Source organism: Pygocentrus nattereri, chromosome 11 (genome assembly GCF_015220715.1).
Source record: "Pygocentrus nattereri isolate fPygNat1 chromosome 11, fPygNat1.pri, whole genome shotgun sequence".
NCBI lineage: Eukaryota > Metazoa > Chordata > Actinopteri > Characiformes > Serrasalmidae > Pygocentrus > Pygocentrus nattereri.
This window is the reverse complement of record NC_051221.1, coordinates 4,493,695-4,562,953: the sequence shown is the minus strand read 5'-3', so window position 1 is coordinate 4,562,953 and position 69,259 is coordinate 4,493,695. Positions and strand designations below refer to the sequence as shown.

General features: G+C 42.8%; 1 protein-coding gene across 3 annotated transcripts; it reads left to right on the top strand.

The window, feature by feature from the left end:
* The first annotated feature begins 22,259 nt into the window (after nucleotides 1–22,259).
* LOC108415293 lies at nucleotides 22,260–49,385 on the top strand. 3 transcript variants are annotated; one of them, XM_037542381.1, is made up of 11 exons: nucleotides 22,261–22,479; nucleotides 26,587–26,750; nucleotides 28,060–28,107; nucleotides 28,506–28,511; nucleotides 32,691–32,765; nucleotides 44,767–44,970; nucleotides 45,098–45,673; nucleotides 46,754–46,798; nucleotides 46,940–46,976; nucleotides 48,367–48,403; nucleotides 49,027–49,385. In XM_037542381.1, the coding sequence occupies exons 2-9, from the start codon at nucleotides 26,687–26,689 to the stop codon at nucleotides 46,969–46,971; spliced, it is 1,050 nt and encodes a 349-aa protein (XP_037398278.1). In that variant the 5' UTR covers nucleotides 22,261–22,479; nucleotides 26,587–26,686; the 3' UTR covers nucleotides 46,972–46,976; nucleotides 48,367–48,403; nucleotides 49,027–49,385. The 3 variants fall into 3 exon arrangements, with proteins under 3 accessions (XP_037398279.1, XP_037398278.1, XP_037398280.1); XM_037542382.1 differs by lacking the exon at nucleotides 48,367–48,403 and having other exon boundaries at nucleotides 22,260–22,479; XM_037542383.1 differs by lacking the exon at nucleotides 28,506–28,511.
* The last annotated feature ends 19,874 nt before the right edge of the window (nucleotides 49,386–69,259 follow it).

Here is a 69,259-nt window from a genome sequence, read left to right as displayed (position 1 = left end):
TCTCACATACAGAAAGGATACATCAGACTGCGTTACAGACTCCGGCAAATAGGGATGCAGTGGATTGTCTGTCTTATTCTGTTTTTAGCCACAACATTTTTCAGATCTTTGCTTCTGATGGCCCGCAGTGCTTCAACTCTTCACAAAGGTAATTTTAAGGCATCACTCAATGCAAGAATATATGGTATGGTGTGAACATCTGAGAAAGTTTAAGCTTCTTGCATTTCAATCAGGACAGTAAGCATTTCATTTCTTATAAAACAACAAATTTAGGACATTAATAATTACCATAACCAATAATAATTAATATTATGATTTAATGTATAAAACCAGCCATTAGGGGTGTACTTTGTGTACTTCTGGTGCTGGTCCCAAGCCCGGATAAATGGTGAGGGTTGCGTCAGGAAGGGCATCTGGCGTAAAACTTGTGCCAAAACTATCATGTGGATCACAAATATGATTGCCATACCGGATCAGTCGAGGCCCGGGTTAACAACGACCGCCTCCAGTGCTGTTGACTAGCAGGGTGCCGGTGGAAATTGGACTACTGTAGGTCGAAGACCATCAGAGAGGAGAGGAGGAAGGCGGGTTAGACGGCAGCGAGAGAGAAGGAAAGGCAGGAGTGTGGAGGTTAGAGTAGGGACTCTGAACATAGGGACAATGACTGGTAAAGGCAGAGAGCTTGCAGACATGATGGTGAGAAGGAATGTAGATATTCTGTGTGTCCAGGAGACCAGATGGAAAGGAAGCAAGGCCAGGAACATTGGAGGTGGATTCAAACTGTATCTCTATCATGGTGTAGAGAGGAAGAGAAATGGAGTAGGGATAATCCTAAAGGAATAGCTTGGGAAAAGTGTTCTGGATGTAAAGAGAGTGTCAGACAGGATCATGAGCCTGAAGTTGGAGGTTGATGGTGTGATATTGAATGTGGTCAGTTCATATGCACCACAGGTTGGTTGTCAGTTAGAGGAGAAAGAGGAATTTTGGAGTAAGATGGGTGAAGTAGATGGTGTCCCTGGAGAGGAGAGATTGGTGATTGGTGCAGACTTCAATGGACATGTTGGTGAAGGGAACAGAGGGGATGAAGAGGTGCTGGGTATGTATGGTGTGAAAAACAGAACGCGGAAGGTCAGGTGGTTGTAGATTTTGCAAAGAGAATGGAAATGGCTGTGGTGAACACATATTTTCAGAAGAGGGAAGAACACAGGGTGACACACAAGAGTGGAGGGAGGTGCACACAGGTGGATTATATCCTTAGCAGGAGATGCCACCTAAAGGAGATTGGAGATTGTAAAGTGGTGCCAGGGGAAAGTGTAGCAAGGCAGCATAGGGTGGTTGTCTGTAGAATGAGGTTAGAAACAAAGAAGAGGAAGAGAGTGAAGACAGAGCCAAAGATTAGATGGTGGAAGCTGAAGGAGGAGGATGGTTGCAGGCAGTTCAGGGAAAAATTGCAACAGGCCCTTGGGGGCAGTGAGGAGCTACCTGAGGACTGGGAAACTACAGCTAAGGTGGTGAGAGAAACTGGCAAGAATGTGTTGGGTGTTTCGTCTGGTCAGAGGAAAGAAGACAAGGAAAGTTGGTGGTGGAATGAGGAAGTCCAGGAGAGTATTCAGAAGAAGAAGGCAGCTAAGAAAAAGTGGGATAACCAGAGAGATGAAGGAAGTAGGCAGGAGTACTGTGAGGCTAGTCACATAGCAAAAAGAATGGTGGCAAAGGCTCAGGCCTATGATGAGCTGTATGAGAGGCTGGACAGTAAAGAAGGAGTAAAGGACTTGTATCGTTTGGCTAAACAGAGAGATAGAGCTGGAAATGATGTACAGCAGGTTAGGCTGATAAAGGATAGAGAGGGAAATGTACTAGTGAGTGAACAGAGAGTGTTGAGTAGATGGAAGGAGTGCTTTGAAGAACTAATGAATGAGGAAAACGAGAGAGAGGAGGACGACGGGGGGAGAGATAGTGGATCAGGAAGTGCAGAGAATTAGTAAGGTGGAAGTGAGAGCAGCTTTAAAAAGGATGAAGAATGGAAAGGCAGTTGGTCCAGATGACATACCTGTGGAGGTATGGAGATGTTTAGGAGAGAAGGCAGTGGACTTTTTAACCAGGTTGTTTAACAAAATCCTGGAGAGTGAGAGGATGCCTGATGAGTGGAGAAGCAGTGTACTGGTCCCCATTTTTAAGAACAAGGGTGATGTGCAGAGCTGCAGTAACTACAGAGGTATAAAGTTGATGAGCCACACCATGAAGGTATGGGAAAGAGTTGTTGAAGCAAGGCTAAGGCGAGAGGTTCAGGTTTGAGAGGTTTGCACTGGAGAGGAGAGGAATGAAGGTCAGTAGATAAAAGACGGAATACATGTGTGTGACTGAGAGGGAGGCAGGTGGAAAGGTGAAGATGCAAGGAGTAGAGGTCGTAAAGGTGGATGACTTCAAATATCCTGGGTCAACCATCCAGAGCAATGGACAGTGTAGAAAAGAGGTGAAGAAAAAGGTGCAGGCAGGATGGAGTGGGTGGAGACGGATGTCAGTGCTGATGTGTGACAGAAGGATAGCAGCAAGAATGAAAGGGAAGGTTTACAAGACAGTAGTGCGTCCTGCTATGATGTACGGTTTGGAGACTGTGGCTCTGTCTAAAAGACAGGAGGCTGAGCTGGAGGTGGCGGAGATGAAGTAGCTGAGATTTTCATTGGGAGTGACAAGGCTGGACAAGATTAGAAATGAGCAGATCAGAGGGACAGTGAAGGTGGAGCAGTTTGGAGATAAAGCCAGAGAGGCCAGGTTGAGATGGTTTGGACATGTGTTGAGGAGGAATAGTGGATATATTGGTCAAAGAATGTTGGAGATGGAGCTGCCGGGCAGAAGGAGAAGAGGTAGACATCAGAGAAGCTTTATGGATGTAGTGAAGGTGGACATGGAGATGATTGGTGTGAAAGTAGAGGAGGCAATGGATAGGGCAAGATGGAGGCAGATGATCCGCTGTGGCGACCCCTAAAGGGAGCAGCCGAAAAAAGAAGATTAGGATTTCATGTATAGCAGTTCTAAACCTCTCCTGGAGGAAGCACAGTATTAATCTTATCATCTTATCATCTAGTACTTTGTTTATCTCATTAATTGTTTATTAGTTTGAATGGGGTGTGTCGCTGAGGAAATGTAAGAAATTCATATAAACTTTTTGTTACTTTTTACTGCTTTAATATTCATTTGAATTTATTCCACTGTGTTCCACATTATGTTGACTGACTCCCGACTCAACTTAGACTTGAATAGCCTGAGAATAAAACATGACCAAAGAGGAATAAATAAGGACCTGAACAAAAAGCTTTATTTTCCAGCTTATATGTGTGGCTTGTTCTTCTCAGCTTGACGTTCTTGAAGTTTTAGTGTGTTACAGATCATATCTCTTTAAAACTTACTAAAACTTCAGCTGGATTAGCTGTTGCATGAGTTAACTTGCACGCTTGCTATACAAAAGTACAGACTAACTAAGTTTTTCAAGTGGCTTTGCCTTTTTATTTTAAACATAGTATTTACCCCATATAGAACTTCAGTTCTGTCCTTTCAACTACAAGTTTTTCTACTACTACTAGACTCAAACTTTCACCCCAGAAATTTAAGACCCGATGTGGACTCACATTTAACTCAAAGACTCGAGACTAGACTTGGAATCACAACCCAGAAATTAAGGACTCGATTTGAATTCACACCCCAGAGATTTCAACCTCACTTGAACTTTCATCCCAGAGACTCAAGACTCAACTCAGACTCACACCTCAGAGAATTGAGTCTTGACTCAAACTTGCACCTAAGAGACTTGACTCAAACTTGCACTTCAGAGGCTTGACTCTTGACTCTGACTTGCACCTTAGAGACTCAACTCAAGCTCGCATCTCAGAGACTCAAGACTTCATTAGGGCTCACACCTCAGAGACTCAAGACTTGCACCTCAGTGACTTGAGACTTGGACTCGCACCACAGGGACTCAAGACTTGACTCAGGCTCACACCTCAGAGACTTGACCACTCTGTCTTGGCTCATAAAAGCAACACTATACACCAACTTTTAAAAAGGGTTATTATTTTGCTGTTTATCCCACAGAGAGACTCTACCTGTACCACGTCCACACGGTTCACTTCAGTCCTTTACAAAATACCAGTCACGACACTGAGCTCACTGCAGCTGTCATGACTGATGGAGAGAACATGGTTTCAGAATGGATGGAAGACTTCTGGAGTAGAACAAGAATAAAGAAGCAGGGAATTCCACAGTGTGGGAATGTTAAGGGGATTTCTTCCATTTTGGTAGTGTGGGCGTGAGCATGGGTTTCACCTTACAAAAATCGGATCAGACTCCAAGAGCCAGGTGCACACTTGAGCACTTTTATTTCCAAGTAAAGACGATACAAGTAGAAAAAGCAAAAACAAACACTGAGCAAAAAGAAAATAAACCAAATAAATTCAGAACTGATCGGCCTGCACCAATCCATGCAGTTCTGGCTGGTCTCCACCGGCATCCAGCAGCCAGCTAGTGTCGGTGGCCGCAAGGCCACTTAGACACGACCATTGTCCTCTACCCAAAGGAAAGGAAGGAAAGAAAAAAAACCAAGAAAGAAAAATCCCCCTTATAAACCTCTAGCCCCACCCCAAACATTAGCATGATCCATTCCCGGGCTAGCAGGGGTTACAACATACAAAACACACACAACATAACACGATGGCCATCTTACACAAATAACAATAACAACAACAACAACAACAACACTACACAATCATGATCTAGTGATGAGTCTTAATTTCTACACCTTATAACCATTCTATCTTTCCTTTCCCCTTTAGGTTCCCGGATTACGCCTCCCCCCTTCTACAGACGGCTGTGGGCTTTACCAGCCAGTATAAGGGAAACCCCGGAAGGCGCCCGTGTTCCCCTAAGGAACAGGATAGAAGAGATCACAGGTAAGTATCACATACATCAATCGTTTAATTTAAAAACAAGTACTTAAATATCTTTTATAACACTGGTGATGGGGTAGACCTACTGACCCCATCACACACACCCCCCCTTAGACTAAGTCACTCACTAGAGGGACGTGAGAGGAAATCAGCAGTCACATTATGCGCCCCCTTCCGGTAACGCACCTGGAACTTAAAAGATTGCAATGAAAGATACCACCTCGTTATTCGAGCGTTGCTGTCCTTCATCCTCTGCATCCATTGCAACGCCCGATGGTCGGTCTCCAGGATGAAGTCAGCGCCAGTCAGGTAGTATCTAAGGGAATCAAGAGCCCACTTCACAGCAAGGGCCTCTTTCTCTACTGTAGAATAGTTCATCTCTCGTGGAAACATCTTCCTGCTGATGTACAGGACTGGCTGCAGCGCATCTGCTTTTCCCTGAAGCAACACAGCCCCTAACCCGCACCCTGAAGCATCAGTCTGGACCACAAACTGCTTCTCAAAGTCAGGGCTGCGCAGAAACGGTTCCGTACACAGAGTCTGTTTCAGATCTTTGAATGCCGCCTCACACGTCCACTTAACGCGCTGAGGCATGCCCTTTTTAGTCAAGTTAGTCAGTGGCGCCGCTCGGTCCGAGAAGTTCGGAACAAACCTCCGGTACCAGCCGACCAGGCCCAGAAAGGATCTTACACGCCTCTTTGTGGTTGGCACTGGCGTGCGCCTGACCGCCTCCACTTTATCCACTTGCGGGCGTATCAGACCCCCGCCTAGGATATAGCCCAGGTAGGACACGGAGCTTTTGGCTAGATGGCACTTGGCTGGGTTGGCAGACAAACCTGCCTGCGCAATCTTCTGCAGGACCACCTTCAAGTGTCGTACATGCTCATCCCAGCTCGTACTATAGACCACCACGTCATCGATAAACGCAGCCGCAAAGCCCTCTGTCCCCTTCAACACTTCGTCCATAAGTCTCTGGAATGTTGCACCCGCTCCATGCAGGCCAAAGGGCATGACCGCAAAATGGTACAGCCCAGATGGAACACGAAAAGCAGTCAACTCACGAGCTGCTGGGCAGAGCGGCACCTGCCAATACCCCTTGCACAAATCCAGAGTGCTGAGGTACTTCGCCTTCCCAAGTCGCTCGATCAACTCATCTGCTCTAGGCATGAGGTATGGGTCAAAAGCAGAGACCGAATTGAGTTTAGAAAAGTCAATGCAAAATCTTAGGCCACCGTCCTTCTTAGGCACTAAGACCACCGGACTACACCACTCGCTCTTTGATGGCTCGATCACTCCCAGCTCTAGCATAGTTTGCACCTCCTTTTTCAAGTCTGGAATCAGGCGTGCCGGCACTCTGCAGTTCGTCTGTCTGATTGGATCCGATTTCAGCAGACGAATGTTATGCTGCATAATGCTGGTCTTGCCAGGCTCATCCCTGAAAAGGTTTGGAGGAAACACGCTAACAAGGTCCTTCTGTTGCTGTGTGCTGAGATGTGACAGCTCGAGTGGGACATTATGTCCTATTGTACCTGGTAAGTATTGCTCTTTAAATTCTTCCTCTTCTTCAACTGCTCTTATCCACAGCTGTTCCGAAGTGCCCTGCTTGGGCTCTCTCCACAGTCTCAGCATGTTGATATGGAAAGTTCTGTGTTGTTTCCTCCTATCGGGAAGCAACAGTTCATATGTGGTCTTGTTAACTCTACGCAACACTTCGTATGGGCCCTGCCACTTTGCCAGCAACGCAGTGTCTGAAGTGCGGAGAAGAATGAGAGCGCGATCTCCTGGCTGCAGCTCTCTGTCCTTTGCAAGCTTGTCATAGCCGCATTTTTGGCGATGCTGTGCATCCTCCATGTTGCTCCTGACCAACTCCACCAACTGAGCCATCTTGTCCCTCATCTTGAGCACGTACGACAGCACATTGCTCTTTTGCTCCTTGCCTTGCCCCTCCCAGGTTTCCTTCAAAACATCCAGAGGGCCTCTCACTTCTCTACCATACAGGAGGTGGAAGGGTGAGAATCCTGTAGATGCTTGGGGCACTTCCCTGTAGGCGAAGAGCAGGTATGGCAGCCATGTGTCCCAATCAGCACCAGTCTCTGAAACAAACTTCTTGAGCATACATTTCAGAGTTTTGTTAAAGCGCTCTACGAGCCCGTCAGTCTGAGGATGGAATGGAGTGGAATTCAAGCCTTTTATGCCTAGCAGTGAGAAGACCTCTCTAAGCTGTTTAGACGTAAAATTGGTGCCCAGATCCGTTAATACCTCCCGCGGTATCCCCACTCTAGAAATTAGCTGAATCAAAGCGTTAGCTATTTGCCGCGTTTTCACTTTCCTAAGTGCGAACGCCTCCGGATATCTAGAGGCATAATCACTAATCACAAGAATGTAACGGTTACCAGTCCTACTTCTAGGAAGAGGACCAACCACATCCATAGCAATACGAGAAAATGGAACATCAATTATGGGCATGTTAATCATGGGGACCCTGTCAGACTTCTTCTGAGGAGCTGTCAATTGACACTGAGGGCATGTTCTACAAAACTCTACTACGTCCAAATGTAAACGTGGCCAGAAGAATCTGGCGGCTATTCTGTTCAGAGTTTTATCCTGTCCCAAATGACCTGCCCACGGCTCCGAATGACCCATTTTTAGCACGTTCTGTCGCATACAGGTAGGTACTACAAGCTGCTCAACATCATTTTTCACTCTGTATAAAATGTTGTTTCTCACAACGAACTGCATGTCACATTTACTCAAACTGTTGCCTTGGCTGCACTTTACAAACAAAGGTTTTAGAGACTCATCTTGTTCCTGTAGCTCTCTGATGTTACCTGGGATGTCTCCCGTGCTACCTTCAGGCTCAATTAGCTGCTCTACCATAACCGTGCCTCTAACTCTATCCCTCCTCCTCTCTTTACGAGACTTTTTGGATTTGGGGGTTTCATTAAAGGGCAGTTCTTGCATTATCAAAGAATTTTCAATCTGACTCTGTTTAGCCTGTCCACGAGTGACCACATAAGCCTCTGCTGTATTACATGTAGCAGCTAACAAATCAATTAGAATGGGCAGATCTCTACCCAGAATAACTGCATATGGCGTTTTCTCCAAAACACCTACGTTCAGCAGGTAAGTTTGACCATCAATTTCAATGTTCACATCAGCAGTTGGGTAAATTTGCTCATCCCCATGAATACATTTGACTCTCAACTGAGATTCATGTTTCAATTGGACATTTGGTACACATTTTGCTGCCACTAACGTCTGACTGGCTCCCGTGTCTATCAATGCTTTAACCATTTTGTTGTCTATTTTTACAGTGATTACAGACTCTTTGTCTACTGCAGGTATAAAGCTATTCTCTTTCACTGGTGAATAACACAGACGAGCTGAGCTATTATGTGACGCAGGGCATGCACTCATTTTGTGTCCAAATTGGTTACAATTGAAACATTTAAAAACTTTTTCAGAGCGATTTTTACCACAAGCTGAATCCCTGCTTGTTTGTCTATTCGAGTTACGCCAGCTCCCCTGTGTAGCTGTATTGCTAAATTGCGGCTTAGTTCCACCCCAGACCATGCACCCAGACCCACCTGATTCATGGTGATGGCGTGGTTTGTTTACAGTCTTCCCCAGCGTGAATGCTCCGTCCGCTAGCCTCGCAGCTACAAACGCCTCCGCCATGTCTACGGCTTCCTCAGCCGTGAATGGATTCCGCTCGATGATCCAGCGCCTCAGCTCAGGGCTTACCATGCTCAGGTACTGCTCCATGATGATCGTGGCTCCGATCTCCTCCTTACTTTTTGCCTGCGGGGTCATCCACTTTTCATAGAAGGATTTGAGCCTAGTGAACAGCTCTCTTGGGGTCTCGCCATCTTGTACTACGCAGTCTCTGAATCTTTGGCGGTAAGTCTCTTTATTGATCTCATACTTTCGCAGGATATCGCCCTTGATTTTGCTGTAATCTCCCGTTTCTTCTCCTTCCATGGCTACATAGGCGGCTCGTGCTTTGCCGTCTAGCAGGGGGACAAGGTGTACTGCCCAGTTCTCAACTGGCCATTTAGCCGCTTGAGCCATACTGAAAGGACCGGCCGTTTTTGGTCCGTTCATGAAGAGGAACCAGAGAGTGGATCACCTGTCCTGTGGAAAGCCTCAGTTGCAGCGGGAGCGCTCGGTGCAGGAAGACAGAACGACTCTCTTAATCAATCAAAGAGTTTATTAAGTCTTCTGCACACAGAAAGAAGGGCACTCCTTCTTTTATACAAACACGTCCTGCCCTGTTGCGTACAAGCAAACAGGGTGGACCCAAATAAGTTGTCTAACAGTCATGAAATGCTAAGCTGACACTCACGGACCACCGGAACTGCCCAAAGGAGGGGGGCTTCTGCTCTGTGTACGATAATCTTACCTACGAAAGAGAACAAATGGTTCTGGACAGAATGTTGTCCCGATAAGAGGAGCAAGTTGTTTGTGCAAAACTGCCAAGGACAGTAGCTATGCTTGCTGCAAAGTCTGCTTAGAGCAGAGTTAGAGCAGAGTTAACCCTTTCATTCCCCTCTTTTATGCCTCACCAACTGGTGAGGCATAACAGGGCGAGTCACAGTGGTGCGTGAGAACACACATACATATGGTTGGTGCTGGAGATGAGAGGCTGGTATACGGGCCGCGGGGGTCGCATCGCAGAGGCCAGCGCGTAGACCCTTTCCATGAGGCATCTGGAAAAACAAGGACCCAAACACAACAACAGCAAAACCATACAGATAATGGGGACAGCCATGGCAAAATAAGGAGTAAGTAGTTAATAAGGAGTTAGTAAGGAGTTAGTAAGGACATATTTAAGAATGTACTGCAAACATGTAGCAAGATCTGTAGTGTTGCGAGTTTTAGAACAAAAATCCTGTGATAAAGAAAGAGAATAATTAATGTGAGGGTAATCATAATGAGTAACATTCAAACAGTCAGGAGACAGACAGGTGTGTGCTACAGCCTGCAGAGTAGCAGAGAGATCCTGAGGGGCCGTGACCATGGAGTGCTTGTTCACACTGGAGGGCATCAGGTGACACACGTAGCAGGAGTCATTGGTGTACTGCTTGGCAGTCCAGTTAGCATACTGCCAGAAAACGTTATCCATGGGGGATCCGCCAGCACGTTCCACCAGGCACAAGATTAATATTAGCTGCAACATACTTCTGTAACACAGGACAGGTTAGAGATAGGAAACAAAAATAGTTAGACGTCTAACATGTATATACATCACTGCGGGGCTGACTGACATCTGGAGGCATGAATCCACTGTGGAAAAAGATCAGTTAATACCCCCGTGCGTGTGACAGCGAGTACAGTAGTGGGTTCAGAGAAAGGGGAGTCTGAAAAACCCTTTCTCTCAAATTTCTTGACCAATACCTGATCGCCCGGCTTAAAAGCATGGGTTGGGACCTTGGGAGGGTTTGTGATAGTTTGGTTGACCCTCTCCCAGTATTCATTCAGAACAGTTAACAACCCTGTGGTGTACTCGCTGCGACGCACATCCAAGTCCGCCGTTCCCCCCAGAGCCGATTTCTGACGCCATGGGAGGGGGAACGTCCATGGGAGAGGACGTCCCATGACAATTTCATACGGCGACAGACCACCCAGAGTGTCTGTGCGCGCCATCCGCAGTTTGGCCAAAACTACAGGTAAAACCTTCACCCAATTAGTAGTGTTCTGCGTCTGCATGGCCTTTCATAACCGCCCTTTTATAGTCCGATTAACCCTTTCGACCATTCCCGAGGATTGAGGGTGATAGGGGATGTGGAAAGCCCAGTCTATGCTCAGGTGCTTCGCGAGCATCTGTGTGACTTTGGAGGTGAACGGTGTGCCTTTGTCAGAGTCTATTCCTAAGGGGACACCGTAACGCGGTATGATTTCTTGGCATAGTTTTGTCACAACTGTATTTGCATTTTCTTTATTGCATGGGAATGCCTCTGTCCAACCAAAAATTTATCTACTAAGACCAGTAAATATTTGTACGGCCCTACAGTCGTCATGTGTGTGAAATCGATTTGCCATTCTTGGAAAGGTGTTTCCGGTTTAGGAAGAACTTGGTGCGGTCCGGCCGGTTTTGGGTTATTCTGTGCACATGTAAGACAACGGTCTAATATGCGATCAACGGCAGAGTTCAAATTGTGAATGCAAAACAATTCATGTCACGCTTTACCCCTCTTCGTTCCCGATGCGAAATACCATGAAAATCGGGAACGAGGAACGGAACACACGGAACACAATGTGCGGGCGTTGCGCAGCGGTTTGCCGGCTGGATCGTAGCCCGATGACAGCCAATGCTTGATATCAGAGTCCGAGGCGGTGGCCTGAATACAGTCAAGATCACGACCAGGAAGTAAGTCAACCGTGAGTGCAGCACAGGAGAAGGAAGCCGAATTCATAAAAGGGCAAGTGGGGCCATGAAGAGCTCCGCGTTTTGCGGCAGAGTCGGCGGGATTGTTACCAACAGAGTCAGGGTCGCTACTACGCTGGTGAGCGCGAACTTTAACAACGGCCAGTCGGGAGGGCAGGAAGCTCGCCCTGATCAGGTCCTCGATAAGCGACGCATGGGAAATGGGTTTGTTATCAGTAGTAACGAAACCGCGTTGATGCCAGATTCCCCCAAAATCATGAACTACGGCGAAAGCGTAACGGCTGTCCGTGTATATAGTGACATCTTGGTCTTGAGCCATCCGATGATGGCTCGGAACATGATCCATCAACATAAAATGCTAGGCCAGAAGGCAACGGGGTGGAAGACACGTCAGGGCGAATAGAAGTTTCACCGGCCAGACGGGTCTCGCAGTCATGCACGTCTAGAGTGGGACTGGAGGCGTCGTGTGGTAACAGAAGTAAACGCATTAAAGTGGAAGAGACAGTATCTAGTGAGGAGTGCGGACGCACAGTGAGGTTTTCGGTGTTCAACAAAATGTTTTCATAGCCTGCACGCCGCTGAGCAGACAAGTGCTGTGTAGAACAGTTATTTAGGAGCTGACAGACCTGATGAGAGGTGTGTAAGGTCAAGTCATGACCTAGAACGATTTTTTCAGCATCCTGTACCATTAGTGCGCACGCCGCGACCGCTCGGAGACAGGATGGAAGGCCTCGGGCCGTAACCTCCAATGTTTTAGAATAATATGCGCAAGGGCGCAAACCTCCCCCGTGGGGCTGAGCCAGAACCGCAGCAGCAGTGCCCCCCGACTCCGACACCTACAGGTGAAATGGCAGAGCGTAGTTGGGCAGGCCCAAGGCTGGTGCAGACTGCAGTGAGGACAGTAGAGCAGAATATACACAGTTCATGGCTGTAGTCCATGTGAGGCGATGAGTCATGGCCTGTTCGTGAGTGAAGGAGGCACGCAGTGTTTTGTCATGCGCGGAGCAGTCAGGAATCCACTGTCTGCAGTAATTGATGAGGCTGAGGAAAGACATCATAGCCTGCTTGGTGGCGGGCTTGGGAAGCTGCGTGATGCATGACACTCGGTCAGCGGAGAGGAGGCGTTGACCTTGAGATAGTTCATGACCCAGATATTGGACCCGGGGTAGGCAGAACTGCAGTTTCTTTAGTGAAACCTTGAAGCCCAGGGTAGCCAAGCGCATGAGGACCAGTTTAGATGCCTCAGTGTACGTGGAGCTGTCAGGGGCCGAAATCAGAAGGTCATCTGCATACTGCAGGAGCACAGCACCCCTGGGGAGGGAAAGGTCAGAAATGAGGTCTCGGAGCGACGCGGCGAACGCCGCAGGCGAGTCGCAGAAACCTTGCGGCAAACGAGACCACGTGTATTGGCGTTGGCGATGAGTAAAACCGAAAAAATCGGCTGGGTGTCAGGTTCAACAGGAATGCTGAAAAAAGCAGAACTAACGTCTAAAACAGTAAAAAATGCGTGTTGACACGGAATGGAGGTCAATATCGAAGAGACATCAGGCACAATTGGGGCGATAGGCACGATGGCGTCATTAAGGCGTCGAAAATCTTGAGTGAATCGCCAAGAACCGTCCGGCTTGGGGACTGGGTTAATCGGTGTGTTATACGCACTTTGACATGGGACGACCACACCTAAAGAGAGAAGTTTCTGTAGAATAGAGTCTATACCACACAGTTTGTGCTCGGGCAAAGGGTATTGTTTAACAAAAACAGGAGTGGGGCTTTTTAGAGTAGCCTCATATGGTTTACAGTCAAACCTGCCAACATCATCCTCCATCATCATGTGCAGCCCAAACAGTGTGTGGTATGGAACGCAGAGGCTCAGGAACCTCTGTGGCGTGTGAGACAGACAGCAGAGCAGACACAGGTGATTTAAAGGATTTATTGGCGATGTTGAGATTGCGATTGAAATCTCCCGTGGACACGGTCATGCGCGAACCAGAAAAGGACAGGGATAGACCAAGTTTACTCATTAAATCCCGCCCCATAAGGTTAAAGGGACAATCTGGCATGAACACGAAAGAATGAGTAAATCGCACTGCGTCGCATACAACCTGAAGTGGGGGCGTATACGGAGATGAGAAGGGCTGTCCTGTAATACCCACAGAGCTAGTGTTTCTAGATGATTAAGGCCCCTCATAGCGAAGAGAGCGTGGCGCCGGTATCAATGAGAAAATTATAATCAACACCAGATACATTGAGAGACACAACAGGAAGGTCATGATTCAGATGGTTGGCAAGGGGAAAAGCACATTCGAACATAGTCAAATACTGCTCAATGTCATCTGACTCTTTGAGCATTGGCATTCTTGGCGATGGCCACATCGCATTTGTTGCAAACTGCTGTTGGGGTGGACTTGCGGCGTTACTCCGCTGTGTACCACTGGTTGTGTGAGTTCTTCGCAGGATCTGACTCTGAGCTGGTTCGTTCGGCTCCTCACCTGCCTCATTCTCTCGACTCCCTTGATTCTTTTCCACGTCGCGTCTGTGCACTTCTCCTTGCAGCAAGCTGAACTGGTGCTGCATTGTCCGCCATCTTTGCTCATTTTTAGCTGCTTCTTTTCGCATGAGGTCCTCTTTCCCTCTCTGCTCCTTCATGAAGTCTTGCAGCATACTGCATACTTGCTCGAGATTATATACCGAACTGCTCGGTGTCAGCTCTATGGGTTGATTACTTGAATCGTCTTCTTCCGCTCTCTGCTCACCTTGTTGTGAACTCTGTGTGGCCAGCTGTTTCTTTGGAGCCATTTTCCGTTAAGAGTTGTCTTGAGTTCTAGCTGGCTTCACTTCGCGTCGCTTCCTTGTGTCCGCCTTCAAGACTGTTCCGCTGCCACCATTTGTGGGAATGTTAAGGGGATTTCTTCCATTTTGGTAGTGTGGGCGTGAGCATGGGTTTCACCTTACAAAAATCGGATCAGACTCCAAGAGCCAGGTGCACACTTGAGCACTTTTATTTCCAAGTAAAGACGATACAAGTAGAAAAAGCAAAAACAAACACTGAGCAAAAAGAAAATAAACCAAATAAATTCAGAACTGATCGGCCTGCACCAATCCATGCAGTTCTGGCTGGTCTCCACCGGCATCCAGCAGCCAGCTAGTGTCGGTGGCCGCAAGGCCACTTAGACACGACCATTGTCCTCTACCCAAAGGAAAGGAAGGAAAGAAAAAAAACCAAGAAAGAAAAATCCCCCTTATAAACCTCTAGCCCCACCCCAAACATTAGCATGATCCATTCCCGGGCTAGCAGGGGTTACAACATACAAAACACACACAACATAACACGATGGCCATCTTACACAAATAACAATAACAACAACAACAACAACAACACTACACAATCATGATCTAGTGATGAGTCTTAATTTCTACACCTTATAACCATTCTATCTTTCCTTTCCCCTTTAGGTTCCCGGATTACGCCTCCCCCCTTCTACAGACGGCTGTGGGCTTTACCAGCCAGTATAAGGGAAACCCCGGAAGGCGCCCGTGTTCCCCTAAGGAACAGGATAGAAGAGATCACAGGTAAGTATCACATACATCAATCGTTTAATTTAAAAACAAGTACTTAAATATCTTTTATAACACTGGTGATGGGGTAGACCTACTGACCCCATCACACACAGGAATTTGAAGTTTTTATTGACCTACTGGAGATCAGCTATAATGGTCTGTTCTCACATTTAATATGTATATAATTGGATTTTGGTGATTATGGTGTAAAAGGCTATAAATAAAAGGTTTTTTTCTGTCTTTCAGGTAATGGTGACTTTGTAAAGAGTCATAACTGTGAGGTTGAGAGATCCTTTGGTGGAGATGTGAACCCTACAGCTGAATGCAGACTCAATGGAAAGGTCATCCTCCTCTTTAATGTGGACACCGTTCAGTGTGTGGTGCTGGACAGTGAGTTCCTTCCAGCTGAAATAGTGCCAACCGGTTTACCCAGCCTGAGTCAAATCTACAAGGAATATTTGGTGCAGAGGTGTATAGAGGAGATCCTCAGTTACCTGGATGAGGTATGGATGAGGACAGCAGAAGAACTGAAGATGATGAGTTCATTTCTGGATACAGATGGCTTCTCCTCCACATTTTTTGTATGGTTTGGGAAAACATAATTAAGGATTCGTAAATAGACCAAAAATCAGGAAATGTATTCGACCATCTGTTTACCCTGTCCTTCTACACAACAATGATTAATTCAATTATTTTCCGTATTAAGAAAAAGATGAGAAAAAGAAAAGTTGGGAAACCTCCAGTTGAAAGTGCTTACAGAGAAGATTTAAATGGTGAGACCAAAAGCAGGCTGACATGCTTTTATAAGAGAATGTTTTTCTTCTTCTTCGCAACAATATAATAATAATAAATTAATATTAATTAATTAGGATGAATCAAAGAATGAACTTAAATATACACAGTGCTCAGTGAGAGGTGATGTTGATGATGCTCTCCCTCTTTCAGTGGTGGTCAATGACGATCAGGATGCACGAGATGCAGACCAAACGGAGAGTGAGTTCAGTGCTGTTCACTTTACCTCACATTCCTGCCCATCACAGTGGTCAGTGCAACAGGAGAACGTTTTTACAGAAAGTTCATTGTCATATTTCTGTACTGCTATCAGATCTGCTGCTTGCTCTAAGCAAGAAATGATCTCAGTGTTTCTAAGTGTAATTTCAAATATCACAAATATCACTACATTCAAATGTAACCAACTAAATTAACACATTTACAAACTCATTAACCTGAATTTAATATTCTTAATGTCATGTTTAATGTCTTTGTTTTTTACTTTTGTATAATAGGAAGATCCATGGCTTCAATGGACATTCCTCTAACTTTGGGTAATGATACTTACAGTGCCCTCCATAATTATTGGCACCCCTGGTTAAGATGTGTCAAAAGCCTTAAAATAAATTCAGTTTTTATTGTGGAAACATACTGTCACACTGAAAATTGTAGAAAAATGTAACCTTTAACTCAAGTAGAGTTTTAGGGGGAAAATAAAATCCCTGACTAAGAAATAATTTTTCTTCATAAAATCACCTGTTCCACAATTATTGGCACCCCTAACAATTCTTAGGAAATAAATGTAATTAAAGAATTTCTGTCTCTTCTACAGTAGTTTACGAAGTTAATCAAAGTATGTAGGAACATTTAATTAGCAATTCACAACTTCCTGTTTCCCTGGGGTATAATTATGACGTGACACAGAGGCCATTTCTCTTCAACATGGGAAAGACAAAGGAACATAGCATTCAAGTAAGGCAGATGTGTGTTGACCTTCACAGGTCAGGCAATGGCTACAAGAAAATAGCCACTCACCTACACCTGTCCGTATCTACTGTCAGAGGAATTATTAAGAAGTTTAAAACAACTGGAACAGTGGTAAACAAGTCTGGACGAGGACGCAAGTTTATTTTGCCACCATGCACAGTGAGGAGGATGATAAGAGAAATAAAAAGTTCTCCAAAGCTCACTGTTACGGAACTGCAACAAATGGTAGCATCTTGGGGTCACGAAGTCTCCAAAACAACCATCAGACGCTATCTACACGCCAACAAGCTGTTTGGGAGGCATGCACCTTTTCTCACTCACAATCATAAACGTAAACGTTTGGAGTTTGCTAAGCAGTACTGGGACTTCAACTGGGACCGTGTGCTTTGGTCAGATGAAACAAAGATAGAGCTTTTTGGCAACAAATGCTGTAAGTGGGTCTGGCGTAACACAAGAGCTGAGTATGCAGAAAAGCACCTCATGCCCACTGTGAAATACGGGGGAGGATCAGTGATGCTGTGGGCCTGCTTTTCTTCCAAAGGCCCAGGGAACCTTGTTAGGGTGCATGGCATCATGAATGCTTTGAAATACCAGGACATTTTAAAACAAAATCTGGTGGCTTCTGCCCGAAAGCTGAAGATGGGTCGTCACTGGGTCTTTCAGCAAGATAATGACCCTAAACATATGGCAAGATCTACACAGAAATCTGAGCCCCCAACCCAACTGGTCCTGCCCCTCTCTCTCTCTCTCTCTCTCTCTCTCTCTCTCTATGTATATATATATATATCCATCCATCCATCCATTATCTTCCGCTTCTACGGGGTTCGGGTCGCGGGGGTAGCATCCTAAGCAATGAGGCCCAGACCTCCCTTATCCCAGCCACTTCCATTATCTCTCAAGGGGGATTCCGAGGCGCTCCCAGGCCAGCTGGGCGATATAGTCACGCCAGCATGTCCTGGGTCTTCCCCGGGGTCTCCTCCCAGGTGGACTTGCCTGTGACACCTCCCGAGGGATGCGTCCAGGAGGCATCCTAACCAGATGCCCGAACCACCTCAGCTGGCTCCTCTCGATGTGAAGAAGCAGCGGCTCTACTCCGAGTCCCTCCCGGGTGACCGAACTTCTCACCCTATCTCTAAGGGAGCGTCCAGACACCCTGCGGAGGAAACTCATTTGGGCCGCTTGTATTCGCAATCTTATTCTTTCGGTCATTACCGAAAGCTCATGACCATAGGTAAGGGTGGGAACGTAGATCGACCAGTAAATCGAGAGCCTTGCCTTATGGCTCAGCTCTTTAAAGAAAAGGCTCAGTAAAGAGCCTGCATCACTGCTGACCCAGCACCAATCCGCCTGTCAGTCTCGTGCTCCCTTGTACCATCACTCGTGTACAAGATCCCGAGATACTTAAACTCCTCCACTTGAGGCAAGAGCCTATCCCCGACCCAGAGAGGGCTCTCCACCCTTTTCCGCCTGAGAGCCATGGTCTCGGATTTAGAGGTACTGATTTTCATCCCGGCTACTTCACACTCGGCTGCAAACTGATCCAGCGAAAGCTGAAGGTCGTGGCCTGATGTCCCCAATAGGACCACATCATGCAAACAGCAGCGATGTGACCCTGATGTCACAAAACCGGACACCCTCCATCCCCTGACTGCGCCTAGAAATTCTATCCATAAAAATTATGAATAGAATCGGTGACAAAGGGCAGCCCTGACGGAGTCCAACTCTCACTGGGAACGAGTCTGACTTACTGCCGGCTATGCGAACCAAACTCCGACTTTGTTTGTAAAGGGCCTGAATGGCTTGTAGCAAAGAGCCATGTACCCCGTACTCCCGAAGCACCTCCCACAGAATACCCCGGGGAACACAGTCAAATGCCTTCTCCAGATCCACAAAGCACATGTGGACTGGTTGGGCAAACTCCCATGAACCCTCCAGAATCCTGGAGAGGTTGAAGAGTTGGTCCAGTGTTCCACGACCAGGGCGGAACCCGCACTGCTCCTCCTGGATCCGAGGTTCGACTATAAGCCGGACTCTCTTCTCCAGTACCCCTGCATAGACCTTACCAGGGAGGCTGAGGAGTGTGATTCCCCTGTAGTTGGAACACACCCTCCAGTCCCCTTTTTTAAACAGAGGCACCACCACCCCAGTCTGCCAATCCAGTGGCACCGCCACGATGTCCACGCAATGTTGAAAAGGCGTGTCAGCCAAGACAGCCCCACAGCATCCAGAGCCTTGAGGAACTCAAGGCGGATCTCATCCACCCCTGGAGCCCTGCCACCAAGGAGCTTCTTAACTACCTTAGCGACTTCGGCCTCAGTAATGGACAAGCCTATTCCCATGTCCCCAGACTCTGCCTCCTCACCGGAGAACGTGTCGGTGGGATTGAGAAGGTCCTCAAAGTATTCCTTCCACCGCCCAATGACGTCTTCAGTCGAAGTCAGCAGCACACCATCTCCACTATATACAGTGCTAGTGGCACACTGCTTTCCACTTCTGAGTCGCCTGACGGTTTGCCAAAATCTTTTTGGAGCTGACTTAAAGTCACTTTCCAAGGCCTCACCAAACTCCTCCCACACACGGGTTTTTGCCTTGGCGACGACTGAAGCCACAGATCGCTTGGCCTGTCGATACCTGCCAGCTGCCTCTGGTGTCCCACAGGCCAACCATGCCCGGTAGGACTCCTTCTTCAGCTTGACGGCATCTCTCACCTGGGGTGTCCACCACCGGATTCAAGGATTACCGCCCCGACAAGCACCAATTACCTTACGGCCACAGCTACAGTCCGCCGCTTCAACATTGGAGGAACGGAACATGGCCCATTCTGAGTCAATGTCCCCCACCTCCCCCGATATCTGGTCAAAGTTCTGACGGAGCTGTGAGTTGAAGATCATTCTGACAGGTTCTTCTGCCAGACGTTCCCAGCAAACCCTCACTATACGTTTGGGCTTGCCTGGTCTGACCGCAATCTTCCCCTACTACCTGATCCAACTCACCACCAGGTGGTAATCACTTGACAGCTCAGCTCCTCTCTTTACCCAAGTGTCCAAAACACATGGCCGCAAGTCCGATGACACGACTACAAAGTCAAACATTGAACTGCGGCCTAGGGTGTCCTGGTGCCATGTGCACTTATGGACAACCTTCTGTTCAAACATGGTGTTTGTGATGGACAAACTGTGGTTTGCACAGAAGTCCAAAAACTGAACACCACTCGGGTTCAGATCAGAGAGGCCATTCCTCCCAATCACACCCCTCCATGTCTCACTGTCTTTGACCACGTGAGCGGTAAAGTCCCCCAGTAGTAGTAGTCTCCAGGAGGAGCACTTTCAAGCACCCTTCCCAAGGACTCTAAGAAGGCTGGGTACTCTGAACTGCTGTTCGGTGCATAAGCACAGACAGCAGTCAGGACCCATTCCCCAACCCGAAGGCGTAGGGAAGCTACGCTCTCGTCCACCGGAGAAAACCCCAACATACAGGCACCGAGTCGAGGGGCTATGAGAAAGCCCACACCTGCCCGCCGCCTCTCACCATGGGCAACTCCAGAAAAGAATAACCTCAACCTCTCAACCTCGCTCACCAACTCAGGCTCCTTCCCCGCCAGTGAGGTAATGTTCCAAATGCCAGTTTCAGCAACCTAGGGTCAGAACGCCAAGGCCCACGCCTTTGGACACTGCCCGATCCACAAATGGGTCAATGGAAGGGAGGACTGTAACTCATTCGGGCTGGGCCCGGCTGGGCACCATGGGTAAATGCCCGGCCACCAGACGCTCGCTGGCGAGCCCCTCCCCCAGGCATTGCTCCAGGGTGGGGCCTCAGTAACCCTGTTCTGGGCAGGGTACACAAGTCCTGTTTTTGTCTTTTCATAGGGGTTATTATGGATCACACTTTGTTTGATCTGTCACCGAGGACCAGTTTGCCATGGGAGACCCTACCAGGAGCTTTTGCTCCAGACAACATAGCTCCTAGGGTCATCCATAAGGTGGTGATCCATGGAGAGGTGTGTGTGTGTGTGTGTGTGTGTGTGTGTGTGTGTGTGTGTGTGTGTGTGTGTGTGTGTGTGTGTGTGTGTGTGTGTGTGTGTGTGTGTGTGTATATATATATAGGCAGCACGGTGGCGTGGTGGGTAGCCCTGTCGCCTCACAGCAAGGAGGGCCTGGGTTCGATTCCCCGGCCGGGTGATCAGGGTCCTCTCTGTGTGGAGTCTGCGTGGGTTTCCTCCGGGTTCTCCGGTTTCCTCCCACAGTCCAAAGACATGCAGTCAGGCCGATTGGGTGTGCTAAATTGTCCCTAGGTGTGAGTGTGTGAGTGACTGTCTGTGTCTGTGTGTCTGCCCTGCGATGGACTGGCGACCTGTCCAGGGTGTATCCTGCCTTCCACCCGAAGACTGCTGGGATAGGCTCCAGCTCCCCCCCCGGAGAAGCGGCTTAGAAAATGGATGGATGGATGGACGGATATATATATATATATATATATATATATATATATATATATATATATATATAATGTGTGTGTGTGTGTGTGTGTGTGTGTGTGTGTACACCAAAGTGCCAAAACATTACATCCAGTCCCAGATGAAGCAAATAGTGTTGATTATCTCATAACAACAGCAAATGTCAAGGTCTAGAATCTGCTAGACAGCAAACCAATAGTTGGTTCTCATAGTCGCCACAGCAGATCATGTGTATGATCTTCTCCTTCTCAGCTCCATATCCAACATTCCTGGACCAATATATCCACTATTCCTCCTCAACACATCCAAACCATCTCAACCTGGCCTCTCTGGCTTTATCTCCAAACTGCTCCACCTTCGCTGTCCCTCTGATCTGCTCATTTCTAATCTTGTCCAGCCTTGTCACTCCCAACTGTCTTGTAGACCTTCCCTTTCACTCTTGCTGCTATCCTTCTGTCACACATCAGCCCTGACACCCGTCTCCACCCACTCCATCCTGCCTGCACCCTCTTCTTCACCTCTTTTCTACACTGTGCATTGCTCTGGATGGTTGACCCAAGATATTTGAAGTCATCCACCTTTACGACCTCTACTCCTTGCATCTTCACCTTTCCACCTGCCTCCCTCTCAGTCACACACATGTATTCCGTCTTGTCTCTACTGACCTTCATTCCTCTCCTCTCCCGTGCAAACCTCCACCTCTCCAGATTGTTAAACTGGTGCCCACTTAAACAGCTGCCTATGTAGACAGTGAGTAGTAAGACAGCTCTCTAGGTATTGAGACATACACACTGAATGAAAGTGAAGAGGCACAGAGTTGGGGAGGACTGCAGAAGATGTGTGGCAGGTTGGCTCAAGGTTTTTTAATAGATGTCACAGGTTTTCAATCACCCACCTACACATTTCTATTAGGGTTATATTGACCAGTAAAGGACGTCCTGATGAATTTATTAAACTCTTGATGAATTTATTGAACTCATTAAATGATTAACTTTAATAACTACTGGAACTGTAAGAAATAAGTTTGTCAAATTTGAAAATACCCCATAAAGGCACACTGTGCTTGGCCCCCGTGATTGCCGTTTGTGGCTGTAGTTTCTGAGTAAAACTGAGTAAAAAGCAGTTTCTGAGTAAAACTAAGCTGCAGCTGATTGTGTTGGTTGCCAACAATGATCATTTACACATACTCGCCTTTTTTAATGCCCATGGCTGGAAAACTACTGAAGGAATTCAGAGCAAACAAGTTAACTTTTCTTTTTCTTTTATTTATTTATTTCTTTTGGGTGTAACAGGAGGAGGAGGAGGGTCTCTCTCTGTGGTCTCCTCAAATCCAGCCATAAACCACAGAGAACAAACGCAGATCTTCCACTATCTCCTCTTTTAAGGTAGGAAAAACTTACAACTCTGTTTATCCTCTCAAGTTTACAGGGTTAAAGTCAGAGTTTTAGTCGAGTTAATGAAGGTTATTTTACTGCCTTTACTGAAAAGGACTGTTTTCAGACCCTTCGCTTGGATAAACGAATAAATAACATGATCTGTTATTGTTTACCCTATTAAATGTGCAGGAAAGGCATTTGGGAGTTCTTGTGCTGCTTTTAAGAGCTAAGAGGACAGTAGTTTTCTTGTTTTTCTCCAGGGAAGATCTCAGTTGTTGTCGTGTTCATATGGTTCATGTGGGAACGTAAATAAAACTGCGTAACTGATGTTGTTGTGGACCGTCTATGGCTTTTGGCCTGTTTAATCTTGTAAACAATTTTAATATAACATATATAATATGTACTGACCTATTTAGACAAGATGACCAGTGTTTAACACTAATGTAGCACATATAATGTGTATGTTCTTTTACATTTCAAATTTTAAAATCAGGGTGACTTGATTTTGGTTTTCTAAAAACAGGACATGAGAGGCTGGAGAGTTAAACATAAGAGCAAAGCTGAATCCTGGACATTTTAGATCCCAAAACAGGAACTGTCCTGGAGAAAAGGAAATGTGGTCACCCCGCTTGAATTTAGTTCACCTCTGACATGAATAACTGTTTTTACAGCACCAGATCCAGAACATTTTGGCTGAAGTGGTCACAGTGTAGCGATGACAAAGTCAAGGACTTTCACAGTTTTTTAAAACATTTTAAATTTTTAATTTTTAATAAAATTTTTAATAGCACACATTCCTGAGTGAGGGTTTCTTACCCTGAGAGAAACATCTGTGCTTTATCAGTGAGGAACCTTAATATCGATTTTCTATCGATTTTCAAATTTCTGCTAGATGTAAACAAAGTCATTCAGAGTGGATTGGTGTGATATTCTCTGTTCTAGAGTCAGAACTATTCATAGTGGTGGTGATGGGAACCAGACGTCCCCCTCTAAAAGCTCCTCACAGAAAGTTCCTACATGAAATGGTTCTGAATTCACTGCCTGATGTCTGAGACACTGTTTTAAGATCCTAAAATCTCATCAAAATGTTAGCGTACCTTCATTATTGAGATGATGGTGCTATGTGCCAAAAATACTAGGACTGTAGTCAAGACCACCTTTGTTGGGTCCAAAACAAATCCAAGACCATGAGCAGTAAAGACAGTCAATAGGGGGCTGAGTCCGAGTCAAGGCCAAGTCTGAATGGGTCAATTACAAAACCCCTGTTTTTAATAAGTGAAGAATTATGAGATAAATAATAATATGAATGCACTAATAAGGGAATTGTGGGTGCATGATGATCTGATAGTTTTCATGTACATACCTGTAGATGTGAGTTGATTGTCATTGTAGTTATACAGAGAAACTTTGTTTGGTAGCTCTTAGAAAAACCAGCAACAATAAAAACCATTTAAAAACATTATAAACATCTACAGGGCTGCATTTGTATGCAGTGCATCTGGATGGTGCAACAGTGCAGTGGAAACAGGTATAAACAGGTATTCCACAGTGTTTACATTCCTGGATATAATGTGTTCAATGTGTTAGCAGCTTGGGGAAGGTGGGGGTTGGGTAGGGGTGAGGAGTAAAACAGGCTGGTCTGTTTGCTGCCTTCAGTCTTCAGTAGCTATGAGTGTGTGTGTGTGTGTGTGTGTGTGTGTGTGTGTGTAGGGCTAGCATCAATTGTGTCCAGATTTGGGAGATTGGTTCCCACAGTCCTCTGTGCAGTCTTATTATCCAGGCTGGATCTGGCCGGTTCTTTGTAGTACAGCTGCAGACTATGACGTACTGGCAGGAGCTAAGAGGCTCAAATAGAGAGGTCTCTGCTGAGCTTTCATCACCAGGCGGGAGGTTTTAATGATCCACGTCAGATCCTTTGTGTTGTGGAGTCCCAGAAAGTTAACCCTCTCTACCTTCTCATCATTCAAGTAGAAGGGGGGGGGGGGTTGTTTTTCAGGTTTTCCTGAAGTCCACAATGATCTCCTCTAGTGATGTTCAGGACCAGGTTACTGTCCAAACACCACCCAACCTCACTGTGAACCTCCTCTCTGTAGTGGTGTCATCTGTGAGCTTCACTACAGTGGTAGAGGAGTTGTGTGTGAATAGAGTGTAAAGGGCTGGACTGAGGACAGCCCTCTGGTGCTCCTGTGTTCAGGATGAGAGTGGACGATGTGCGGGGACCCCCCCTGACGTTCTGAGTCTGTTAGTGAGGAAGAACAGAATCCATGAGCAGAGTGTGGTGGTCCATTCCAGGTTTCTGAGCTTGTCTTCCACTTCAGGGGGTCTGTTGTATTGAAAGCGGAGCTGAAGTGAACAGATAGCATCCTGACGTAAGTGTTAGGATGCTCTAGATGATCTAGATGGGACAGGGTTGTGTGAACCACAGTCGAGATTGTGTCCTCATAGTAGTAGGCAAACTGGTGGCTGTACAGATCAGTGGGGGTGCTGGTATTGATTTGAGAAAGAACGAGCATCGTAAAGCACATCATGACATTTGGTGTAATGACTACTGGACAACAGTCACTGAGACACCTGACTGCTTGGTTTTTGGTCATGGTGACAGCAGTGGTAGATTTAAGGCATGTGGGGACTACAACCTGCTGCAGGGACAGGTTAAAGATGTCAGTGAACACCCCTGCTAGCTGGTCAGCACATGACTTCAGCATGCGGCCTGGCACCCTGTCTGGTCCTGCTGCTTTGGTGAGGTCAGTCTTCGTCATCCAGCTCTGCCCTGGATGGTTTTGTCTTTTGAGCTCTCCACCTTTGCTCTTTCAAGAATCAGCAGTCCTGTCTGCTTGGTAAACAGAGTGGTCCACTAGCTCAATAGTTTATAATGTATACCAGTATATACTGTATACCACATACTACACCAGTATATACTGTATATCTGCACACTGCATCAGTATATGATGTATATCTGCATACTACACCAGTATATACTGTATAACACATACTGCACCAGTATATACTGTATACCGCATACTGCACCAGTATATACTGTATACCACATACTGCACCAGTATATACTGTATACCGCATACTGCCCCAGCACATGCCGTATACTGTATACTGCACCAGTATATACTGTATACCACATACTGCACCAGTATATACTGTATACAACATACTGCACCAGTATATACTGTATAACACATACTACACCAGTATATACTGTATACCACATACTGCACCAGCATATATTGTATACCACATACTGCACCAGTATATACTGTATACAACATACTGCACCAGTAATACTGTATACAGCATACTGCAACAGCATATACTGTACATTGCATCAGTATATACACTATACTGCATACTACATCAGTGGATACTCTAAATTGCATCAGTATACATAGCATACCGCATACTATACCAGTATATACTATATACTGTTTAATGCATCAGTATATAGTGTCTACTGCACACTGCACTAGTATACACTATACACAACTAATATATGCTATATACTGTTTAATGTATCAGTATATACTGTATACTACACACTGCACTAGTATACACTGTACATTACATACTGCACTGGTATATACTGTATACTGTGTAATGCATCAGTATATAATGTATACTGCATATGACACTAGTAGTTTTTTATTGATATTTTGAATTAAAAATCAAAAGGATACGCAATAATGAAAATTAGTTTGTTTTGCTAATGTTTTAATTGTGTTTTTATTGTGTTTTTGTGGTGTTAATATATGTGGAGACCACCGTAGACCCAGCTTATTTACCAGCCCTCCAATCACTGCTTATCAGTCATTACTACCACTTTTTCTGCACTGCATTATGAGACTCTGTGCACCAGGAATCTGCGTACTGGAATATTTGACTGGAATATGTTTACCAGTTATTTGTGGTGTGCTGGAGAAATTCATTCACGTATTGCATCACAAGCAGTACATATGTAATACACAATCAGAACACACGTAATACACAATCAGAACACACATAATACACAATCAGTACACACGTAATACACAATCAGTACACTAGCTGTAAGGAGTTAATCTGTTTCCTGCAATACGTCTCTAAACTGAGAATGTTGTGTGTTGGCAGGGTGGCGCTCCAACACACAGGCAGGACACATCAGACTGCATGACAGCCTCTGAAGAAGAGGGAAGCAGTGGAAGATCTGGAACATCTAACCACTGGGATAATGGAGTTTTCCTCATATCTGCTTCTGCTCCTGGTGGCTCTCAGTGTTTCAGCTGTTCAGGAAGGTACGTTGGTCTGCTGAGGTGTGAGACCCATTAAATATTCAGAGGAAAATGTGTGAAAATGTGTTTTTAGACTGTTCACACGAGATGTGTGACCTTTCTGTAAAGGCAGATAAACAAATGAGCCTTTTCTCCTCAGTGAATGATGTTCTAACATGTTTGTTTGTCAGAGAAAGTGTCAGTTAGAGTAGTTAGTCTAGTTCAGTGCTGGTTAAGCCCAGTCCAGGAGGCCCAGTGTCCTGCACTTTCTAGTGTTTTCCCTGCTCCCAGCACACCTGACCCAACTGATCAGGTCATTAACATCTCCTTACTGAGTTGAGTGTGTTAAAGCAAGAGAAATGCTAAAATGTGCCGGGCAGTGTGGCTCCAGGATCAGGGTTGAGACACACTGTTCCAGTTGAGACAGCTGTGCTGTTTACCCTTAGTTACACCCTCAAGAATGCATCTTTGCCAACATGCTCACATTCAGGCACTCATGTTTCAGAGAAGCTCAGTGTAATGTACACACTTAGAAATACAGGCAAAACTTTTCTCAATCTTCCTGTGATGAAATATAATACTCAAACAGTGATTTCAGTTTTCATGAAGACTCTGACATTCACCCGTGTTTTCTCACTTGGGATTTGAATCTATGAACAGTTAAGAACAGGTGAGAACAGTTCTGCACGTTAGAACACGTCATGAATCTGATGTAGACTTTATCTTAGAACCTTTCTCACAAACACACTGAAGAACAAACATGGGAAGATATTGGAGAATGAGGCCCATTAACTTTCCCTAACAGTTCATGTAGTTAAAGGTTTCAGGAAAGTTGATAGGAGTGGACAACATTAACTCATCTAACATTACTGGAATTAGATGCTTTAACAATACTGATCAAAGGAGCCCTCGTGAAGCCTAAGGGACCTGAAGAGAGAACACACAGTGTTCATGTAGGTTTATGTGACCTGTGGGTGCAAAAACAGGCCCCTGTAGATGCTGCATCATAAGGAGGACCACTGATCTGTAGAATGATGTGTAGATGCTCTGACCTTCCACTCACTGTAAAGCTCAAAATGCTGAATTTTACCAAAGCAACTTTTTCTAAAGTTTTTAATCTAATAAACATGGCACAGCAGCACACAGTGAGTCATGACTGTATTGGCGGCTTGATTGCTGTAAATATTTTGTGACTGTGAGGTTTAAAGGCTTGGAAATATAGTACAGTGTACTAAAAGCTTCAACTGTACAACGTTTTGACTGTGGCCTCTTCACTGCTTCAGCCTGTCCTCCTCATTTGAATGATTTATAACTGCGTCCTCATTTATTCTAGGCTCGAAAGAACCACATGAGGTTTTATCACCAGATGCAGAAGATAAAAGTGAGTAAATACACAGTTACCACTAAACAAAACTAACCTCTCTTAATAATAATTTAATTAAAATCACTTAGCAGGAGAGTTTCTGTCTCTACTTTCTACGTTTTACTGTTTATTTTCACAGTTGTGGACGTTATGTAGCAAATTATGTTTAAAAACAATTTATAGGAATTGTGGATAAATTACTACTATTGGTAATAATAATATTAATACGCGGAAGACCGGTACAACAGAACAAACGACTCTGAATGAGGTATTTTAACAGCTAGCCTTTTTAAGACAACTAATAACAATATAAAATGTTCACAACAACAACAACAATAATAATAATAATATCAATAAAACCCCATTTCCAAAGAAGCCTGTTTACCACTGTGTTTCATCACCTCTTGTTTTAACAGCATTCTGTAAGTGTTTGGGAACTGAGGAGACCAATTTTGTCCTGAGGAGACCAACATTGTCTTGCTGAAATAATCAAGGCCTTCCCTGAAAAAGATGTCATCTGGATGCCAACATATGTTGATGTTTATATCATTCAGCATTAATGGAGCCTTCACAGATGAGCATGTCACCCATGCCATGTGCACTAATGCCCCCTAAACCATCATGAATACTGATTTTTGAACTGTGTACTAATAACAAGCTGAGTGGTCTTTAGCCCGGAAGACACAGTGTCCATCCATCCATCCATCCATCCATCCATCCATCCATCCATCCATTATCTTCCGCTTCTCCGGGGTTCGGGTCGCGGGGGCAGCATCCTAAGCAATGAGGCCCAGACCTCCCTTTCCCCAGCCACTTCCACTAGCTCTCCAAGGGGGATTCCGAGGCGCTCCCAAGCCAGCTGGGCGATATAGTCACGCCAGCGTGTCCTGGGTCTTCCCCGGGGTCTCCTCCCAGGTGGACTTGCCTGTGACACCTCCCGAGGGAGGCGTCCAGGAGGCATCCTAACTAGATGCCCGAACCACCTCAGCTGACTCCTCTCGATGTGAAGAAGCAGCGGCTCTACTCCGAGTCCCTCCCGAATGACTGAACTTCTCACCCTATCTCTAAGGGAGAGTCCAGACACCCTGCGGAGGAAACTCATTTCGGCCGCTTGTATTCGCGATCTTATTCTTTCGGTCATTACCCAAAGCTCATGACCATAGGTAAGGGTGGGAACGTAGATCGACCGGTAAATCGAGAGCCTTGCCTTATGGCTCAGCTCTTTCTTTACCACAACAGACCGGTAAAGAGCCCGCATCACTGCTGACCCAGCACCAATCCGCCTGTCAATCTCCCGCTCCCTTGTACCATCACTCGTGAACAAGACCTCGAGATACTTGAACTCCTCCACTTGAAGAAGAGCCTATCCCCGACCCAGAGAGGGCTCTCCACCCTTTTCCGCCTGAGAACCATGGTCTCGGATTTGGAGGTACTGATTCTCATCCTGACTGCTTCACACTCGGCTGCAAACCGATCCAGCGAAAGCTGAAGTTCGCGGCCTGATGTCCCCAATAGGACCACATCATCTGCAAACAGCAGCGATGAGACCCTGAGGTCACAAAACCGGACACCCTCCATCCCCTGACTGCGCCTGGAAATTCTATCCATAAAAATTATGAATAGAATCGGTGACAAAGGGCAGCCCTGATGGAGTCCAACTCTTACTGGGAACGAGTCTGACTTACTGCCGGCCATGCGAACCAAACTCCTGCTTTGTTTATCCAGGGCCTGAATGGCTCGTAGCAAAGAGCCATGTACCCCGTACTCCCGAAGCACCTCCCACAGAATACCCCGGGGAACACAGTCAAATGCCTTCTCCAGATCCACAAAGCACATGTGGACTGGTTGGGCAAACTCCCATGAACCCTCCAGAATCCTGGAGAGGGTGAAGAGTTGGTCCAGTGTTCCACGACCAGGACTGAACCCGCACTGCTCCTCCTGGATCCGAAGTTCAACTATAAGCCGGACTCTCTTCTCCAGTACCCCTGCATAGACCATACCAGGGAGGCTGAGGAGTGTGATTCCCCTGTAGTTGGAACACACCCTCCAGTCCCCTTTTTTAAAAAGAGGCACCACCACCCCAGTCTGCCAATCCAGTGGCACCGCCCCAATGTCCACGCAATGTTGAAAAGGCGTGTCAGCCAAGACAGCCCCACAACATCCAGAGCCTTGAGGATCTCAGGGCGGATCTCATCCACCCCTGGAGCCTTGCCACCAAGGAGCTTCTTAACTACCTTAGCGACTTCGGCCTCAGTAATGGACAAGCCTATTCCCATGTCCCCAGACTCTGCCTCCTCACCGGAGAATGTGTCGGTGGGATTGAGAAGGTCCTCAAAGTATTCCTTCCACCGCCCAATGACGTCTTCAGTCGAAGTCAGCAGCACACCATCTCCACTATATACAGTGCTAGTGGCACACTGCTTTCCCCTTCTGAGTCGCCTGACGGTTTGCCAGAATCTTTTCGGAGCCGACTTAAAGTCACTTTCCAAGGCCTCACCAAACTCCTCCCATACACAGGTTTTTGCCTTGGCGACGACTGAAGCCGCAGATCGCTTGGCCTGTCGATGTTGCCTCTGGTGTCCCACAGGCCAACCATGCCCGGTAGGACTCCTTCTTCAGCTTGACGGCATCTCTCACCTGGGGTGTTTGAGGATTACCACAGGACAGGCACCGACTACCTTACAGCCACAGCTACAGTCAGCTGCTTCAACAATGGAGGAACGGAACATGGCCCATTCTGAGTCAATGTCCCCCACCTCCCCTGATATCTGGTCAAAGTTCTCTCAAAATACCTCACTGGCGGGGAAGGAGTCTGAGTTGGTGCGCGAGGTTGAGAGATACTGGCTAGATATAGTCGGGCTCACCTCAACACACAGCTTGGGCTCTGGGTCCAATCTCCTTGAGAGGGGCTTGACTTTATTCTTTTCTGGAGTTGCCCATGGTGAGAGGCGGCGGGCAGGTGTGGGCTTTCTCATAGCCCCTTGACTCGGTGCCTGTATGTTGGGGTTTTCTCTGGTGGACGAGAGGGTAGCTTCCCTACGCCTTCGGGTTGGGGAATGGGTCCTGACTGCTGTCTGTGCTTATGCACCGAACAGCAGTTCAGAGTACCCAGCCTTCTTAGAGTCCTTGGAAAGGGTGCTTGAAAGTGCTCCTCCTGGAGACTGTATTGTCCTACTGGGGGACTTTAACGCTCACGTGGGCAATGACAGTGAGACCTGGAGGGGTTTGATTGGGAGGAATGGCCTCTCTGATCTGAACCCGAGTGGTGTTCAGTTTTTGGACTTCTGTGCAAACCACAGTTTGTCCATCACAAACACCATGTTTGAACACAAGGATGTCCATAAGTGCACATGGCACCAGGACACCCTAGGCCGCAGTTCAATGATTGACTTTGTAGTCATGTCATCGGACTTGCGGCCATGTGTTTTGGACACTCGGGTAAAGAGAGGAGCTGAGCTGTCAACTGATCACCACCTGGTGGTGAGTTGGATCAGGTGGTGGGGGAAGATGCCGGTGAGACCAGGCAAGCCCAATCGTATAGTGAGGGTTTGCTGGGAACGTCTGGCAGAAGAACCTGTCAGATTGATCTTCAACTCACACCTCCGTCAGACACAGTGTCCATGATTTCCAAAAAGAATTTCAAATGTTGATTCGTCGGACCACAGGACACTTTTCCACTTCCCCTCAGTCCAAGTTTAAATGAGCTCAGGCCCAGAGAAGGTGGCAGCGTTTCTGGATCCTGTTTATTTTTGTTTTTTTAGCAGACGTTCTTTGCTATTTTACGTTGAAAAACATTATTCCCAATCATTATACTGACCTGTTGCCAATCAGCCACCAGTTACTTAGGTTTTTTTTTGCATTACACAACTTTTTCCAGCCTTTTGTTGCCCCATCCCAACTTTTTTGTAATGTGTTGTTGGCATCAAATTCTAAATGACCAATTATTTTCCAGTAAGCTATAAAATTTCTCAGTTTCAACATTTGATGTGTTGTCTTTGAAGCAATTTCAATTAAACAAAGGATTTAAATGATTTGCACATCAATGCATTTTGTTTTTATTTACATTTTTGCAACATCCCAACTTTTGGAAATGGGCTGTAAGTTTAACAATAAAATATTTGATTTAAAGTAATAATGCAGGATATGTTTGCAAAAAGTTAAAGAAATAGACCCACCTACTTTTGAGGTTCAGTTCATGGATGGAATTCCTGAAATTACCCTATAGAGTTACTTTGTAGAATTCATATCTCAGATAAAATCATAGAATCAAGTGCAAGCTGTCCTGGTTCAGTAGCAGAAAAACAGTCCCAAACTCTGATACTTCCACCCCCAAGTTTCACAGTTGGGATGAGTTCCTTAGGCTGGAATGGAGTTTTTCACATTTTTTAGATTTTTTTGTGTCTTTCTTTATTCTGACATAAAATTGGAAATGTTTTCTAAGTATGACCTCTATGTGAAAGTTAGGGTCTATATGTGATAACACTAGAGGCAGTGTGTTTTATACATACTGCTTCCAAATGAAAATGAACAGCACCTGGAATAATTAATACTTTTTCATACTGAATTTTATGCTTTAGTTATTAAATATATTTTCTGTTTAGTATTAGGTGGTTGTTTGCCTCAAGGGAAGAACTCCTCGCTGGAATTTCCATTAACTTTTGGATGCTCTGGTAAAGGTGCGTAACTTACATTCAGCTTCTTACATGGTCTAATGTAACACTTTCCCTCCTCCCTGCCCCCTCTAACTTTTACCTTCAACAGGTATCAACAGGATCAAAACATACCACTTTATCTACATATGCTCCTCTGTAGCACCAATAATTTTCATACATGAGTGACACACACAATAAGGACAAAAGTATCGGGACAAACCTCTTAATCATTGAATTCAGGTGTTTCATTCAGTCTTATTACCACAGGTGTATAAAATCCAGCACCTAACCATGCAGCCTGGCTTTACACACATTACTGAAACAATTGTTCATTCTAAAGAGCTCACTGAATTCCAGAATGGCGCTGTAACAGAATGCCAGTGCTACAAATCAGTTTGTGAAATTTCTTCCCTCCTAGATATTTTACGATCAGCTGTGAGTGGTGTTATTGAAAAATGGAAGCATTTAGGAATCACAGCAACTCAGCCACGAAGTGTCAGACCACATAAAGTTACAGAGCGGGTCTCTGAGTTCTGAGCATAGAGACCAACACTCTGCTGATCACTAACTGCAGAGTTCAAAGCTCCTCTGGCTTTAACATGAGCTGAACTGAACACCAGGAGCTTCATGGCACATGAGTCTTCTTGGCTGAGCAGCTGCACATAAGCCTTACATCACCAAGCAGAATGCCAGGCATTGGATGGAGTGGTGTAAAGTGCCACCTCTGGACTCTGGAGCAGTGGAAACGTATTCTGTGGAGTGAGGAATCAAACTTCTCTATCTATCAGTCTGATGGACGAGTCTAGGTTTGGCGAATGCCAGGAGAACATTACCTGCCTGACTGCACTGCGTTAGCTGTAAAGTTTGGTGGAGGAGGGATGATGCTATGGGTTTGTTTTTCAGGGGTTGGTCTAGAACCCTTAATTCCAGTGAAGGGAAATCTTAATGCTTCAGCACCAAGACATTCTGGATTCATACACTTCCTAACTTGTGGGAATAGTTTTGACAAGAATCTTTTCTGCTCCTGCATGAGACCCAGCGCACAAAGCAGCTCCATAAAAGCCTGACTGGGTGAATTTGGTGTGGAAGAACTTGACTGGCCTTCATAGAGTCCTGACCTCAACCCCATTAACACCTCTAGGAAGAATTAGAACGGAGATTGTGAGCCAGACCCTCTCGTCCAACCTCAGTGTCTGACCACACAAATGCTCTTCTGACTGAAATGTGCACAAATTCTCACAGGCACTGTCCGAAATCTTGTGGAAAGCTTCCCAGAAGAGTGCAAAGGGGGACCAACTCCATAATAATGCCTATGGATTTAGAATGGGATTCATAAAAGCTCCTGTAGGTGTGATGTGTAGGTGTCCCAATATTTTTGTCCCTGTAGTGCATATTCTGAATTAATGGAAGGGGCACTAATACAGCCAGTTAAGGGTCTGATTCTTTAATTTTCTTCACAATTATGTGCACCATTGGTCTGTTTAACCTGTTATTTTTTTGTATAGATATATTTATTGAAAATGTACAAAACTTCAATAGTGTAAGGGGGAGCGAGGAGGCGGATGCACACGCTGAGATAAGCGAGATTTATTATGGGCAAATCCAGGGTCGTGGTCAAAACAGTCCAGGGTCAATGAGCCGACACGTATAGATTTAGGGTATGACATGACAAAGACCAGAACCAACACAAACAAAGACCAGGTACAAAGATACAAAGACTGGCAAAGGCAAGGGGCAAACACAGGGCTTAAATACATGTAACTATGAGGGACAGGTGAATACAATCAGGGGCGGAGTAACCAAACAGGGGGCAGGACTGAAACCAAAACAAAGGAGCACATGGACAGGACTGGGAGGGGCCAACCATGGCAAATAGAGGATAACAGTTAGTGAATATAACAACAGTACATTTCTTTTTTTAGAAAGGAAAAGAGAAAAACCCACCCACCCCACCCCTCTCTCTAAACCACAGTGTATAGTTAAATTAAATTTGACATTTGCATTTGACATAAATGGCCATTAAAAATAAAATATAAGAGCTACAAGCAGACCAGTAAAGAGTGATGCAAATCAGTCTCGCAAGTCCAGTCGTGTTAGAATGTTTAAAAAGGGAGTCCATGTCCAATCAAACTCTGTTAGAGTCCCCCGCACTGAGTGGAGGATCTTTTCAGGAGTACAGTATGATAGCAGTTCGTTAATCCAATGTTTCTGGCTTGGAGGTTCTGTAGATTTCCAGTTTTTAAGTATACATTTTTTGCCGCGGTGGATGCCAGCAGAATAAAGTGTTTTTTGCAAGGAAGTAGCTCCTGGGATGTAACATCTCCCAAGATCCAGATCTTAGGATCAGAGTCCAGACATAGTCCACACACCTCTGAGGTTATTGTAATCACACTATTCCAGTAGGTCTGCAACTGCATACAATTCCAAAACATATGAACAAGATCCCCAACAAATATTTTACACCTTTGGCACTGGTCAGAGATATCATTATTGAGTTTATTCAACCAATATGGAGTATAGTATGTACAATGGAAAATGTTAAATTGAATTTGTCTGTGTTTAGTAGATACCAGTACTGTTTGAGATAAATTCAGTAATCTGCTAGTAAGACGTTTAGTGGAAATACGTTTGGGATCCAACAGACACGTTTCGAGTAAGGTTTCCTCTGGTTTACTTGGGACTATCCCTAATGACTGACTTCTGACCCAATGCATGACCTGTAGATATTTAAAGAGATTATGTCTGTGTAACTCATAGAACTCAGGTAGTTCACCAAAGCTGGCAAATACATTATTAGTGTAAAGGTCGCCAATCGATCTAATGCCTTTCCTAACCCAAGTTTGTAATATACTATCTGCTACAGCTGCAGGGATGTTAGGGTTGCCTTTAAGAGGTGTGTTAACCAACAATTGTATATCTAAGCCCAGAACAGAATGTAACTGTTGCCATGCATCAAAAGTAGCCAAAATCAGCGTGTTTGTTGTGATTGTAGAAAGTTGCTTTTTTGAGCCCAGAAAAGGGATGACTGCTAATGACGTGGATTTTAATTCCTGCTGTTCTATCGAGATCCACCTTACATCATTACCCTTTGAAAAAATCCACATCCACAGCACGCAGAGTTGGGAGGCCAAATAATAGATTCTGAAATTTGGAAGATTTAAACCACCCTTAGAATAGGGAGCCTGCAAAGTAAGAAGTTTGACCCTTGGGACCTTTTTACGCCATAAAAATAAAGATATTGCTCTGTTTAAAAAATATATTAAAAAGATATTTGTTTAAAAAATGTTATAGGAACTTTTAGGGGAATACAATGAAATATATAAATAAATTTAGGTAAAAGATTCATTTTAATTGTGTTAACTCTACCAATTAAAGATAGAGGAAGGTCCATCCATCGCTGTAAATCTGCTTTAAACTTGTTGATTAATGATATGTAATTCTCTTGGTAGACTTTGTTATTTTAGGAACAAACAATAACACCAAGGTATTTGAAACTATCAGGACACCATTTAAATGAACCAGGTAGTACTTTTACCTGCTGTTCTGTCATATTGATTGGAAATGCTTCACTCTTAGAGTAATTAATTTTATAGCCTGAAACTGCACTGTATCATTTAAGGCATGTGAGAAAAGATGGGAATGATTTGGCTGGTTGAAATATAAATACTAACAGATCATCTGCATAAAGCGCCAATTTATGCTCCTCTGTGCCTATTTTTATTCCTGTGATAGATAAGTCAGAGCGGATTACATTGGCTAATGGTTCTATAGCAATGGAGAATAAGCCAGGGGAGCTTGGGCACCCCTGTCTACAACCTCGGGAAAGTGTGAAGGCATCCGACATGACTCCATTAGTCAGGATCTGTGACCTGGGGCCATTAAAGAGTGTTTTAACATATCTAATAAAACTCTCCAAAATTCATGGCCTTCAAAGTCTCAAAAAGAAAACCAGGTTCAATTCTGTCGAACGCCTTTTCTGCATCCATGGACAATATCACTAAGGGATGTCCCTGTCTTTTGGAAATGTCAATAATATGAAACAGCCTCCTAACGTTATCTGCCCCTTGCCTGTTCTTAACAAAGCCTGTTTGGTCTGCATGGATAATTTTAGGAATAACTTTCTCCAATCGAGTTGCTATTATTTTAGACAGTACCTTATAATCTGAATTGAGGAGGCTCAGGGGTCTATAATTGCCACACCTCTGAGGGTCCTTTCCAGGTTTGGGAAGTAATGTTATTGTTGCAAGCTCCAAAGACTGAGGGAGTGATGCCTTTTGAAAAGCCTCTTTGATCATATTTGTAAGGGGGGTTAATAGTTTTTCCAAGAAGATTTTAAAATATTCTATACAAAACCCATCAGGCCCCGGAGCTTTATTGTTCTGTAATGATTTGATAGCCAGGAGAACCTCCTCTTCAGATATTTCTTTGTCCAGCATGTCTTTATCAGTTGTGCTAATCTTAGGTAGAGGTAACTGACTCAGAAATTGTTTTATTCTAGTATTCTCGTTTTCAAGATCAGTCTTATATAGTGCTTGGTAATATTTTTTAAATTCTGAGTTTATGTCTCTTGAATTTTCTAAATGTCTACCATCCTCTGCTTTAAAACTCTGAATGAATTTTTCCGTATCTTTTTTATCTGCCACGCCAATAGCTTACTTGTTTTGTTACCAAACTCATAATAATGATATCTTGTTCTGGCCATTGCTGCTTCAGCTTTACTTGTACACAGATTGTCATATAAAAGGCATTTTTGTTTTAATATACTAAGTGATTCTGCTTGTTTTGTTTTTGAATGGTCAATTTCCAGAGCCCTTATATCATTTTCTAATTGAAAGAGTTGTTCTCTATTTTGTCTGTTTTTATATGAGATATATGAAATAATGTGACCTCTCATATATGCTTTAAGTGCTTCCCATATATTTGAATGTGAAGAGGTTTTTAAGTTTACTTCCAGATATATGTCCATTTTGTTATTCATAAAAGTAACAAACTCTGGATCTCTCAGCAGATAGTTTCTAAATCTCCAACTTGGAGAGGTAGACTCAAGTTGGAGTTCTAATTCCATTTTTACTGGATTATGGTCTGAAATTGTAGCAGCTAAATAAGAACATGTTTTGATCTGTGACAAAAGTGTCTGCGAAGCCAAAAACATGTCTATCCTTGAGTAAGTATTATGGACACTGGAGTAAAATGAATAAGCTTTGCTAGTTGGATTGTGTAAATGCCACACATCACTTAGCCCTAATTCTCTCATGCCTTGGGTCAAAGCCATTGCAGCTTTGGATAACAAACAGTTTTAGGAGAGGAGCGATCCATTGACGGGTTTAAAACTAAATTGTAATCACCACCTAAAACACATTGGACCTCAATTACTGCCAGTTTTGTAATTAAATCATTAAAAAAATGTGGATCGTCTAAATTTGGGCCATATAAAGATACAAATACTATTCTGTTTGTGTTTATTACACAGTCTATCAAAACGAATCTACCATATTTGTCTTTTTCTGTGGAAATTAATCGAAATCTAAGGTTCTTGTTAATAAGTAAGGCCACACCTCTAGCTTTGGATGTAAATGAGGAATAAAAAACATGGCCAACCCAATCCCTGCGCAGCTTTAAGTGTTCTATATCAGTGAGATGGGTCTCTTGGATAAATATCTGTGGATTGTTTTTAAAAGTATGTTAGTACTTTCTTCCTTTTAATGGGGGAATTAATCCCTCTAACATTTAATGAAATACAGTTTAACCGTCCTGTTCTACTCATTTGACATACTGTAAATAAATCTCACTCTGGTTATTAAGTGACAACTTAAAACATAAATGACAACTTGAAGGAAATAAAATCTCTGGTCTCTTGCCAAATATTTACAATTTTCAACACTTACAAAATCAGGCTTATAGAGAGAAAACTTAAATCCCTTCAAACAAAAAACAAAGAAAACCCACCCTAGAAACCACCCAAAATAAAGAAACACAAGGTAGGTTAGACTCCATCCCTAAACATACTTGGTAGCCTCTGTGGTCTACAATTCAAAAGTACTGTTATAGCTCCTAAACCAAACAGAACGAAATTAAATATATTAGACTGCTGTATGTAACTGACATGTCTATAGTGTACAAAAGGTATTTTCAGGTAAATATGTACACAGGTATTAAGTACAAAGACATCATTATAACATTGAAGAGAAGGCACCGTGATTAATAGCTACATTTTTACCATCTTGTATGACCGTGGATTACCATTCACAGTCGTGGTGTGGATTCGTCTCGCACGTGGGAGATGTTCTGGTCTTCTTCGAGGTTGGTCAAGAAAGTTTCTACCTCAGATGGTGTTGAAAAAAGCTTAAATCCCTCTCTGTGTCGGATCCTCAGTTTGGCAGGGTAGCGGCTGGCATATTCAATGTTTTTATCACGCAGCCTTTTCTTCACCTCGTTGTAAGCAGCCATCCTGCGTTGTATCTTGACGCTGTAATCTGGGTAAAAGGAGATTCGTCTGGTATCCAGATAAACAGTCCCCTTGTTTCTGGCCAAGCGGAGTACCTTGTCTTTATCCCTGTATCCCTGAAACTTCACAAGGATAGGCCTGACGCGCTCCGCCGCTTTCCCCAAGGGGTGAGCTCTCTCAATGATGACCGGGACGGGGAAGTGCTCCTCTCCGAAAAGTCGCGGGATGAGATGCTCCACATAGCCGATCACATCAATACCTTCAGCCTTTTCGGGGATGTTTACAATTTTCACATTCGATCTTCTGCTCCGGTTTTCCAAGTCATCCGCTTTCTCCGTTAAAAAGGCTATCTCTTTTTCCATGTTGTCTATGCGGGTTTGTGCGTCAGTCAGGTTGTCTTCGTTAGCTTCGGTCCTAATCTCCATTTCATGCACCTGATCAGCTAGGGTCGACAGTGACTGTTCAATCTTAGTTAGTGATTGTTGGATACTACCAGTCTTTTCGTCTATATGACCAGTAAGCTCCTCTTTCGAATCACGAACAGCTTTCATCAGGGATTTTAGCATTGGTTTGTCTTGATCAGTCGCCATCTTTCCCTCATGCGAGCACACAGTTTTGTACCAAAAAAAAAATACCCAGAAACGTATAGTTTCCAGCCAAGTTGGTCAGATTCAGGTAGAAAGTAAATGTCCACGACTATTACAGGACAAGTTCAGTATTTGGAGCGATATAGTTAGTTATTACAAGGGCATTACCGCAGAGGCTAACCCGGAGCTCACAGATACACGTCTGCCCACAATGGCTGCATCACGCGGCTCCCATCTGTTTATCCTGTTAAATATGATTCAATGGAAACCTGGCCTCTCTTTCTTTATCTCCAAACTGCTCCACCTTCACTGTCCCTCTGATCTGCTCATTTCTAATCTTGTCCAGCCTTGTCACTCCCAACGAAAATCTCAGCATCTTCATCTCCGCCACCTCCAGCTCAGCCTCCTGTCTTTTAGACAGAGCCACAGTCTCCAAACCGTACATCATAGCAGGACGCACTACTGTCTTGTAAACCTTCCCTTTCATTCTTGCTGCTATCCTTCTGTCACACATCAGCCCTGACACCCGTCTCCACCCACTCCATCCTGCCTGCACCTTCTTCTTCACCTCTTTTCTACACTGTCCATTGCTCTGGATGGTTGACCCAAGATATTTGAAGTCATCCACCTTTACGACCTCTACTCCTTGCATCTTCACCTTTCCACCTGCCTCCCTCTCATTCACACACATGTATTCCGTCTTATCTCTACTGACCTTCATTCCTCTCCTCTCCAGTGCAAACCTCCACCTCTCCAGATTCTCTTCCACCTGCTCTTTACTCTCACCACAGATTACAATGTCATCTGCAAACATCATGGTCCATGGAGCCTCCTATCTGACCTCATCTGTCAACCTGTCCATCACCATTGCAAACAAGAAGGGGCTCAAAGCCGATCCCTGATGTAACCCTACCTTCACCTTGAAACCATTTGTCACTCCAACTGCACACCTCACCACTGTCTCACTATCCTCATACATGTCCTGCACCACCCTAACATACTTTTCAGCTACACCTGACTTCCTCATACAGTACCACAGTTCCTGTCTTGGCACCCTATCATATGCCTACTCTAGATCCACAAAGACACAATGTAGCTCCTTCTGACCATCTCTGTACTTCTCTACCAACACTCTCAATGCAAAAATTGCATCTGTGGTACTCTTTCTGGGCATGAAACCAAACTGCTGCTCACTGATGTGAACCTCTTGCCTTAGCCTTGCTTCAACAACTCTTTCCCATACCTTCATGGTAGTTACTGCAGCTCTGCACATCACCCTTGTTCTTAAAAATGGTTACCAGTACACTACTTCTCCACTCATCAGGCATCCTCTCACTTTCCAGGATTTTGTTAAACAACCTGGTTAAAAAGTCCACTGCCTTCTCTCCTAAACATCTCCATACCTCCACAGGTATGTCATCTGGACCAACTGCCTTTCCATTCTTCATCCTTTTTAAAGCTGCCCTCACTTCCACCTCACTAATTCTCTGCACTTCCTGATCCACTATCTCTCCCCCCGTCATCTTCCTCTCTCTCTTGTTTTCCTCATTCATTAGTTCTTCAAAGTACTCCTTCCATCTACTCAACACTCTCTGTTCACTCACTAGTACATTTCCCTCTCTATCCTTTATCAGCCTACCCTGCTGTACATCCTTTCTAGCTCTATCTCTCTGTTTAGCCAAGCGATACAAGTCCTTTACTCCTTCTTTACTGTCCAGCCTCTCATACAGCTCATCATAGGCCTGAGCCTTTGCCACCATTCTTTTTGCTATGTGACTAGCCTCACAGTACTCCTGCCTACTTCCTTCTCTGGTTATCCCACTTTTTCTTAGCTGCCTTCTTCTTCTGAATACTCTCCTGGACTTCCTCATTCCACCACCAACTTTCCTTGTCTTCTTTCCTCTGACCAGAGGAAACACCCAACACATTCTTGCCAGTTTCTCTCACCACCTTAGCTGTAGTTTCCCAGTCCTCAGGTAGCTTCTCGCTGCCCCCAAGGGCCTGTTGCAATTTCTCCCTGAACTGCCTGCAACCATCCTCCCCCTTCAGCTTCCACCATCTAATCTTTGGCTCTGTCTTCACTCTCTTCCTCTTCTTTGTTTCTAACCTCATTCTACAGACAACCACCCTATGCTGCCTTGCTACACTTTCCCCTGGCACGACTTTACAATCTCCAATCTCCTTTAGGTGGCATCTCCTGCTAAGGATATAATCCACCTGTGTGCACCTCCCTCCACTCTTGTATGTCACCCTGTGTTCTTCCCTCTTCTGAAAATACGTGTTCACCACAGCCATTTCCATTCTCTTTGCAAAATCTACAACCATCTGACCTTCCGCATTTCTGTCTTTCACACCATACATAGCCAGCACCTATTCATCCCTTCTGTTCCCTTCACCAACATGTCCATTGAAGTCTGCACCAATCACCAATCTCTCCTCTCTAGGGACACCATCTACCACTTCATCCATCTTACTCCAAAATTCCTCTTTCTCCTCTAACTCACAACCAACCTGTGGTACATATGAACTGACCACATTCAAAATCACACCATCAACCTCCAACTTCAGGCTCATGATCCTGTCTGACACTCTCTTTACATCCAGAACACTTTTCCCAAGCTGTTCCTTTAGGATTATCCCTACTCCATTTCTCTTCCTCTCTACACCATACTAGAGATACAGTTTGAATCCACCTCCAATGTTCCTGGCCTTGCTTTCTTTCCATCTGGTCTCCTGGACACACAGAATATCTATCTTCCTTCTCTCCATCATGTCTGCAAGCTCTCTGCCTTTATCAGTCATTGTCCCTATGTTCAGAGTCCCTACTCTAACCTCCACACTCCTGCTTTTCCTTCTCTCTCGCTGCCTTCTAACCCACCTTCCTCCTCTCCTCTTTGATGGTCTTCGACCTATCCATCCATCCTACAATAACCCCCACTAACATTGGCAAGTCAGGTAAACATGATCAGAATGGGCTGTACAAAACATTCTTTATTTCTGATCATTTCCTTTCCTTCAAAATATTAACAAAATCAAACCTTTATTTGAAGTACAATGATTGAAGTAGAAAATAATTAAGCAAATCTTCTTAAATAAATATTTTTCTCAAATCAGTCTTTGCCACAAAGGGTTGGCAACCTCTTACTTACTATTTTGTGCAGCCTCCCTTTGCAAAGATAACAGCTCTGAGTTTTCTAATATAATGCTTAGAGAGACTGGAGAACACATGGTAAAGGATCTGAGACCGTTCCTCCAAAGAACCTCTCCAGATCCTTCAGATTCTGAGCTTCACACTGGACTCTCCCTCTTCAGCTCATCCCTCAGGATTTCTGTGGGGTTTAGGTCAGGGGACTTGTGTGGTGATGGCAAGACCTTGATTCTGTGGTCAGTCTGTAGAGGTCCAGTCTGTGCACTTTGGTCCTGGAGGAATGTTGTTTCACTGTGTAGCTGAAATGACATATAAAACCCCTTGAACGTGAATCACTGCTCGGAATTCTCTCACCACAAACGTGAGCTATAACATACACGCTCATGCACACTTATCAAAATTAATTATATTGTATATATTCATAAAATCTACATGCAAGAAATCATACACTCTTAGTTTATTTAAACCAGATTTCACAGGGTCAAATTTCTCATACTATTGTTTTTAATGAATAGATTGCTATGATTTGCAGTGATGTGCCACTGATGCTTGGTGGGTGGAACACTGTAGAAGCCAGTCTGCCCATTAGACTGAAGGTGGAAACTTGAGGGTGGAAACCTGTCTTTACCCACCACTGACACCTCCTACCACAAGCGCTGCATCCACAAGGCCACCAGCATAATGAACGTTTCCTCCCATCTGTGTTATGAACTGTTTACCCTCCTGCTGGAGGTACCAGAGCTCCATTCCACCACCACCAGACTCTCCAACACCTTCTTCCCAGAGGCAGTCAGGTTACTGAATACACTGATGCCCCCCAACATACACCTGGACTAGTCTAGATACTTTCCACCAACCACCATAGACCGATTTTTGTCTGGTGTATTTACTGTACAATATGTGGACAAAAGTATTGGGACATCTACAGGAGCTTTTTGTGACACCATTCTAAATCTATAGGCATTAATATGGAGCTGCCCCCCCTTTGCAGTTCTAACAGCTTCCACTCCTCTGGGAACCTTTCTACAATATTTTGAGAGCAACTTTATGTATAAAGTTACAGTCTCCCTGTTTCCATCATCTTACAGAGAACCTACTGGTAAACATACCAGTTCATATGATGAATGAATTACTGTACTAGCAGAGGTACCAAGTACCATACAATTTATACAGTCTTTTGTTGGTGATCTGAACTGTAACCTACTGATTTTTTATGAATAGACATGTATTACATCGAGCAGTTTGGTAGTACCAGCCATTACAATGTAACTTAAAAGCTATAAAAGCGTTTAAAGGCTAAGAAAAGATAAAAAAAATATAAACTCTATCCTTCACAAAACAAACAATATAAAGGATTGTAAAGAAGTAGAGTATTGTAGTGGTTTATGTTGGGATGGGATGGTGAGGAGTTACAATATAAATATTACAAAGAGACAAGTAAAAATTCTTTACACTATAGAGATATTTTACAAATATTGCACATGGATTATTGATTATATTGCACACAGGAAAATATGCAGTATCAGAACATGCCAGGTATGGACTGCAGTACTCACACAGAAATACTCATCTTACTGCTGTACATACCTGGAAGGTACTGATGTGCAAGTACTACATATTTACTTTAGAAATATTAGATGTTTACCCCACTATAAAATAAAGTGCTATGTAAGTTTTATTCTCCATTTAAAGGTGCAGACACCGAGTTAATCTCAGATTAAATTGAACTAATTATTCTATTTTAAGTAGTTTATCCAGCTTTAAGAGACTCTTTAGCTCGGCCACTTTTCTGAAGTTGTTGTGCCCGCTGGGTGATTTATTTACTGTACTGTGATTTTCTCACAGAGAGACACTCCTTGTACCACAACTACGGCAGTCACTCCAACAACTGGATCGTGAAGGCTACTGTCCAGTTTGATGGTGTGGAGGTCTACTGCTTCATCCAAAAAACAACTGGTGCCTGGACGTACTCTCCCTGGAGATTAGAATTGATGGATGTGGATTACACATTTCGTAATTATTCTAAAAAGCTCTACCACCATCTAAAAGGTGTCCTTTCTAAGGCTAAATGTTGAATTTGATCATATTAAAACACTCTAATTATGTATAATATTATCCATATATATGGTGGCCTGTGTGTTAAAGGCTATAAATAAATGATTTATCTCCATTTCAGAGACGGACAGTGACTTGACACAGAGATATGGCTGTGAGGCTGAGAGATCCTCTAGTGGAGCTGTGACCTTACTGAGTTCTACAGCTGAATTCAGACTCAATGGAAAGATCGTCCTCCGCTTTAATGCTGACAGAGATCAGTGGGAAGCGCTGGACAAAAGGTTCCAAGCAGTTAAAACAGAATGGGACCGTTTAACCCACTTCAATCAGATCATCAAGCACTATCTGCTGCAAGGCTGTACAGACAGACTGCGGTCTTACCTGCAATATTACGATAAGCACATCAGAAACAGAACTTCTGGTGTGGATCCTAGTGATAAACCGCTGCTTTACACTGAATGTCCTGATGAGGACATCAGACATAGCACTTCTGGTGTGGATCCTAGTGATACACATAGGCAGAAGATGGATAAGGAAGAAAAAGAGGGAGCTGGGGTATTCTCAGTTCTCTCATGCGTAGTAATTGCCTGTGTTGCTGCTGTGATGGCTTTTGCACTTCTTCTGAAAAAATTGGGGAGGAAACTTTTTGAAAAAGTTGTTGAAGTTATTAAACACACCTGCAGAAGACATTCAGATGGTGAGACCTGTTTATATGTTCTCAAACACTGACAGTGTAAAAGAATTGCTCAGAAGCACATGATACTGACTTACATGTGAAGGCATCTGTCACTAATTTGTTGGAGAATAAATGAAAGTGTTTTTTCATTTGGTGTTTTTTTTTTATCTGATATGTATCAGTGATCATTGCAAAAACAATACGAAAGCAATGAGCAATTCTTTTAAACTGCTGATTTTAAGCATTATTATTATTATTATTATTATTATTATTATTATGTCTTGTTAACCCAGAGAACCAGAGCCAAGGTCTAACCACCTTGGATTAAAAAAAAAAGTTTTTTAATCTTAAGGTTTTAATTCACAGCAGGAGCTTTTAATTTTCAGCTGGAGCTTTTAATTTTCAGCTGGAGCTTTTAATTCACAGCTGGAGCTTTTAATTTTCAGCTGGAGCTTTTAATTCACAGCAGGAGCTTTTAATTCACAGCTGGAGCTTTTAGTTCATAGATCGAGATTGTAATTCATAGCCGGAGCTTTTAATTCACAGCTGAAGCTTTTAGTTCATAGATGGAGATTTTAATTCATAGCCAGAGCTTTTAATTCACAGCTGGACCTTTTAATTCACAGCTGAAGCTTTTCATTCACAGCTGGAGCTTTTCATTCACAGCTGAAGCTTTTAATTCACAACTGCAGCTTTTAATTCACAGCTGGAGCTTTTAATTCACAGCAGGAGCTTTTAATTCACAGCTGCAGCTTTTAATTCACAGCTGCAGATTTTAATTCACAGCAGGAGCTTTTAATTCACAGCTGCAGCTTTTAATTCACAGCTGCAGCTTTTAATTCACAGCAGGAGCTTTTAATTCACAGCAGGAGCTTTTAATTCACAGCAGGAGCGTTTAATTCACAGCTGCAGCTTTTAATTCACAGCTGCAGCTTTTAATTCACAACTGCAGCTTTTAATTCACAGCTGGAGCTTTTACTTCACAGATGCAGCTTTTAATTCACAGCTGGAGCTTTTAATTCACAGCTGGAACAAACAGTAATCCATTTGTAGACAGATGGTGTTTCATGAGAGATGTTGATGATCTTCTCCTTCTTTCAGTAATGAATGACCACCAGGATGGAGGAGATGCAGTTCAGACTCAGAGTGAGTTCAGCTCTGCTACGTTTTATTCCTCTGTTCACTTTACATCACGTACCTGACCACCACAGCGGTCACTGCAACATGAGAAGGTTTAAAAGAATAAGCATTGATTTGTTTTAATGTTCTGCTCTCTCTCTTTAACAGGGCGGCTCCGTTCTACAAGCATCTCTCTCTGAGTTTGGTAAATCAAATCATTTCAATGTGAAAAATGCCATTTACTTTACACCAGAGGTTCTCAAACTGTACAGTCCCATAATCCACAGCACATTGAACTTCTTGCTGCTTGCTTACTACTTCTTCTGCTTACGCCGCCTCTCGCTCCTCACACACTCATGTGCATCCTGCCACAAAACATAAGTAAATCAGTTGAAAGACAGCATCTGTGGAAAGAGAAGAAAAACAGTTTAAGGGTTTGAGAATGAGAGGAGGCATTCTAGTGGAAGAAGTTGGGACAGAGTTATAAGGTTGAGGGTTCTCCTGAAAGAAGGTGACAAAATCCTCAGGGGTGAGAGAACAGGGTGGAGGGGGAGGAGGAGGTTTGAGAAGAGAGGAGAAAATGTTGAAGAGCTTGCGTGGATCAGATGCTGATGCTTCCAGTTTCCCACTGTAGAAAGATGACTTTGCAGCAGTAACTTCGAGTGAGAAAGGAGAGATTGGTAGGAGTGAAGATCTGAGTCGAGCTGGGATTTCCTCCACCTTCTCTCAGCCTTCCTTAGTTCTTGTCGGTTGCTCAGGTGGAAGCAGTGGTAACAGGCAGGACTGCAGCTTGTCTGATGGCATGTTTACATAACTTTACTATCATATACTAATGTTTTCATAACTACAGTCCTATTCTAATGTTTTCATAACTACAGTTCTATTCTAATGTTTTCATGACTTTACAATCATATGCAGGGTGAGTCAAAAGTCACAGAACACTGTTTATTTTACTGGAATGGTTTATTAAAAGAAATAAGCTGTATACAAAATCCAGAACAAAAGCAATCAAACTGATGATTGCTCTGTGCTTCACCAGCCACACAGCCATATCTACAGGGTGAGTCAAAAGTCACAGGGCACCGTTTTATTTATTTATTTGTTTTGCTGTCTCAAGCCTCCACGATGCGGTGCTGAAGGTGGTGTTTGTTGCGGATTTTCTCAGCATACACAATTTGTTTGAGATGACCCCAGAGATAAAAGTCAATAATAAAATCAAAAATAAAATAAAACCTGTCCTGTGACTTTTGACTCACCCTGTACTAATGTTTTAATAACTACAGCCATATACTAATGTTTACATGCCTTTACGGTCAGACACTAATGTTTTTATCACTTTGCACTCATATACTAATGTTTTAATAACTACAGTCATATACTAATGTTTTAATAACTACAGTCATATACTAATGTTTTAATAACTACAGTGATACTAATGTTTTCATAACTACAGTCATATACTGTTTTCATAAACTGACCATTATTTACAAATTTTACATAACTTTACAGTAATATACGAATATTTTCATCACTTTACAGTCATATAATCATATACTTCGAATAAACTAGGATTTGACGTTTTTTTCCATTTTTAGGAAGAGGGAATTCGGGGGCTATCTGGGTGTGATCTGGGTACAATTCTTCTCTCTTTGTTCAACGTCATAGCGCTGCTGTCAGAACAAAACCCTGTATCTCCAAAATGTTAACTTTACAGGAGAAGAACAAAAACACGCACTACTTTCAGTATAAGTCAATGGAACCAGTGGAACCGGACTTTATCCTTATTTATAAGTCATTTTGGTCATTTCTTTCATCCTTCATGAAATTTACACACAATATAAAGAACAACAGACTTTGTCAAATTATGTCAAAAACTGAAAATCTACAAAAAATTGAGATACGAGGTTTTGTTCCGACAGCAGCCATAGGTTGGAGCTGTTGTGCAAATCCATGGCACTCACTGAGTTTCTCAGATTTGCTCAGTACTTTCAAGAAATAATGTGACTGTCAATTCATCCATGTATGTGACATGTTATGTGTTAGCACTGTGGTAACTCTTTAAAACAAATTTTGTTTGTGTTACTCAGCTGTAAGCAGGAGCTCTACCTGTTATTAAAAGGGCCATTTCATAATTACATGCCTCAGTAATAATAATAAGTCTAAGTGCCTCAGTTTATGTTCATGATCTTCTTTCAGTTCATTCCTTAAATTCTTTCTAATAATGAACTAAACTCAGTGTGTGTGTCTTCTTATAGACTTATGAGCCGTATGAGCTCTGACTCCCAGTGAGATGATTCAGCTGAGGAGGCCATTACTGCTAAACATCAACACCAGCACTCAGAGAAGAAGATCCTCACAATCTGTATCTCTTCAACAAAACGTCTACTTCATGCCTATTACTCCAAATGTTTACCCCATACTCCAAATGTAGTTGCTTCTTCGTTATTATTTCAACTTAATTTAACCAAGGTAGAAACACTGACATTTGACAGGTTTCATTCAGATATCCGGACCAGACACTGTGAGTGCGGGATGTACGGGAACCCCAATTCCAGTGAAGTTGGGACGTTGTGTAAAACAAATAAAAACAGAATATGATGATTTGCAAATCCTTTTCAACCCATATTCAACTGAACACACTACAAAGACAAGACATTTAATGTTCAAACTGATAAACTTTATTGTTTTTTGCAAATATTCACTCATTTTGAATTTGATGCCTGCAACACATTCACGTCAATTGAATATAGGTTGAAAAAGATTTGCAAGTCATCATATTCTGTTTTTATTTATGTTTTACACAACTTTATTTATGTTTTACAAAAATAATTCCCCTCCTTTTCCAAGCAGAGTTTTAGTTGACGATCAGCTGATTTCTGCCCAGAAGGAAATATGTCAAGCTTTTAACTCACATTTTGCTGCAGTTGGCCACATCTTTGATAGAAATAGCACAAACCTATTGAATAAAACTGATCTCAGCTCTACTGTTTCTAATATGCATGGTCTCTTCTCACGCCAGCCATTTTCTCCATACTTAGTTGCTAAAACCCTGGATAAAATTAATCCACGAAAAGCCACTGGACCCCTTTTTATTGCGTCTCGCAGCCCCGATTATTTTAGAATACATTTTATACATTTTTAATCTTTCAATTTTATCTTGCAGAATTCCCAGGGTCTGGAAAACAGCTCATGTAATTCCTCTGTTGTTTAGCAAAAATGTTAGAATCTCTAGTAAACCAGCAACTGAAATAACTTCTTCACAAAAATTCTGTTTTATCTAAATATCAGTCTGGTTTCAGAGAAGGTCACAGCACTATCTCTGCTACGACACTGGTTTTAAACAATCTTTATTCGGACATTGACAAGAAGAAACATTGTGCAGCTGTTTTTATTGACTTAACAAAAGCATTCGACACAGTTGATCACACTCTTCTTTTACAGAATTTAGAAAAGATTGGCTTTGATGCAACTGCTCTGGAATGGACCCAAAACTACCTCACTGACAAAAATCAATGCATGGCATTGAATAATTATAAATCAGAGTTGGTATCTGTATCTAAAGTCATACCACAAGGTTCAGTTTTGGGTCCAGTTTTATTTAATATCTACATAAATGATATTGCTGCCTCTGCTTCGACCTCAGACTGCAATGTTCACCTTTATGCAGATGACACGATTTTTTATTGCTGAGCTGACTCTATTCATGCTGCAACCAGAAAATTTCAGAGCTCTTTTAATGCTCTGCAGGTGGCGTTATATAAGCACAAACTAGTTTTAAATGCCATGAAAACTAAGTTCATGCTGTTTTCCAGATCTCTTAATACTGATTTTAGTGGCAGTATCCACTATTGAGAGAGTCACTGAATATAAATACCTTGGCATATGGCTGAATGATAAACTCAGTTTTAAACCACACATAAATAAACCAGTCAGTAAATGCAGACAGAAGCTGGGTTATTTATATAGACAGTCGTGTTTCCCCACGCACGCCAGAAAAAGACTAGTTGAAGCAACTTTACTATCACTGCTGGACTATGGTGACGTCATCTATAAATATGCTCCCTCCAGCTCTCTCAAATTACTGGACCCAGTGTATCGCTCTGCCCTGAGGTTCATCACTGGAGATCCATACAGAACTCACCACTGTGAGCTGTATGCGAAAGTTGGGTGGCCCTCTTTAACGGGACGAAGGGAAACACACTGGTTGATTTTTATTTATAAGACACTCTCCGGGCATTCGCCAGAATACATCACTTCACTGATGAATACAAATAACAGTAATGATCAGACTCGCTCTAGTAACTGGATCAGCTGCCAGGTACCAAGAGTTTTATTTCTTTTTTATTTATTTCTTTATTTGTTTATGTTCTCTCATTTTATTTTTAATAGTTTTGTATTACATTTGCATTACTTTTTAATTTGTATTATTGTATTATTACTTTATTAATCTCTATTAATCTTCTTTTGATCTTAATCTCTTATCATTTAAACCTCAAGTCTTATTTTTATTTTAAATTTTCTTTTAATTTAAAATGATCAAATGTAGTTATTATTTTCTTTGTCATGTCAATCTCTGTTTTTGTAAATGCTCGGCTACATTGAAAATGAGGGTATGGGGGTGCTGGAGTCTATCCCACCAGTCATCGGGCGGAAGGCAGGATACACCCTGGAAAGGTCGCCAGTCCATCGCAGGGCACAAAATCTAGTATAAAATAATAAATTATTTTTTACTTTTACTTAGGACATAAAGCTGTGTTCATCTATGCACTGACCTTATAACAACAGACCTGGCCAACTGTGTGACAGTGTGGTCCCCGGGAGGAGATACAGAAGCATTTGGACTCAGAGCCAGCTTCTTTCCCTCCACTATCACCCTGCTGACCTAACTCTAACTCCACACTCCACTAATACTTGTACCTGTATGTTGCACACAATTGTCCCTTGCAGTTGCTGTATATATAATATAACATATAACTGCTTACTCTAACAGGACTTAACATAGTATTATGTATATACATAGTTGTGTATATATACAGATTTATACAATAGTTCTGGCCATGCGAGCTGATTGGTTGAGAAGCTCTAACTGCTGTTATTTCACCATAACATCACAGGTTTATTCACGAACACTGTATCACTCCACTGAGACACCGCTGCTAAGCCACGACTTTGACAGCTGTAGGAGACGCTCAAGCCATTTAAATGTTTTTACTTCTTACTTTGCCACAAACAGAAAATGGACACTGTTAAGATCACATTTGACCGACAGCCGATTTGGTCCGACTCTGAAGATGAGACGACACTAAATTCCCAAACTGTCGTCACCACTGAGCAGCTTTTCAGTCAGCAGCTGTGACAGAAGAACAGCTGAACAACCTGGAATCAGCCAGAAATGAACCCAACACCATTTGCCAAACTAAACAGGCTGTAAGAAGCTTTACAGACAGGCTGGAACAAAACAGCATTAATACTGATCTGGAAAATCTGACCAAACTGAGCTGAACCTGATATTGCAGCTGTTTTATGGCTCAGTCTGTACTTCAGAAGGCAGGGCTTACAGCAGACTAAGCAGCGAGTGGGTGGAGCTTGTTACTCTGACGTAGCAACAAGCTGCTCGTTAAGGAGCTATAATTAGGAGGAAGGAACTGAACATTAAAACATATTAAACGCCGCGTTCACGGCCAGTTTATTCATTTCTTACTGTATTTATTTAACTGCTGTATTAAAGCAGTAGAACACTCAAGGAGTGAGTTATCACCAATAACATCACGGCTGTGATGATCTACGGCCATGAGCCGTGATGGTATTTTATGATAACAAACTCCCTCTCATCTTTTATTGCTTAAATAAATACATCAATCATACATAGATAAAATTGTAACTGTATATTATTATGTATATTTATATTTCTTGTATATGTTGTCATATTTATACAGTCATATTTATCCCTGTTATTGCATATATTCACTGCCTGTTATCTTTAGTTATCTATCAGCAAATGAGGTTTAATTGCCTCATTAAAAATATTCTGTTGGTTCAACCAAATGCATTAATTCTCATTACTCTCATTACTGTACCATGCTCAGTGGGTTTTTCTCATGAAATATAATATCAATTACTCGAGTAGTTTACCAATAAACCACTTATTTACTCTCACTTGAATAATTCTCTTTATTCTTATTTTACTTGTACTCAAATAAATGATAACTTTTTACTACTTTTACTACTTTTTACATCTTCTTACTGATATGCAGCATAATTTTGTCAATAGGGTCCTAACTTCTGTTTAAGGTCCGTTTCTCTGTTTTTTAGGCGGCTGAGTCAGGCAGCGTAGTTCACTACCAGCATAATGAGCTCCATTTATTTCTACTGTAAAACGCGGCTTTCACTGGGAGGTGTTTTTCTTTTCTAATTCTGCATTTTAAAAATCTCAGACACTGCCGACTCGAACTCCACCGCCCCTGTGATTACCTTCTTGTGTTAATGTTGATGATTAAATATTACAGTGATGGTGGTGAATAATGAGGAGGCGAAGCTGAATGTGTATCTGTTTATTAGGAGAAATAACATCAGCGTGCTCGGCTAAAGTGTTTGGGAAATGGAGACTGAAACTGGGGAGTGGTGACGTTCTGATAAACAGTAGGAGGTGTTAATATGCTCTAATAAACAGCATCAGTGACGTTAGCTGTCTGTCTAACTAGCTTGATTATTTTGATTTACATTTTAGCTATGCACATATGGTTGGTTGCTAGGTAACAGACATGACTAAATTAAGGTAAGATTTGTTTTGTAATATGAATTTGTGAAAAATCTTATCTCGACCTATCAGATCTTAAGTCATAAGGGAACATATGTTTCTCTACTGGTGTTTACAAATTATGCAATAACAACAAAAATGAAGATACATCTGCATTTTTGCCCTGGATTCTTACTCAATTCCACCATCATATTAAAAACTAACCTGCCATGCTGTTTATTTCTCTCAGGTCTCTTCCACACTGTCCTGTAGATTCAGGTGGTTGTTAATTTGTTTGTATCAAACTATCACACTGTATCAGGTTGGTTCTACATGAGATGGTTCGTGTCTTCTGAGTTTATATGGAACGTGGATGATGTTACAACCCCAATTCCAATGAAGTTGGGACATTGTGTAAAACAAATAAAAACTGAATATGATGATTTGCAAATAATTTTCAACCTATATTCAATTGAATACACTACAAAGACAAGATATTCGAGTCAAAGAAGAAAAGTACTGTACGGATTGTTATCAGCGCAAAGTTCAAAAGCCAGCATCTCTGATGGTGTGGGGGTGTGTTAGTGCCCATGGCAGGGGTAACCTGCACATCTGTGAAGGCACCATTAATGCTGAAAGGTACATACAGGTTTTGGAGCAACATCTGCTGCCATCCAAGCAGCGTCTTTTTCAGGGACGTCCTGCATATTTCAGCAAGACGACGCCAAGCCACATTCTGCACGTGTTACAACAGCGTGGCTTCGTAGTAAAAGAGTGCGGGTACTAGACTGACCTGCCTGCAGTCCAGACCTGTCTCCCATTGAAAATGTGTGGAGCATTATGAAGTGCAAAATACGACAGCGGAGACCCCGGACTGCTGAGCAACTGAAGCTGTACATCAAGCAAGAATGGGAAAGAATTCCACCTACAAAGCTACAACAATCAGTGTCCTCAGTTCCCAAACGCTTATTGAGTGTTAAAAGGAAAGGTGATGTAACACAGTGGTAAACACGCCCCTGTCCCAACTTCTTTGGAACGGGTTGCAGGCATCAAATTCAAAATGAGTGAATATTTGCTAAAACAATAAAGTTTATCCATTTGAACATTAAATATCTTGTCTTTGTAGTGTATTCAGTTGAATATAGGTTGAAAAGGATTTGCAAATCATCGTTTTCTGTTTTTATTTATGTTTTACACAACGTCCCAACTTCATTGGAATTGGAGTTGTAAAATAGTGGACCTCAGCACTTAGAAAAATACATTTGAGACTAAGATCTTCTCAAAACTGTCATAAAACAATATCTCGGACATCAATCAGTGTATTTATAACTTTCAATCAGTGTATTTATAAATTTAGAACTTTCTGTGAGGAGCTTTTAGGTGGACATCTGGTTCTTATCACCACAACTGTGAACAGTTCTGACTGAAGTTTTACATGAAGCCACTTTGGACATACAATATTAACATATTCCACATAGCTATTGTAGCTATTTTTTGCCAATTTAATTAATTAAATTCTATAGAGACTTAAAAGTATTTTTACATGACTGTTGATCATATAAGATTATTCCATACGGTTTCAGTGTTGATGGCCTGCAAGAAAATCAAATTGATTGTTTTTTGGACCTTTCTTAATGTTTTACTTTTTTGTTTAAGAGCCTTTGGTCTTTTGACTCTTATACACTTTATGATTTACTTTAGTTCAAAACTGTCTCTGGCCATTTAAAACAATTGTGTACAATGGTCTCATTAGACAGGTGTATCACTACTGCCTGGGTCATCTCTTTCTGCACAGTTTATCACTGATTAGTTTCTGACCACAAGGCCGGTGATGACGCTGACGTGGTAGTAGCACAGCAGCGTTACTGGGGAAAAATGGACCACTGATGAGGATGACTAACAGAAACTGTACTGGAAAGATGATCTATAGTACAACCCCAATTCCAATGAAGTTGGGACGTTGTGTAAAATATAAATAAAAACAGAATTCAATGATTTGCAAATCCTTTTTTTCAACCTATATTCAATTGAATACACTACAAAGACAAGACATTTAATGATAAAACGGATAAACTTTATTGTTGTTTGCAAATATTCACTCATTTTGAATTTGATGCCTGCAACACATTCCAAAGAAGTTGGGACAGGGGCAACAAAAGACTGGGAAGGTTGAGGAATGCTCAAAAAAACATCTGTTTGGAACATTCCACAGGTGAACAGGTTAATTGGAAACAGGTGAATGTCATGATTGGGTATAAAGGGAGCATCACTGAAAGGCTCAGTCATTTACAAGCAAGGACGGGGTGAGGTTCACCACTTTGTGAACAACTGCGTGTGCAAATAGTCCAATAGTTTAAGAAAAATGTTTCTCAATGTGCAATTGCAAGGAATTTAGGGATTTCATCATCTAATAATATCATCAAAAGATTCAGAGAATCTGGAGAAATCTCTGCAAGTAAGCAGCAAGGCAGAAAACCAACACTGAATGCCCGTGACCTTCGATCCCTCAGGCGGCACTGCATTAAAAACCAACATCATTCTGTAGCGGATATTCCCACATGGGCTCAGGAACACTTCAGGAAACCACTGTCAGTGAACACAGTTCGTCGCTCCATATACAAGTGCAAGTTAAAACTCTGCCATGCATTAGCCTCAAAAATATAAATATACTCATATAGCAGATTTACCAAATAATGTAGCCAGTGCTGGTACAAGGTAGATGGACTGAATAAGGAGGCCTATTATCAATGACAGCACTTTGAAATGAAACTGTGTTAATTTGAAATTCAGTTTATCATCAAAGCTCAAGGGGGGAGTAAAACTAACGTAATTGTAATTATTTGTCATGTAATGAAATCAGGAATAACACATCAAGCATTTGATGAACTTGCTTATTATGGACTGTTTGAAGCGCGCTCGCGCCAGGCCTGACAGCCGTTCTCCCCAACCGTCACTTTATAAAGCTGAGGTAAAAAGACCCTCATCATCTCTTCAGAGAGAGACGCCGAGGAAGAGCAGAAATTGTCTTTTTGTGGTAAGAGTGGTCTCTGTGAAACTACTAACCCGCATGTTGATTCGTTTGTTCGCTGTAATTCAATCGAAATCGCTAAACTGTTTGGCTAAACCTGCAAACTCTTAGCTAGTTCGCTAACGCTAGCTAGCTGTTAGCTAACCGATCTCAATTTGAATTCAGGCTTTACTGAGATTAACCTCGATCATTTTAGCGGGATAAGAAAACCCCTGTAACCGCACTAAACAGGGCCAAGCACCGGAACTGGAGCTTTTTCTCTCTTAACCTCAGGTTATCGTGTAAACGACGCAGCTAGCTAACCTAGCTAACGCTAGCCGCAGCACGGTAAGCTAAGTCGGCTAACGCTAGCGAGGTAGATTAGCTAACTGCGTTCGTTAGTATTTAAGATTGAATGTACGGTGTAAGTCCAGTGTAAGCCTAGTGTAAGCCCAGTGTACGTCCACTGTAAGCTCGGTGTAAGTCCAGTGTAAATCCAGTGTAAGCCCAGTGTTCCCTATCTGTAAGGCTCAGTTTTATCTGAGCTTATAAACTGCATTAAACCTTGATCTAGGTGACGGTTTAGCTCAGTAATGTACAGTACGTTCAGGTTATCTAACGTTAGCTAGGGGTTTTATGTGGCCACATGATATAATAGTGATGATGATGATTAGCAGTGTTTATTAACCGATATGATGAAGTGTGAAATCATACTTATTGAGAACGTCTTTTCTCTTTATTCAGTTTTCATCCCACATTGCTTTCAAGTTCTGCTTCCAGTAGAAAGTTTCATGGAAATGTGAATAATTTGGATCAATAAACTGAAATTAGAGTTAGAGCCCAGTTTTGAGTACCTTATGTAACAGTACAGTCTCCTGTGTATCACGAGTTTCTCTCTGCTCATATTTCACCCCATGTGGTTTCTGGTTTCTGCTTTTAAAATAAGTATTGTGGAACTGGAAGTCTCCAAAGACTTTTCTACACCGTGGTGGAATAAAATTAAATGAAGTTAGAGCTCCGGCTGTGTTCACGACTTCTTTACGTTACTGTAGTTTTTCTGGTGTTAAAATGTGTTCATGATGAATCTGTAGCAGATGTGAAGGACTTGTGTGAATAATTTGCACATCGCTAACTTAAACTACAGCTTGGCTTTGTTTCCGAATGCATTACATAATCATAAAGTCTCTTATGGTGTTCAGGTGTGTTCACTGTCAGTCGTGTCTTTCTCTCTGTTCAGTTTTCACCACATGCTGCTTCCAACTTCTGCTTTAACCACAAAACCTCATTGCACTGCAAGTGTTCCCTTTTAAAGAGTGACCCTGTGAATAACCGGTGAGGAGAATTTGGACGTCCCAAATGAAATCAGATGTCAGCTTTGTTTGAGTGCTGTATTTGATAACCCTTGAACTTGCTCTCGAGTTCTGCCTCCACCCAAAAATCATGTGGAACCTGAAGTATTACTTTAAAAAAGGCCCATGCTCTGTATGAAGAGATGAAATTGGAGCCCAGCTTTGTTTATGAGTGCAGTATATGGTGGCAAAGTCTCCTGCAATGTTGAAATGCATTCAGTGTGAATCATAGTTTTCTCTCTCTGTTCAGGTTTCATCCTGTGTTGCTTCCAGGTTCTGCTTCTGCCACAAAGTCTTGTGGAACTGTAAGTATTAATTTTGCATATTTGCTTCATGCCATGTTTGAAGGAATAAAATTAAATGAAAAATTAAAACCCAGCTTTGTTTTTCAGTGCTGTATGTGATGCTGAAGTCTCCTGTGGTGTTGTAATTCATCCATTGTGAATCATAGTTTTCTCTCTCTGTTCAGCTTTCAGACAACGTTGTTTCCAAGTTCTGTCTCCCCGATAAAATCCTGTGGAACTGTAAGTGCTCCATGGTTTTCTACACCATGTATGAACGATTTGTCTGAATGAAAATTCTGTTCAGTTTTCAAATGATGTTGCTTCCACTTCAGAAATCCTGTGGAACTGTAAGTACTCCATTAAAGAGTTTTCCACCCCATACATGAAAGATCCTGAAAGTCTTACAAAAATGGACTTTAATAGGAATAAGACTGTTTCTTATACAATTTACCGATGGCTTAAAGCTCCCACAGGAAAAGACCTAATTCATTTATACACTGTTGTGAATAATTAGACTCATCGGGGTCTTGGCAGAGCTACTTTCTGAGGAGTCTGGCCTCTCCTGACTTGAACTGAGCTAAATGGCTAAAAACCAAAAGTTACAATAGTTTCTAATCACTCACCCAGAACTTTCCTCTAAGGCTAACATTACTGATACTGACAGCTGATTGGTTAGCGTTACTGCTACTGAGAGCTGATTGGTTAGCGTTACTGCTACTGAGAGCCGATTGGTTAGCGTTACTGCTACTGAGAGCCGATTGGTTAGCGTTACTGCTACTGAGAGCCGTTTGGTTAGCGTTACTGCTACTGAGAGCTGATTGGTTAGCGTTACTGCTACTGAGAGCCGATTGGTTAGCGTTACTGCTACTGAGAGCTGATTGGTTAGCGTTACTGCTACTGAGAGCCGATTGGTTGGCGTTACTGCTGCTGAGAGCTGATTGGTTAGCGTTACTGCTACTGAGAGCTGATTGGTTAGCGTTACTGCTACTGAGAGCCGATTGGTTGGCGTTACTGCTGCTGAGAGCCGATTGGTTGGCGTTACTGCTGCTGAGAGCCGATTGGTTGGCGTTACTGCTGCTGAGAGCTGATTGGTTGGCGTTACTGCTGCTGAGAGCTGATTGGTTGGCGTTACTGCTGCTGAGAGCTGATTGGTTGGCGTTACTGCTGCTGAGAGCTGATTGGTTGGCGTTACTGCTGCTGAGAGCTGATTGGTTGGCGTTACTGCTACTGAGTTTAAAAGCTCTTTAAATTTAAAAGCGTTGTCAAAATGTTTTTTGCTTTTTAGGAAATGAATGAATTCTTTTATATGAAAAAATGTTTAATCGTTTATAAACTGTGATTCGCTGAAACGCTTCATATCTACCCCTTCATTCTGGACGCATTCAGGAGCTCAGATTGGGAATTCTCCCGTCTGCGAGCTCCCTGGTGTTTGAGGAAACGGTGAAAGGCTTTTTACTGTTACTCTTGTAAATCTGACGGGTTTTCATTAAATACGGCTTTCTCTGATTCCAGTTCTGTTTTATTATTATAGTTATGTTTAAGATTTAAACTCATAAAATTATTCAAAACTGTTTAAATAAAGACAATTCATACATAAGTAACAGAATTTCTAAATTTACATAAAGACAATCATCTAAAAATGAATGAATTGTTCCGGTTACTAGTGATCAATTCTGGACAGAGTTTCATTGAACAGGAAAGAGCCGCTTTAGATTTTTTGTTGTTTTATTTGTATTTAGGAATTACTGGTGCCAGGACTCTGGGCGTGTGTGTGAAAATCCGCCCAGTTAGGTTGTTTATTTGAGTTGACTGAGCGTCAGAGTTCAGGACCAGACCGTCCGCCTCATGCGCCGAAATGAAGGTGTGCTGGGCCGCGAACACCTGCAGGCCTGCGCTGGTCGCTCGGGGGCTTCGGTCCACAATCTCGGCAGCGCTACCGCAGCGGCGGTTGTCAGAAAAGCACCAGGGTTTCGTCTCTGAGGCTTTGGTCGAAGTACAAGTCACAAATTCGAGCCCCTTCACGAATCCCAACACAGTCTACCACAGTACCAGAACATCAGACCGTATTCAGAGCTCCGGAGTCCAGCCGGGCGCTCCGCGCCTCCTCCGACGGGGATTTTAACCCGGTGCAGGAAAAAACTTCATTCCTTTATTCCGTTCCTGTTCATGTGGTTTATAAAGAGTCTTCCACGGAGAATAACAGAACCAGAACTGAGCCGAAGGTTCACGGACCCGAAACCGGAGCGATAATTCGCAAAGAAATCGCGACAAACGACACATGAAGAGCTGAACGCCGAGTAGACTCGGCGAACGGGCGGCGCTCATTCGGGATTGGCTGCTGCCCGAGCGCTCTGAGTGACGCCATCGTCCTCTGAATTGTGGGAGTTGGAGTTCAGAAGCACAAAAGTCTGACGGGGGTTTTGTAACGTTCGTCAGAGAAAAACAGAGAAAGCGAAAGTTAGTAAGAAAAGAAAGAAAAGAAAAGAAAAGATTTTTCTAAAGACAAAACTCGGCCAGGTCCGCGTTTTCCGGCTAATATCGACTAAGGGCAGTGATACTCCGGTCTAACGGGTAAGTTATTAGCTTTTATCACCCAAACCGCCGTAAATCCAGAGCGTGTAATGTACAGACGGCCGAGCAGCAGCCGCACCGTTATCCGGCCGAGGCCAGGAAATAGAGTCGAGCTGCGCATTTAGTGGAGGGATATCAACAAAACCAGCGCTTACTCGGTTCACGCCGTCTAATCTCTACAGTATCGTCTTTATCTGGGGTTTATGTCGAACTTTTACTGGACTTTCCGCTTCTTATGAAACTGAAGTCCAGAAGAGGTCACAGGATTTCGCGTGTGTGAGAAGAAGTCCGCGAACAAACCACAAATATATTTTAAACGCGTTTTGTTACAGTTCGCTGAAGAAAACGGGTTCCGTTTTTAAAGATATCCTGATCAGTCTAAATGGACCTCTTTTCTAGGCCTGGATCTGTGTTGCCGCGCCTGTTACACTTTCAGTTATACAGCTTTCCTTTCCGGAAGCGCGTCGCAGTGAAGGTTTCAACACGATGCATAAAAATTAGGTGCATGAAAAGTATTTAAGATGCTTTCTACAGCTGAGCAGCAGCTTTACTGTCTGTAAATGTGCTTTATGTCTGCTTAATGTTTATAGGACTGTCTTTAATGTACTCATGAAACAAGCTGACATGTTTGTAAGATGCATTGAGCTCAAAGAACAGGCTCGTTCCTTTTATTAATGCTGATTTAATGAATATTACCTTTACTGATTGATTAACTTACATTTCAGCAAACACTGTGATACGTTAGGGAAATATCCTAATATTATATTTTTGAATCTTGGCTCATTTACCTTCCTTCCCCAAAATGTGCACATTACAAGTAAGTTACACCAATTAGGCCTAAAATTCTGACCACCTCCTTGTTTCTACGCTCACTGTCCAGTTTATCAGCTCCACTTACTGTATAGCTGCACTCTGTAGTTCTACAGTTACAGACTGTAGTCCATCTGTTTCTCTGATACTCTGTTACCCTGTTCTTCAGTGGTCAGGACCCCCATGGACCCTCACAGAGCAGGTACTGTTTGGGTGGTGGATCAGACACAGCAGTGCTGCTGGAGGTTTTAAACACTGTGTCCACTCTCATAGACGCTCCTACCTTGTCGGTCCACCTTGTAGATGTAAAGTTAGAGACGACAGCTCATCTGCTGAGGTGTTTAAACACTCCAGCAGCACTGCTGTGTCTGATCCATTCAGACCAGTACCACATACACTAACACATCAGTGTTGCCTCAGTCTGTAACTTTGAACTACAAAGTGCACCTATACAGTAAGTGGAGCTGATAAAATGGACAGTAAGCGTAGAAACAAGGAGGTGGTCAGAATGCCTACACTCACCAGCCACTTTATTAGGTACAGTTCATTAGGTATTCAGTTGCTTGTTAACATAAATAGCTAATCAGCCAATCACACGGCCGCAACTCACTGCATTTAGACGTGTAGAGGTGGTCAAGACAACTTGCTGAAGTGCAGGCCGAGCATCAGAACGGGGAAGAAAGGGGATTTAAGGGACTTTGAATGTGGCGTGGTTGTTGGTGCCAGACGGGCTGGTCTGAGTATTTCAGAAACTGCTGATCTGCTGGGATTTTCACACACAACCATCTCTAGGGTTTACAGAGAACGGTCCGAAAAAGAGGAAATATCCAGTGAGCGGTCACATTACATTACATCACATTAAATAAATTGATGTGATCATCTGTAGAAATGCATCAATGAAAATAATATTTCTTACAAACAACTATTAATATTATTATTATTATTATTCTATATATTACAGCACAAAACGTGAAAAGGTTACTTGCTGTCATCTTGTGTCATGGCACACATCCACTTTTTTTCTTCCAGCAGCTGTGTGGGCACATGGTGTCAGAAACGGTACTAAAACAACCCAATTCATTACCTGAACATTTAAACTACTGCTGTGACTGTCCATTCCTCTACAGACCTTAATAGCACTGTTAGTAATGCTGTGCAGAAGCACTGACTTGTGACCAGTAGTGCTGGACTGCCATTTTGGATGTTTCTGACTTTGCATACGACGTGTTTCCATTCCATAATGAGGAACGATGGTCTTGGAAGAGTTTTTCTGTGATGTGCTTTTGTCCTGTCTGATGTCAAATGCCTCAGTTATGGTTATTGGTTAAACTGGAAATTTGATTGGTCAACATTAAATATTTCAAAAATAGAAAGTCACATATATTGAAAGTTCCATTTTTATTTGTGGTAATGAAAAAGAGGATTGGACTAGTCCCACTTGACCAAACGTACCTCACCACTGGCTTGTGACATTGATTTATTAACTGGAAATCAAGCGTTAGAAGCTGTTGTTTTGTTTTGGGAACCCCATGTACGAGAGTTTTTAGGTGTTTAAGATCCTCATTAACACATTTGTTGTGCTGCTTTACACAGTCAGATGGCCACAGCTTATTCAGGGCTGCGGGTGGTAAACCTGATGAAATACTAGTGGTTTTAATATTAATTCAGTGCAAAAGCTTCACCTTTTGTTAGTTCATTTGGTTGTTGGCAGGAAAAACTGAAGCTGTTGAGTTGCTGAAATTTTTGTTTATAATCTTTGAACGTTTTTAATTGCATTGCTTTATTATGAAGAGTAATATTTAATTAATATATTGCCATTTATTTATGTTTTTCTCCCAACTAAAACAGGGTCTTTATTTTCTCTGGTGTTTTTATAAGAATAAGCCTTTTTTATTTCTTGATCTTTTTTGGTGAAAGTATCTAGAGTTTGTTTTAAGCTTGATTTCACCATATCATGTATTACTCTGGTGTTCGGCACATGTTCAGCATTTCTAAAAGAAATCACATCACATGATGTGATTTATTTGTTTTATTATGCATGTTATATTGTAAATATCATAAAATATAATACATATTTAATGCAATACTGCATATATACTATATTGCCAGAAGTCTTCAGTCACCCATCCAAATCATTGAGTTCAGGCGTTCCAGTCACTTCCATGGCCACAGGTGTATAAAGCCGAGCCCCTAGGCCTGCAGACTGCTTCTACAGACATTAGTGAAAGAATGGGTCGCTCTCAGGAGCTCAGTGGATTCCAGCGTGGTGCCGTGATCGGACGCCACCTGTGCAACAAGTCCAGTCGTGAAATTTCCTCACTACTAAATATTCCACAGTCCACTGTCAGTGGGATTATAACAAAGTGGAAGCGATTGACAGCCACTCTTTTTTTTTTTTTTTTTTTAGCCCATTCCTCCCTACAGAACAGCTTCAACTCTGGGATGTTGGTGGGTTTCCTCACATTAACTGCTCGCTTCACATCCTTCCACAAGATTTCGATGGGATTAAGGTCAGGACTTCGACATGGCCGTTCCAAAAACATTAACTTTATTCTTCTTTAACCTTCTTTGGTAGAACGACTTGTGTGCTTTGGTTTGGTAGAACGATTTGTGGGTCGTTGTCTTGCTGCATGACCCACCTTCTCTTGAGATTCGTTTCATGGACAGATGTCCTTACATTTTTGTTTAGAATTCTCTGATACAATTCAGAATTCATTGCTGGCAATTCGTCCTGGCCAACATGCAGCAAAAAAGGCCCAAACCATGATACTACCACCACCATGTTTCACAGATGGGATAAGGTTCTTATGCAGGAATGCAGTGTTTTCCTTTCTCCAAACATAATGCTTTTCATTTAAACCAAAAAGTTCTATTTTGGTCTCATCCGTCCCATAAATAACGGGAGCCTCCTAGAGTGTCGAATCTATATTATTCATTCTTTCTATCAAAGTCTCTGCAGTAACCTTCTCCTCCAGCAGAGCCTGTTTTAAACTGGAGTGATGCAGCAGAAGTAGCAGACCTGCTCAACTGCTCTCTTTTTGTTTTTCAGATCATTATGAAAATGCATTTCCACTTGTAAAACATCAAATAGAAAGATTAACATTCAAAATCTGCTGGTGTAAGGGTATTTTCAAACTTAATTTTTGTCCAGAACCTTGGACCTACTTATTGCAAACATACTTACAAAATGGCATTTTTATTTAAGCACACACATGAAAATAAATACAATTTATATCATGATGTTTAAATATAAATGGATTTATTTTCCCAGTTACTATATATATATACTATATATATATCTCTTCTTTCGGCTGCTCCCTTTAGGGGTCGCCACAGCGCATATATATATATATATATATATATATATATATATATATATATATATATATATATATATATATATATATATATATATATATATATATATATATATATATAAACAAATCACTTGTAAATGAAATGTGAGACAGCCAGTGAACCATTATACACAAAACATTAAATGATTAGTAAAGTCGACCGAATGTATAAGAAAATTATAATAATAGTATTAATGATAATATAATAATAATAATAATACTAATGAGAAGTAGTAGTATAAGTATCTTTAATAGTCTTTGCTGTTCTTTGTAATAATTCTAATAACGTAAAGGAAACATTTTATTATTACTTTGACCTCAAGTGAGAGTCTACAGTAACCCAAATCATAAGACCTGCACAGACCACAGGAAGAGAGGAAATACACAAAGGATACTCAATTTATAAACAGTGACAGGAGAAACATATAAAATGAATCAACATACAAAACTAAGGTAATTACCCACTAGAATGGTATTAAACACTAGGGCTTAAGGCATTACTTGGAAGAGGGGAGACTCAGAATCTTTGAGGCATGAAGGGAAGGGAAGCCTAAAATGAGCCAATAGATGTGTGAACTTCTGTATATACATATTTAAATCTGTCTCTACAAAGGTTTTAAACCTGTTAAATCAAACAGTATAAAACTGAAATCAAGAAGAAATTGAAAACACTTTACTTCTGAGTTGAGAAGACAAGCTGGACCTCCTTCTTTGCACTGTGGTTGTAATGTACGTTGTCTGGAAACAGCTTTGCCGCAGCATCAGGGCAGACAGATGTTCAAACTGGTATTTTGAGGCGGCTAAAGGAGGGAAGCTTCACCGCTTTCCACTTGGTGGGTCCATTCATGACAACTGGTGTGTGAGCGGGCAGACCGGGTTCAAGCATCGTGGGGCAGTTCCAGTGTTCTTTGGGCTGGCCGGACATAGAAAGTTGGCGGTTCTAGGTACGGTCAGATTTTGAGACTGTGTGACGCTAGCTATAAACTAACTTCATTGGATTTCACAAGGATAGTGCTGAAGTAGTCGGCCGATGGTCGTGCAATAGACTCCTCCAACCCTGTCTCTGAGCGTGGCTTGAGCAGACCTAAGACGGACAGAAAATAAATGAAATGGACACTTAGACAACCAAAAAAAAAAGGTTTTCAGATCTACTTGCAGAACGTTCAAACAAAGGCTAGTAGTAGCTTAAAGTATTCTTTCCTGTTGACTTTCTTCTTCTCCACCTAACTCAAATCTTTTTTTGCGCTCGGGTTTTGTTTGCCAATCTTCTTCTTCTCCAGCTATCTCAAATCTTGAGTAAGGCACCTCCCTGGGTGCTGTGGATAGGTGTAGTTTCCATGTAGTAATGAACCTTAGCTTGACGCTCTACCACTCTCCCATTGGTTTAAGTCCACCAAAAAAAAAAAAAATGGGGAAGAATATGACAAAAATTCCACAGAACCACTTGGTTGAAAGTTGAACAGTTTACTGCTTGAAAGATTCCTTTCCAAAATTTGTTCCAAAGTTAACCAGAAAGGGGAGCTAAAGTGAGGTCAAAAAACTGTTTGGCTTTACCACTCCATCTTTTCTTCTCCAGCGTGAACAGACCATTTTTAACCCTCCCCCCTTCTGTTTACTCTCCTGAACTCTTAGCCCCTCCCACAGCGCAGAGCTATCAAGAGGCGACCATTCTTTTCTATATGTCTATCCTTAAACAACATACATATAAAAAATAATTTATGTTGCTGAAGTACCTTAACTTGTAAATGATAACATTAACTTTCAAATCCTTCAAATAAAATTAACTTAATAATGAACTTAAATATTGCATTATTTCCAATAATCACATTCTAATACTCTAGGCTACATTTAGGCTCCTATAAAAGGGCTGCCCACCGCTCCGGGCAAGTGTGCTCACTGCCCCCTAGTGTGTGTGTATTCACTAGTGTGCATGTATGTGGGTGTTTCACATGGGTTAAATGCAGAGGACTAATTCCTCTGTGTGTGAAACACAATAGGCTAATGGTTCTGAATTCTGATTGGTGGGACATAATCTATGAGCACTTTCCCCACATTACTTAAACCGTTTGGGTCAAATCTGATTCACATGATTAATTAAATTATTTGCATTCCACGTATCAAAACATATCATAAAGTATCATAACATATACTGAGACATGATTACAGCCAAGATGGTGAAACGGATAGGAAATGTTGTGGCTCCAAAGGTGGTTTGGTTTTTGTTGAAAGGACAAAATGGCTCTTCTTAACCTGTCGGTTGCTGACCCCTGAGCTAAGCCTACTCGTAAGGGGTGATCAGTGAGTGACCGCTTGCTCAAACTGTCCGTGGCTCAGTCAGGATTGCACAATCACCACCAGCCCAGTTGACAACCGTGTTCTGTGGTTTGGATTTTGCGCGGATTGCCTGAAACTTGGAAGTGTAGCGAAAATTAAAGCTATAGCTACACAAATATCCATAGGTGCTGCAGCTGTTAGCTACATTACATAAAACTGTAGCAGCTACAGCTGCTAGCTACAAAAATCTGTAGTTAGCTTAAGGAAGTAATTCCAGCAATGAAGCACAAACAGGCCCAAACATGGCGGCTCCCACTGTTGGTCTTCGCAGTCAGATTCCTCCGGCATAACAAACTCCAAATTACCCCAAACACATTCCCTGAATGCTGCAGTATTACTTAATGACGATAAATACTTTGACTTGACTTTGAGGACAAAAACGGTTCTTTTGAGGTTTCTGTTTTAATTTTGCTTTAATGTTGATCAGCAATCAAATGTTGATTTTGTCTTTATTTTCCAGGCGCTGTCTACACCTTAAAAATGTGTAAGTACATTCTGTTTCTCTTCTCTCTCAGATTGAAATTGTATTGAGAGCACAGCAGCGCCTCCTCTAGACAAATTAAAGAACTTCTCCCAGGGTCACTACAACCCCTTCTGGTCATATCAGAGGGGGAAAGTAATGAATTTCACTCCTTACAGTACTTGAGTACATTTTTCTCTGTAACGGTACTTTATTTGAGTAGAATTAAATCACAGTACTTTTACTTTTACTGGAGTTTATTTCTAATGAAGTACTTTTGTTTAACTTGTTTTAATAACTTGCAGAGGACAAAATGAAATGATTCAGTTCTGAAAACCAATCAAAGCACAGCAGCGTCCTGATGCAACGTGTCAAAAACAGAAATAGTCTCTTACTTTACAGCTCGTCACCAGTGCCACAGAAAGCCTGGTGGGGCGCAGTAAACTGTACGGGTAGCAGCGAATCATCAGTGAATCAGCACACAAAGCTGATCCAACACAAACGCACTACATCAATGAAATCACACGTTCACAAATGAACATAACGGTGCAGGGAGTTGGTAGAAGGGGACACAGTAATATGAGTGATATGATAACGACATTAGATCTCACAAAACCTGGTTATATAGCATGGCATTACAAATGCAGAGTTCTCTTTCCGTAAAAAAGGATCATTGTGGTCTTCAGCTACACATCAAAGCAACAAATCAGAGCAGGAAAACAGGAAAAATGCTTTCTGGCCTTGTTAATGACACAGAATGACTCACAGTGACGTTCACTGCTCCAAAAAAAGATGCATGAAACTTGTTAAAAACTTATATCTCAGTGTCCATGAATGAATTCAAGTGATGACAGAGCAAGGACAGGAGGAGGTGTGTACATCTTGGAGAACGTGTGGTGTGGAGACGTTCAGGCTGTTCATGTGCACTGATCACCAGATGAGGAGCTGAGACTGGTATCTACCTTCTTCCCACCAAGACAGTTCAGTGCTGTGTTTTCAGCCACTGTGTACATCCCACCACATGTCAATTCAGCAGCACTTGGTTTATTTCATGATGCTGTCAGCGTGCAGGAAACCACTTTTCCTGGTGCTTCTTTCATCATCATGGAAGACTTTACAATCTAAAGGCTGTGCTGCCAAAATATTACCAGCAGATGAACATCCCCACAAGAAACTAGAACCCGGGGTGTTCATGTATATAGCAACACTTATGATGCCTTCAGAGCCGTCTCCTCACCCCGACTTGAGACTTTCAGACCATATCTCTCTGTTCCTGTACCCGGCCTACTGACACAGACTAAAGCTTGTTTGGATGGTGTTACAGAGACCACTGACTGACTGTCAGCACTTCTTCGTATAGGAATGATACAGTCTCTTCTTGTAGAACCTCTGGTAGCCTGAGTTCTGCCCTGTTCATAATAAAAAAAGCAGACAAACCCTGTAAATAAACAAATCTGACACTGATCCCCAGACACTGAGGGTGTTATGCAGGACTGGTTTTCATGCACAGACTGGGATGTGTTTAAAGTTGCAGCCACATGAGAAGAATATTCTATAAACAGGATTACGATGAACATGTAA

Coding starts and splice junctions, on each gene's coding strand:
- LOC108415293 (XM_037542382.1), top strand. CDS start 26,687: ATGGAGTTTTCCTCATATCTGCTTCTGCTCCTGGTGGCTCTCAGTGTT. Junction 44,971..45,097: donor GCTCTACCACCATCTAAAAG/GTGTCCTTTCTA, acceptor TCTCCATTTCAG/AGACGGACAGTGACTTGACA. Junction 46,799..46,939: donor AGATGCAGTTCAGACTCAGA/GTGAGTTCAGCT, acceptor TCTCTTTAACAG/GGCGGCTCCGTTCTACAAGC.